Consider the following 72,089-nt stretch of genomic DNA (forward strand, 5'->3'; position numbering starts at 1 on the left):
ATATCCCACATGTTAAAAATCAAACTATAGGAGATTATTTGACGAAAAAAATATGATAAATTAGTTAATAAACTAAGTTGATATTATTTTAGGAAATAACCCCTAAATTGGTGTTATTCATAATTAATTAAAAAATAGTATTATTGTAGAGAAATTAATAAAAGATTATATTGTTCACAGTAATTTTACCTTAATTTATTGATAAAGTTATTTACAATGTTGTAATACTGGAAAATATTTTTCAAACGTTCAACATTTAATAACTCAAATTAGTAAAAAATTTGCTAAAATTATTTGATAAACTTAAAATTAATCATAAATTTTTTGGAGTTTCGACTTGATTTCAATTAAATTTGGTTTGGATTTACAACAGCTAGGTTAAAAATCGATTCAGGTTTGTAATAGTTTGATTAAAAATGGTTTGAGTTAGTCTAGTCGAATCAAATTTAATTTCGTGCATGATTCAAATCAAATATACTCGATTCGATTAATGTCGGTTAACAACTCTATGTCGATTACAAAAAGCTGGTGCAAGTCGAGTAAACTTTTCCAATTCAGTAAACCTCAATAAAAACAGATTCGGTAAACCTCAGTAAACTTTCGACTTCAATTCGAATTTTCAGTATTTGTGGGAATACAATGTTACAAATCCCAATTGTTTTTCGCATGCCAACATTTTATACAAAAACATTGACGAACATAAGTAGATTTAGTTAGTGAAGACAACAATGGCGGAAACTTCCAGCTGTGATGAAACCACTCGTCTTCCTTATAAGCTCATGCTTTCTTGCCCTTATGGTCTCTCTCCTTCTCAGGTACATTTATCAGGGCAAATCCTAACCAAATCTATAATCTTTTTTCTTTTATCATATTTTTACTCTTTTTTTTTTATTTTGTGTAAGCAATTGTTTAGGCATCTTGCTATATTCTATTATTTTCAATGCACTATTGTTTTGGTTAATTGAAGGTTTCAGTGATTTTTGATAAAGCATATGATAGAATCCCTCATCCTGATCAGAATCTCGAGAATTCTATTGCTGAGGTAGTATGATCTCTTTATTTTGTCAATTATTTTGCTTAATTTTTTTTTATATAAAAAACGTTTCCGCCTTGTTTGGTAGATTTGGGATCGAAGAGTTCAAAAAAATCCATCATTGTTTAATGGGAAGAAGTTCAGAGTATGCATCTTCTTTCACTTGATTTACTTTACTTGAAATGGAATAATATTTGCTAAGGCCTCTAATGAGATTGATCATATTCCATTTGTCCCTTTGAGTTTGAGGTAGAAAAATGAATATGTTTTATACTTTTTGTTTGAATAATAAGAAAAAAAAATGGATGAATGAAAAATATGGATTAGATGAGATGAGAGCGTTAATTTGTGGATGAGATAAAAAATATGGGACAATAGCTAAAAGAAATGTTACAAAGTTGGAGAGACAGATTTAATTGGAGTGACCGTCAAATTCAAAAGACGGAGGGAGTAATTAGTATGTTAGTTATGTATGAGTCTATGTTACTCTGACTCTTCATTTTGGTTTACGTACCCGTGTCCGATCCTTAATGCTCGGACATTTGTATGACACTTAAACACTTCATTTTAGGCGTAAAATTGAATATTTAGACGTATCCGACGGTTGGACACGTACCAGTATCCAACATCAGTATCTTGAGTCCAAGCAACATAGGTATGAGTATGTAAGAAGATTTTGATGAACAATGAACAGGGAGAAATTTTACTAGATGTCCATAAATGCGACAACTTGTGCGATTTCTTGTTTCATGGACTTCCTTCAAAAATTTTGTTGTTAAAAGAACGAATATCTAGTAACTTTACCTAAAGAGTTTTGCAGTATGGTGGACATGCGTTCCATATTGATAATGTCTGTGATGGTGATCAAAAGCAAGGCTGTCATGTGTACTTGCACCTTGGTTTGACTGATTACAGGTTTATTGTATCTTCCTTTCGATTTTCATTTTTACATTGATTGTTTATGATAATTTTTATAGTAAAGTAGCCATCATGAACGCCAATGTTTACAGGGAGACTGTCCCCCACAGTTATTTTAGAGATGTTGCTAATACTAGTGTTGCTGTGTTTAGAATTTCTCCACTTTATTCTTCATTTGATAGTGCTGATTATAGTATTTGGTCCTAATGCTGTACTCCCTCTGTCATACATTACACTATTTTTTACTGGATGTTGCAAACTATTCAGCAAATTGCTTGCACTATTAAGTTTCCTTGCATTTACCCTCCAATTCATTTTTGTGCCAAAGGTAACCGTGCGTTTAGCTATGTCATAAAGGGATCACTTCCTATCTAGTTGACTAGTATTGTTTGGACTGTATGTCTATGACTGTGGTTTAACTCTTGGGCAATAAGTTGAGTCTTCTTGTATCATTTCAGTTGGATATATTACGAGGATGATGAGAGTTTGTTGAGTTCTAGAGAAGTCTTGAATCATCCGCTATTAGTTAACAAATGCCACAGTTCTGTTGTAATTCTTAACACAGCATTAGGAGCAAAATTTTCTCCACTTTATTCTTCATTTGATACTTTCTAAGAGGGGTATGTACTAAATATGTTGTAATTTTAAAAAAGGATTTCTAGGAACAAATGTGCAAAACTTAATTCAACAATATAAGAGAGAGCAAAGCTCACTTATGGGCTTGTCTTCTTAAGGGGTTGAGCTTCAATACACAGTTCTGCTTGAGTCTAGGTTGGCTTCTCTAGTGCTGTTTCTAAGATTTCCCTATTCGACATTTGAAGTCAAATCACATAGAACCCTTTAGTCTGTTGTCCTATGCGGCTCTGCCACTCTGAATCTCTTGTGCTCAAGGGAGCTATTTTCGTGTGTTTTCACCTTATGTTAAAATTTTCCAAGCTTAGGTTCGGTAGTCTGCATCATGCTTTGCAGAATTGTCTCATATGCCACTCTGGAGCTCTCGCTATCTTCTTTAATTCTACCATGGAAAGGATAATAATTTCCATCTTTCCAAAGAGTGGCCCTTATAGCTTTGTTTGCAAGTAGTGTCATTTTGATGATTTCTGGTTTTGCTAATCAGATCTATTGTGTGTATTCATTTAGGACTTTCGTGGGAACAAACTTAAATCCAATGTGGGAAAAGTTTCTAGTTCAATCAGAAGGTAGGTCACGAACCAATACTGTTGGATTTATTATTTGACTTGTATGCTAACAAAATCAAACATTTTGATAGAAGTATAGCTTTTTTCCTGCAATAGACTGTAGTATTGTACTAAGAAAAAGCTTTCTAGAAGCTACTTAATCCGAACCTCATGATGTGCGATCCAAGTGTCGAATGTGCTAAACATAAATGCTAGCTAGAATCAGTCTCATCATCATCATTATCATCCCCAATATGTCCCGCTCATACTAAGCTAGAATCAGGCAAACCATGATCAATTACAACCCTTGGCTTGCAAGAGGCAGGGGACTTCCTAATCGTAGTGCTCTTCTAAGGAAAAATGAAACTGGATATTTTTGATTGATCTATCGACTGACTACCTCCCATTATTACAAGCTTACAGCTTTTCACTCCAACCTTTTACAACCTCACATCAATACTCTGTATATGTATTTAGTTATTTTCTATATGTCCCCTGTCTCCTGAAATACTATCTCTGACATGACAATATTTTTCCCGTTTCCTTTCTTGTGTAAGTGAACACGAGATGATTTTGTTCCAACTTCCATTCTTTTTATAATGCTACGAAAATTTTTCCAAATTTGACAACGAATGTTCTTGACCAAGTACATTAGTCATCTTGGCGAATAATATTAACATTATGGTTGCTTAAGTTTCTGTTTGTTCTGATTTGCGGTTAAAAGTATGGTTTTGTGTACAATATACTGAATTTACTATAATTATTTAAGAGTTGCTTACCACGATGTCGTTTTCTAATTATATGCAGGGTTTGAACTTGTATTTTTGTTTGTTCATTTTGATATTGCCGATACACGGAGTTCATATTCTGAAAAGCAATATATGTATTTGGCATAGATACCAATAATGCATGAGTTTTTTTTTCCTAGATGAAACTGTACGATGTCAACACACATCAAATCCTCTGGGTAACGGTGCAATTGTAGAGACTTCTGATGGAAAGATTCTTCTGCTGAAACGAAGTAATAATGTTGGGGAATTTCCCGGACATTTTGTTTTCCCTGGTGGACATCCAGAGGTAAATAAAGAAAGTGCTGTGTTTCTTCGGTTCAGATTATTACGTAATGTCATTCCATTAGACGTACTTATGCACTTGAGCATGTGCAAGTACTCGTTGATCTTCCTGAAATATCAAATGGATGATTCTTTCCCTTGTTTTCTTCGATCATGAACACAATATGCCTATTATATCACAAATATGTTTCAAGGCGTAGTTGTTTTTACATCTTTTCGTTATTCCAACACGTTGCTAATATCGTAACTATTCATCTTAATGCTTTATGCGCCATTGATTTACTGCAGCCGGAGGAGGTTGGAATCATGTCTCACGATAATGTGGTCCCTGAATCGCTTAGTACAAGAGTTTCCTTGGAGATGTTTGATAGTATCATTCATGAAGTGGTAGAAGAAACTGGAATACCAGCCATATCCTTGGTATGTTGAAATTATTATCAGCTTAATATATTTGCTGCCTTTTCCAATGATCAAGTAAAGTTTATTTACATCTAATTTTCTATTCGGGATCTACTAATTGCTTTCCATAAGCACCAGCCTCACAAGAGGATTAATATATATTTATGCACTACTAGTATAGAAACTCGTGTAATACACGATTTTTTTAGCATCGACATATATAAACATATGATATTACAAAGTATAGCCAGAGATATTATGCAGTAGAATTACTCAATTTTGACAGTTGTATGTATAAATTAACCCTGTAATTTTGGAAATTGTCAATAATATAGTATGTTGTATATTATAGTCTCTAACTTACTCAATTTAACTATAAATAAATGCTAGTTAAAGATACTTTAACGGTAGAGATATTTCTCAAGATCAAATACCATGTCATTTTTCTTTAGGCCAATAAATGAGTTTCACTTGGCAGAATACTCTTTAGTTGTGACACTTGGAATTTTCGAAGCTTTTTACTATGATGTATGATCTGTGACCGAGTTCTCTTATCAGTTGTGCAATTTCTCTCAACCCAATATTGATGATGAATCTGATTGTGTTTTTGCAGGCCAAGCCAGTTTTTATTGGTATATCAAGAAGGGAGATGAATGTGCGACCTACTGCTTTCTTCTTTATAAAGTGCTCGCTCGAGTCTAAAGAAGTTGAGAAGTTGTATGGCTCTGCGCAGGACGGCTTCGAGTCTACTCATCTTTACGCAATTTCGAAGGTTATATTTTGGATCATAACTTCAGCATTTACATCCAGTCCAAGTGATAACTTTCTTGCTGCTTTTATTCATATTTCCAGATTTCTATGTTGCTGGTATTTATGTACCGTGTTATCATCAAGCTGCCTAGGTTGGTTTTCAACTTGAATGCTAAATAGTAAATGATATTGTTAATTGTCAGGATGAACTGGATAGCGTTGCATGGAAGATGCCGGGATGCCACCATGGCGGCGTTTCTCTCTACCGATTGATGTTGAACACTGTGGGTGGTCGTCTTCCTTAAACTTACTCAAATTCTTGTTACATTGAATAGGTTAACAAAACATATTTAATTTTATAGACTTTCAATAATATTAGTTCGTAGTTTATTTCTAATATCAAATCCTGATCTTAGAACAAGAAATCTACTCATTAATTATGGAGAATAACATAAAATTAGTGAATAAAACTAATTACTAGACATGATAGAAATAAATAAAGAAGACAATTAAATAATAAATAAAAAACGAGTAAAAAGAAACTTACAAATTGAATTGCAACTGAACTTTTAATTGCATAAGGAGTTGAAAGTAATAAAAGAACATATAAAAACTGAGTTTTACAAAAAAAAAAAAAAAAAAAAAAAAAAAAAAAAAAAAAAAAAAACTAAGAAATAAGGAAAAATAATTGAGAAAATAAAAACTTTAACACTTGTAAACAAACTAAAAATGTAGTCTTTAAATGAAAACCCTAGTTCCTATTTATACTTGGAGGAGAATCCTCCCAAAATAACTTAAACAACCCTAAAAACTCTTACTTAAATTAAAATAAATTAAAATAGAACAATACTATAGTTGTGGGGAAGCGCGTGTTGGGGCTTCAGCAGTCATGACTTTTTAAGATGACTCGTCGCATACTTTTTGCCTGGAATGAAGAACTTCGAAAATTTCGCGGCTGAGTTGTAGCTTTTATTCGGCGACTTGTCACCTATCTTTTGAACTCTTGTTGGACGAGTGTTCGAGTCGTGATTTTTGAGAGGAGCTTAGCTACGACTCATTGCTTTTTCCTTGGGGCTTTATGAGCTTGTTTTCTTCACATTTTAAGGGTCTTAGACTATTTCTCCAAACTTCATCCTTTTATTATTCCGTAAGACAAAATAAAACTCCAATTTTTGCCTTAAATCACATAAACACAAAATTAAACTTATAAGACAAAAATATGAGAACTTACATTAAAAACCCATAAATAGTCCTAAAAATCATCATAAAAGAAGTGAAAATTAGTATTAATAAGTGATAATAAATACATTTATCAAACTTCCTCATGCTTAATCTTTGCTCGTCCTTTAAATAATCAAAGTGAAAAAAATGAAAAATTAAGGCTAAGACATGGTCTCCAAATCCTATTGAACTTATGCATTTCTTTCCTAAATTTCTCTAATTTCCAGCTAAAAATCCAAATATCCTAAATACTTATCCCTTCATTTGGCTAATACTAACACACCACATATAAGAGTACAAAACAAAAGGTACCTACACTTCAACCTCCTTATATCTCCTAAATTTCGTCACTTATTCTTCCAATGGTGATTTACCCAAATACATACAACATACCTTATAACTCCTACTTATTATGTTGCCAACTCCAACTACAAATGAGATTCAAAATTTTTAAAATTTCTCTTTGTCTCTCAATTTTACTAGCAACTCATTTTAGATTTTCATCCTAGCCACTCATTAACTTTTTCATTTCTCACTTGCTCACCCACTCATGCAGTTCTTTTACCTAGGGTGGCCTTTTGAATTTTTAACCTAACTGAGCTTTTCTCTTTTAAAATATTTTTATTTCTTATCCTTTTTCAATATAGAGCAATGTACAAACTCAACTATAATATATATTGAGAATACAATTTAAATACAAGCTAGGCTTATACAAAATATAAGGTAGCAAACATGAATAAGCAAGCAAAGGGTTCCCCATGCTTGCTTTTCATGGTGAGTAGCAAGTTAGTGTTCAACAAACCTTATAAAAATAGGATTTTCAATAACCCTAGATAAATCAGTTAAAACACAAGAATATAGAGCATAAAACCTACCTAATGAAATACTAATATTGAATTGGGATAACACCATCAATTGCAACATTACCTCTTAAAACAATAAACATCATTTCTACTTATGACTCCCCAAAAGTAAGAGGCTTTATATCCTAATCCTTCTTTTCTCTCATAAAATGATCTTACTTTAAAAGTCCCATTAAAAAATAACATGCGAAAATTTAAGTGCAAACGGCTAAGTGGGTTAAGGTGTGACAATTTAGTGAATTTAAAATTATAGAGAAAGATAACGATAGGAATAGAAATATACCTGCAAGTTTTGTGGCAAAGGATGAAAAACAACATCGGCCAATGATTACTCACTCTAATTTTGCTTACACCGCCTTCACAGGTTTTCGGCTATGACTCTCTTCCTTTTTTTTCATTTTTTTCGTTTTTCAGGGTAGGGGTAAATAAAAAACAGTAAAATCCAAAGAACAATAAAAGAATCCTAATATAAGAAAGCATTAAAAATTATACTAAGAAAGCAATAAAATCTACAACTAAACAAGTGTAGACCCTCCATGCTTATCGAAAGCATTGTACTCAATGCTTTACAGTATAGCAAAGGAATAAAGACATATTAACACAAAAGCACACACTGATAGAGGAATTATAGGTTCCCATAAGTGACCAATAGAAGAACCACAACAAAAGAAGGAAAATGACTTCTGTCTAAAACTCTTTGACTCCAAGTGAGCCTCTTTCTCTCTCTCTCTGGCCCTTCGAATCAGCAATATGGACCCTAGGGTACCCGCAAAATGTGTAGTCTGAGCACCCTAAGCCATCATGGAAGCGTTCAGACGAGTATTAATATCATATATGTCTGAATCATAAGAGTCATATAGCTCATTCCAATAGTAGTTGCAGGTATCTTGGAGGGTTTATAGACTATATCCAAATGGTCTATACGACCCTCCATCTGGTCAAATCGTCAAGGATTCGCTAACGCTACGCCTGGTCTTCCTTATATGATTTTAATTGTACTTAATATGTGTTCAATGGTACAACAAAACTCAATTAAATGCAATTAAAATTTTCAATACTTATTTAAAACCTAATTAATCTTTCTCAACTATCTCTTGTTTTTTTTTTTTACATTTTAACAAAACTTCCCAAATTATATATATATATATATATATATATATATATATATATATATATATATATATATATATATATATATATATATATATATATATATATATTTGAATTTTTTATTAAATTTTTTTATCAATTGTGCTTCCATTAAGTTTCAGTTCTAGATCCATCATATATGATAGCATATGGGTACGTGTGTTTATTATATACATGATTCGTGACATTAATTATAACAATAATAATAACGAAATTCAAAGACTGATGGCAACAAGGGGAGACTATTTTGTTCTCGTTACAAATAGGTTTATAAATCAATTTAAAATAACCCTCAAGTATTGACTTTAATCTCATTGATCAATAGGTTAATACATTGTTACGAGTGGTTATGGGCTTATGGCTGGCCTCAAGGATAGAATATTATACAAGTGTCATTGCTTACATCTTAATGAAATCAGAATACAGAAATTTGAATTTATTCAATTATTATAAAAAAACAAGAAATTATTAACTAATTATATAAATTGTAATGAAATATTTACATATCTAGAGATGCTCATATTTTATAATTACAAATTCTTGTGAGAGACCATCTCTAATTGAGCCGGCCCATTATATATTTTTTGAAATATTATAAGTAGGCATTAAGAATGATGTAAGTAGACATTTAAGATATTAAATATAGACATTAAGGATACGATAAGTAAATATTAAGGATAATATAAGTAGGCATTAATCTTTAATGAGTTGGGCTTGAAATACGTGTCTCAAAGAGACGGTCTCTTAAGAGACTAGCTGTTTTATAATTTTACCATAAAATATGAGGACTCATTTCTACTAATACTCGTGAATCTACAATAAAGCACTCAATACTACGTGGTATTGAGGAGAAAAAATATTATGTAGTTATATTTTTTATCCAGTTACGACCACACACAAACCAAAGCTCTAAATGATGATATAACAGTTAAATATAAGGTTCTACGTCTCTCTAAGAAGCTGTTTAAATTTCAACATGATTCAGCGGTTGAAATGGTGAATAATCATAATTCTTTAAGGTTGTCTGAATAAACTCAAATCGCACTTACTTTGTGCTTGCTCTTCTGTATGTTTCTTTGTTATTTACTCTTAATTGTACTCTTATGTTGTAGTTAAAATATATTTTTGAGTTTTGAAACTAACTGAGTATTCTTTTGGAGATTAATAAAAGGAAAACTTGTTAATTTTTTTTCTTTAATTTTATATTAAATTACTAACCACTACTAACTAATTTTTATATGAAGTAATACCTTTTCAAACAAAATCACTAAAAATCTAAAAACAAAATAGAAAACTTATTCAACTTTAAAACTTATTATATATTCTAACAAAGAATTACAAGACTTTAGAACATAACGGATACTTTATAAGATGAGATGTCATTATATATATCAACATTGATTTATACGATAATGAGTTAATATGTAATTTTAAATCGTCAATATGTATTATAAATAGTATTTTAATAGAAAACTTGTTTTTGAACATAAACTTTTCTATCAATTACAAGTTTACCTTTTCCCTTTAATTTTCCTTCAAATTCAACGTCAAGTACTATAAAAGGACTAAACAAATATCTTACTTCACATAGGGTCTTTTCATTGGGATTAGTTGAGAAATGGTGAGAAAAAGTTACTACCGGTCTCTCCTCTCTTCCATTGTCATCTTTTTAATTATTTTTAGTTTATATTTTATTCTAATTTATAATTAAGTTGAAAATATAATTGATTAACATCTTTATAATTAATCTCAATACAAATTTATTTACATTTATTTTTTATAACTTTTAGTTTTGCCAATTAGAGATATTTATATAAGTGAATTTACATGTGCGGAAAAACAAAAGGAAAATGATAATGGAATAGGAGTAAAATATAAGAAGTCAAAATAAATTTCTATTTCATATGTCTCTATGAAATTCTATACTTTCAGTTTATACTGGAAAAAAAAAATCATATTGGGTGTCACATTATTTTATTGCCCATACTTCAAAAAGTGTGGCCTATAGTATAGGCGACATTAATATAATTTAACGCGATAATTGTCGTCCTATATGTGTTGTCTATATTTCTATTTTAGATAGTGTTCTCACCCCTTTCTTTACACATTCTTTCATTTTCTCTCACTATCAATACTAACCACACAATTTTAACGGTTTCTAACACTTTCTTAATACTTGTATTATTCGTGGGTGTTGCAATCTCTTAAAAATGTAGAGAGAATAGATAAAACAATCAAAAACGATGATTTGTTAGTTGACATGAAAAATAAAATGCATTTAATTAATTAGGATTATGATAATAATAGAGTGATTGAAATGAGTAAAGCATCTAATCAAATAATGTTATTAAATTAACAAGTACTTCTACTCTTCTAGAAGTTGCCTAATTGTTCTGTTGTTCTCTACGTGATTGAAATTTGAAAGATATTCTGTTAACCATTAGAAATGCAGAAAGTAGGAGTAGTACCTTTCGTGTGAATGGGCCCCACTGAGATACCTAATCGTTGTTTGACCATAAGTATCTAATGATCCAAAGTAGATAAACCTTTTGTTAATCAGTGAGACTGTTTTTCAAGTTTTCAAAGTCAATATTCAACAACTGCCTAGATACTTGTGCCACTTTATTTTGTGGTTTTTATTAATTGTTACAGATAGTGATATTACATAGTGATATTTTGTGAGAAGAAATATTACTATTTGTAACAATTAATAAAAACTAGAGGAAGTATATTTCCTCCATTTCACTTTAAATATTTCACTTGCTTTTTACACATTTGTCAATGCATTAATGCAATTTTTAATATCTCTAATTGAATTAAGAATGATTGATGAATAGTACTCAAAAAGCAAATTGGGACCTTTAAAAAAACGAAGGGAGTATATATATATATATATATATATATATATATATATATATATATATATATATATATATATATATATATATATATATATATATATACATATATATATATATACATATATATATATATACATATATATATATATACATATATATATACATATAGATATACATATATATACATATACATATATATATACATATATATATATATACACACATATATATATATACACATATATATATATATATACATATATATACATATATACACATATATATACATATATACACATATATATACATATATACATATATATATATACATATACATACATATATACATATACATACATATATACATATATATATATATACATATATACATATATATATATACACATATACATATATATATATATATATATATATATATATATATATATATATATATATATATATAAGGATTTTTGTTTGATTTTGTTTGGTTACTATATATACAAAAAATGATACTATATTATAAATTAAAAACATTTTAAAAATTATGTCATAGTTACCTTTCTGTGTAACATAGTTACTTTTACAATTATGAGTTTTTGGCTCAATCGCGATCATAAATTTTTTTTTATTTTAGTGAAATCAAGGGTGTAGAGTCCTTCTTACCCTTCTCATTTTCAACCCCTTCTCAATGGGTTCCTCCCTAATATGGCTTCTCAATAAAATCATACGTAAGAGCGAATCCGATAGATAACATACTTTAATGTCCCATGAGATTGCTCTTCATGTTCTAAGGGGATGGCACAAGAATGAAAAAAGTGAGTGGGTGGATAAAATAGTGAGGTATTATAGGTGGGATTATGTACTTTTATGGTAATAATAGATTTTAATGTAAGAAAAAAATTTAAGTTGTAGATTTTGTAGGATATTATAAGTAGATGGACTAATACAGTGAAATAGACTAAAATAATAAATGAGGCAAAATTAAAAAGACATAAATGAGCATAACAAAAATTGTAACCTCAACCAAAGTTTATAGCTAATGCTCCATTTTATTATGTTAAATAAGTGAAAAAGGTTTTTAAGTATAATTTTTTATATAATACTTTGTGGATTGCAAAAGATTAATTATATTAGTCATTTTATACCAAATATTTGTATAAAATGTTCTTTTTATACACACACCATGATGTTCTTTTTATATATATGGACATTTTGGTTTATTCACAATGTTTTACATTATTTTTTTAATTTGTATGTTTTTTCTTTATTTAATAAACTTTATTCACTTAAGGTGTTTGATCCCGACATAATTTTATGTGGATTATTGTTTTTCTTATTTTCTATTGTTTGGTTTTTCAAGGAATTCTATATAAAAAAATTAGAGGAAAAGTATTTTCCATTTCTTTGAAAGCATTTTCCTCTAGATTTGAAAGGAAGATAATTCTCTTTTGTTTTTTCATCTCGTTAATGTAAGTGTCCAAACTCGTGACTTTGAACACTTGATCGAACATGCCTTAACTTGTATTTTGGATAAAAACGATGAGGATATGTTTGGAACGATTGATGAGGTGTTTAACATGGAGCGTTTGAGGCTCTATTAAGGTGAGAAACCATGTCTTGAATGAGGCAAGGCATGGGAATGAGGTTGGTCGAACAAGGCAACACTCGAAGAACAAATGGTGGGCTGTATAGAGGGTCTGCTTGTTCGAGCAGAATAGTGTTCATCCGAGCAGAAGTCAGGTCAGCAGGCAATAGCATTCTGTTGAGGTTGCTTGTTCGAGCAGGTCCCATGGACTCGTTCGAATAGCCTTGCCTCGAATTCTATTTTGGTCAATTTTTCTACTTGAAGGGTGAAAGATTGTGTAACTCCTTGTTGAATGTTATGTTTATTGTTGTTTATTGTCATATTTATTGTGATGATTATTATTAATGTTAGTTATTTAGTTTAATTGTGATTAATGTGTAGTTCTAGAATGATGTACTCCTTTCCTATAAAAGGAAACATCATTCATAAAACAAGATACACCACAAACACACATATTGTGAGACGGCTATTATATTGTAAGAAACTTGAGAGTGTTCTTCTTTATTCTAGTATTTATGATCTTGAGAGGGTTATTGTTAAGATAGAAGAGTGTTTATTTAAATTGTGAGAGGGCTATTACAGAATAGTGCTCGTCCGAGCAGAAGTCAGGTCTACAGGCAATAGCATTCTATTGAGGCTGCTCGCTCGAGTAGGTCATGGGCTATTTCAAGCAGCCCTATCTAAGATTCTATTTTAGTAAGTTTTGCTACTTGAAAGGCATTAAAAGGTTGTGTAACTCCTTGTTTAATGCTATATTTATTTTAGTTTATTGTCATACTTATTATGATGATTATTGTTGATGTTAATTGTGTCGTCTAATGGTGATTAATGTGTGGCTCTAAAATGATGTACTCCTTGCCTATATAAGGATACATCATTCAAAGAACAAGATACATCACAAACACACATATTGTGTGAGGGCAAATACTTTGTAAGAAATTTGAGAGTGTTCTTTATTCTAGTATTTGTGATCTTGAGAAGGTTGTTCTCAAGATAGAGGAGTGTTTATTTATTCTATATTGTTGAATCTTTATAAATAAAACTATATTTGAGGGGGAGGTATCCAAAATACCTCATAAACACTTGTATTCATCTTTCCTAATTGTTTCCATATTATTTTTCAATTAGATAACCTCTTGAAGCTTTCATTTCACATCTCAACATTTTTATTTGTTTTAAGATATTTTCATTCAAACAATAAAATAAAAAATATTTTGACATTTTTGAAAAATAATATTGAGTTATTAGGTTTTAATTCGTAAATAAGTACTTTTATGATGAAAGTTAAAATTTTATTTACTTTGATGATGAAAGTCAAAATTTTGTTACCACTCCATTTTTAGCTCAAAAAACTATTATAATTATTTAACAATATTAAGATTTCCCCTTAGTCCTTAAGAGTTCAATTAAATTAATTTTATAATTAATTACTTACTTTCATAAAATAATTTGGTTACAAACTTAAAGCTGAAATAGCAATTCATTAAATGAGCACAAACAGCTCAATATCAAACCTTAATACTAGATCTTTCATATTCGTCAACATTATAAACCAATTTTCAAGACATTTGATTTTGCACTCAATCATTCATTATATAAAATTATATTAATTCAACCATTAAAAACTACATTTTTAATAAATAACTTAAATGATATTAAACGTGAATAAAATATTTATAATATTTAATAAATAAGAAATTAAAGATAATAATAAAAAAAATAACCTTACTTGATAAAAACCCAATCAGAACAAAGAAATAAGACTACAGAAATAAACATAATCAAAATTATTAGATTAGAAATATTCTCATAATTGCAAATTTAAGATCTAAAAATGTATAACAATAGCTTCTAGGTTAAAACTCTCACAAAGAACTATAACGTAGTAAAAACATAAAAGATAGGATGATAACTAGATGATTATATCTAACCAGGAGTTTTATCGGTACTCCCTAATAGTAATAAGTAATCAAAATAAAATAAAACAACCTAAATAATTAAGTTAACTGACGACCTTTAATATTCACCTTCAACGACCCGTCAGGTCATCTATTTCTCGGCAAAACATACCAAAAATAACTTTTTTTTCTTAAAAAAAAGGTAGACGTGAAAGTCAAAGATTCGTCGAATCTGTGACATGCGATAAACTATGCATTTTTAAATTACCTCTATTTCTTGTTAGATTATCGGTATTAGGCATGTGCGTACTGTTGGAAAGCCATTGAATTCTTATTTCCATAGTAATAGGTTTTGCATCAATAATCTCTGTGGCAAATGTTAAGATTAAAATGGCATACATATTCTACTACACACAAGCCCTTAACAATTTCTAGTATACAAAATCCTAGCAAACAAATTTAATAAAATGGCATACTTTATTTAACTTTTTTCTTTCTAGAGTATTAATTTCATAGTTCAATTAACGATTTTTACATAATTTCAAATTAAATAATATATTTCATCAGATCAAACGTCCTGCTGTCAGTTATAAACTTGAGCTATAACTATAATTTAAAAACTACCGGTAAATTGAGTTGTATCAAATAACAAAAAACTACCACTAAGAATGGGAAGTGTTTAGCTGTGTCAGATTTTTAGCTTTTTTTTTTTTAATTATTCTTGTATGAGAATAATAGGTAATAATGCACGTGTGAAGGAATATTAATTTTTCTTTTCTAAAAAATTGGAAGTATATTTTACAACTTTGAAATTGTAAATTCATGTGAGTCCAAATTCTATAGGAATACAAAACGCGTAAGAATTAAAATACATCGGAATTGGGATCATTTTGAATTTCCATAAGAACATGTAGTTCTTAATCATTAGACATGAAAACAAAATAGAGAATAAAAGTGATAGGTATTGGGTAAAATTAAATTTCTGATAAATTTTAACAGTTCGTTTGGTTGTTAATAATAAATATTGATAACGAAAATGATTTATATTTCATAAAATGTAATATGTCATTCATAGTAATGCAAAATTAATCATAAAATTTTTTTTTATTAATTTTTAATATTGCCTAATAATCAAATATCATAATTTTACGATTAGATTGGACCATTCAAACATAACACCCCTATGAAGATGGTTTTGGAAGTGGACTGCAATAAGATTTCAACTCAATGTAACATTCTAATAAATCGTAATATTTACGGTTCGTTTTATTAGTGGTACTAAATGGTGGTAATATAAATGATTTATAGTGTAAAATTTTATCAGAAATTCCATGTCATTCTCATGGTGATAAAACTTTGATCACAAAAAAAATTATTTATAAATTTTCATTACTACCTAATACCACATCTTCTAATATAATGTATTGGAATGAATTTTATAAAAAAAATGAAATGATTAAAGTTGAACAAATATAGCCATTAAAGTAGCTACAAAATTTTTCAACCAAAATTACATTAATTTTCATTCTCATTACTATCGTTTTATATCACATTTATAGAACGTTAAGAACTAAATCATCAACTGATTTAATTACAATGGAATTATACCGTTTGATGCAAGATTATAATGTGAAAAAAGCCAACGGATTCGCGACCCATGTTGGTTGCCACCAAATTCTTGAAAAACCCAGAATATTGATCATAAGGGCCCACCTTGCCAAGAGCTTCTGCCCCACTCGCATTGTAAGGTGTGCAGTTTATATGCGTGAATGAAATTACTTTAGTATCTATGTCATTCTCATTTTACACTGGTTGTAAAAATAAATAAAAATAAACACAAAATAAAAATTAGATTAGAGAATAATATTAGTGTTGACCCAACTCTTATATTTCACTCTTCCACTTCTTTCCGCTCTCATATTCCGGTTCACTTCACTATGCTCTTATATTCTTACACTCAACTCTATTTCACTCTTATACTCTTACACTATTACACTATTACATTTTACATTACGTGACCTTTTTTTCAATTTATTTTTTTTAGTTATTTTGAAATATATAATAAAGGGCAACTTTTTTATACAAAAGAGATAACAATGTATCACAATATAGTCACCGATACCGTGATTGTAAACTTAAAAATAAATGATTATTTTGTAATGATACAAATTAATGAATTTCAAATTTATTATCCATGTGGTAGAATTCTAAATCAAATAATATAAAAGTATAAGTTTTTACGTTAGTTACACCCTACAAGAAAGACACATTTTGTATAGGAAAAATTACCCCAAATAATAAAACCTTTCAACTTTTTACTTATAATAATACCAATTATTGATTAACCATGAATAATTGAGTTTTCCAGCAACATCCATGACTTGTTTGCAACCTACTATTATAGGTAATTTGCCAAAAAAATAAAAAATAAAAAATTAAAAGAGCCCCCTCCCGAACCCTTCCAACAAAATCAACCCCTCCCTTTCCTTTACTGTCAGCCACCCCTGCCCCAACCCCTTTCGCCGGCACCACCTTCCCCCCACCCCTCCACTGACCTGCGAGTCCACCCCCTACCCCAAATCTATACCATTTCCCCTCTTTTTTTTCATTTTGAACTCAGTGATATTTTAAATGAAAAATTGAAATCTAGTTTATATGTTATTATTTATGTTTCTGCCTAGTTGTGCTTTTTTTTGGTCTATCATGACTTTTCAAAGGGTTTTAGATGAATATGGATGCTTGATATTTAGAGGGTGATAACATTTAATGAAAGCCAACTTGAAAGGTTTACTACATCCATTATTAATTATTTGGTTATATAATTCTAGCATATATAGTAGCGTTGTTGATGAGCCAACTCTTGATATTCATATATATTCTTTCTCTTCTCTAATTTGTTTATTCATATTCTCCAACCTCCATAAGTCTTACTGCCCTTCAATCAATATTCAAGTTTATGCTACAACAACTCAATTTGTTACTATCCTCAATAATTGGAGTTAAAAGGGTTATTACAAATTTAGAATCCTTCTGAGCAAGATTTTCAGAAGAAGAAGGTTCACTATGCGAAAAGCACTTATATTTGGCGCTTGATCTATAGTAGTTTCTTTCAAACGCTATAAAAGAATATGAATTATAGCCGTTCAAACCGCATTAAAAATAAAACCCTTATTTATAGCCATTCAAACCGCGTTAGTACGGAGTCTTTATTTGCTTAATTACTTTATTTAAAGAAACAACAAACAAACATACTCGTTTATTTCATTAACTCTTTTCACCAAATCAAGATTAACAATATCATCTGGATGTGAAATTCAAGATCAATCATTAAAAGTTCTACTGAAATTTAAGGTAATATACCATAATTGATTGTGAATTTTTACATTACACCATGACATATGAATGAAATAGCATATTGATTATTTTTGAATTATATATGAAATACTTTTTTGGCTTAATTGTGTTAAATGTAGGAGAATTTTGGATAAAACACGGTGAAAGTATTAATAGTATACCTCTTGACCATAGTGGTAAAGAGACTACAGAGGGACTTTATAAGAGATATAATGATGATTCACAAGATCGAGATAACTCTGACGATGTGATGTTTAAGGACAACCTTAATGTTGACTATTTAGATGAATTGACACAAATTATTGGGGAAAACTTACAAGATTGTCCGGAAATGTTTCAAACTCTCTGCAATGATGCAAATATACCATTGTACAAAGGTTGTTCTAAATATAGTAAACTATCTGCATTATTAAGATTATATGCTATAAAGGCACGTGGCTTAATATCTGATTCGAGTTTCACGTCTTACTTGAGGCCTTTAAAGACATGCTTCCAGATGACAGTGTACTTCCATCTCGCATAAATGAAGCCAAACAAATGCTAAACTCAATAGGAATGAGTTGTAAAAGAATACATGCATGTCCTAATGATTGCATTTTGTATAGGAAGGAATATGCATCACTAAATTGTTGCCCAATTTGTGAAGCTTCACGATATCAGAAAGAAAATGTTCCATCAAAAGTTGTGTGGTATTTTCCAATAATACCAAGATTCAGGCGGCTTTATGGCGTTGCAGAAGATGCAAAGAACTTAACTTGGCATGTAGATAGGAAAAAAAAAAGGGATAGAAAACTTAAACATCCAGCTAATTCCCCACAGTGGATTAAAATTGATAATAAGTTTACTGAGTTTAAATGTGAACCTAGGAACTTATGCCTTGCCCTTGCATCAAATGGCATGAATCCTTTTGGAAACCAAAGCTCTTCTCACAGTACATGCCCTGTTATATTATGCATCTATAACCTTTCTCCGGAGTTGTGCATGAAAAGAAAGTATCTAATGCTTTCAATGTTAATATCCGGACCAAGACAACCTGGGAACGATATAGATATCTATCTAGCACCACTAATAGAAGATCAAAAGATGATGTGGGAATCAAGTATCGAAGTGTTTGATGCACATCGTAATGAGAACTTTAAATTGAAAGCAATCTATTTGGCACGATTAATGATTTTTCAGTCTATGAGAATTTTTCGGGTTACAGTGTCAAAGGGCATGAGGTATGCCCTATATGTGATAAAGAAACGGCCTCAAAGAGGTTAAAAAATTCAAAAAAAGTTGTGTTCTTAAGGCATCACAGATTTTTACCTGGCGATCATCATTATCGAAAATTGAAAACAGTTTTTGATGGCAAAGCTGAGATAGAGAAAGCTCCGATTCCATTAACAGGGGAACAAATACTTGAAAGGGTTGAAGGTTTAAAAGTAACGCACGGAAAACTTTGTGCGAAGAGTCTTCCAACTAGAGGGTACAAGAAGAGGTCAATATTTTTTGAACTTCCATATTGGAAAGACTTGTATATAAGACACTTTATTGATGTAATGCACATAGAAAAAAATGTTTGTGAAAGTGTTGTTGGTACTTTGCTTCACATAACTGGGAAGACAAAAGATGGAATTAATTTTAGATTAGACTATGTTGACATGAATATTAGGTCAGAGTTACAACTAGTTGAGAATGATAATGGTAATACATATCTACCAACAACATGTTAAACATTGTCTACTAAAGAGAAAAGAAAATTTTGTGAGTTTTTAATTGGAGTAAAAGTTCCAAAGGGATATTCTTTAAAAATCAACAGTTGTGTGTCAATGGCCGATTTAAAGTTGATTCGCATGAAGTCCCATGACTATCATATTCTTATGGAACATCTTCTTCCTGTAGCTATTCGGTCTATTTTGTCGGAACATGTTCGAAATACTAACACTAAACTTTGCATGTTTTTCAGTGAGATATGTAACAAAGTTATTGATCTGGTGAAATTGAAAAATTTGCAAGATGAAATTATTATCACTTTTATGTCAGTTGGAGATGTATTTTCTGCCTTCCTTCTTCGATATTATGGTTCATCTTGTTGTACATTTAGTAAGAGAGTTACAGTTATGTGGACCAACATTTTTAAGATATATGTACCCTATTGAGAGATATATGAAAATTTTAAAAGGGTATGTTAACAATCAAAGTCATCCAGAAGGTTGCATAGTTGAACGAGCTCTAATTGAAGAATCCATGGAATTTTGTATTAAGTACCTGGCTAATGTTGATGCTATTGGGATTCCAAAACCTAGGCATTCTGGTGGCTTAGAAGGGAAGGGAATATCTGCATGTAAGGTTTTGTCCATGCCTCGTGCTATAGTGAATCAAGTTCATCTATGTGTATTGCATAATAGTTCGAAAGTTAGGCCATATGAGAATTTACATTTGGATTATCTAAAAAAACCATACCCACATAAGAGTGAGAAGTGGAGAATTGAAGAGCACAACCGTACCTTTATTGATAGGTTCCAAACTCAAATTTCAAAAGAATTAGGTTATTCTCCTTCAAAAATTTCCGATAGATTGAATGGCTATCTCGAGTGTTGCCTTTTAATTTTGAGAAAATGGTTGTTTTATTTTTTTTTAATGAGTTTTATTTTTTAGGGCACTTCTCCTATTTCGAAGCCAAAAAGAGATTTGCAAAAAGATGAAACGGACCACTAAATGGATAAAAATACAGGTTTGCATTTAATTAATAGATGATCAATTTTTATGATACTTGTGATTAAAAGCGTAATTATTCTTTTGCGTTTTTGTATTTGTGATCTAGTGTCCTAACCAATCAAACTATATTGATTGTGGCTATTATGTAATGAGATACAACAAAGAGATAATTGACCACAAAGAAACCAAAATTCCAGAAACTGTAAGTATTTTTTTAAGATTTGCTTTGCTTTACTTTTACCTTGGCATAGGTTGAGTTGGAAAGTACGACGTTGTAATGTATAGGTTTCGTATTCTTGTTACTTTTGGAATTAAGAGCTCATATCAACACAAAGGTAATAAGAGTTGGGATGTTGGTTTCTGCTGTTGAAAGTGTAATGAGTTGCTTGTTTTTTATATTGTCAATGGTGAATGTGACTGAAATTAGATGGAATTGTCGAGTTGTAGGAAATCTACTGAACATGTTGTTGCTGCTTTGGTTATTCTTGTTACTTCTGCTCTTTTGGTTTATATTTCTACTGCTCCTTATACTTTCTTGCATTGATTTTTGATTATTGAATATTGATGTTGTAATTGTCATTTGGGGATGTATTTGTATAAACTGGTGGATGTTTGTTGAGGAATTTCAATGGAATTTGCTCTGTTTTGATCAATTCTGTGTTATGTTGTTGTTTTTTTGGTTGAACTGTTTATTTGCAAATCAATGCTAAAGTCTATAGGTAAATTAGTTTTACATTGTTCTATCATCGATTGAATTAGTGTTCTTATAATCCGATGGACTTCAACGATCCGTTGTTAGTGAATCACGTTTCAATTTGAGATTATGATGAAGTACTTAGGTTGCATACATGGAAATTCGCTTTAGTGATTGAATAAATGTATTTTTTAGTTGAAGTGACTGATAAGTTATATTATATGAAAATACTTATTTGATATTCAATAATTTGGATTATTATAGTAGCTGTTTATATTGATTCGTTTATTATGACATTACGACTAGCCTATTATATTTATGTTTTACTTATGACATTCATTTTTTTTTCATTTTTACAGTATTATGCAGGACATATTTATCCGACTTATACTAAGGAGCTAATAGATGAAGTGAGAGTTGAATGGGTGAACCACTTGTTGCCTTACCTATGATAGATTTTTATATTTCGTCACAAATGTAATATTATTAGTTATCAAAGAATTTTGAAATGTATGATATTTGATTTTAATCAAGACTTTGGATATATTTATTATGATTTTGGTTTTTTGGTTTATTTATGGACTGATCATTATGGTATCAATTTATAATGGTTATGACAAGTAATTAAAGGAGGGAGAACTGATAGAAATCAACTCTGCTTTCAATAGTTGTTGCTCATTATCGTTAAGTTATGGAATTAAAAAATAATCGTCATCGTTTACAGTTATAGCTGTTATCTATAGCTGTTGTAATTGCATAAATATAAGCTATAAAAAGGTTACCTTATAACAGTTATAAAACCTATAGCAGTGGCAGTAATTTATAGCAGTTCATAAAACGCTATAGAAAGCATGAAAGACTATTTATAGCCTGAGTGATTTATTGCTGTTGGAAGTATTTTCTATAGCCATTCATAATAACTATAAAAAGGTATTTTCAACAGCTATAAATAGGCTTTTTTGGCTAGTGGTTGTTCAAACCTTTGATTCCTCACCATTAGAGCATAGGAGGTTCTAAGCATGTTCAATATGTTCGACTGCACAGGGCCCCAAAAATTAGGAACTTTAATTTTAAATTATTTAGTATATATTAGACATTTAAAGATACAAAATTGTTAGAAAAATATCATAATTTTTAAAATTGCACAGGACCTTTATAAAATTTTGTCAAGTTTTGCTCTGCCCCTGCATTAGAGAAGAATACACGCTGACAAGCAGTTACAAGTTCTCTATTGGCCGGAGGGACGACAGTAGGAAAGAGGAGCGGGTAGCTGATGAAGCTGGTGGGCAAGGAGGTTGGGAGATGTGGGGAGGGTAGAGGGTTGACCTTTTTTTTAGGTTGCAAGTCATTTTAGATGTTGGTGGAAAACTCACTTTAAAGTTGGTATTATCTATGATTAATCAATAGATGGTTTTATTGTAGGGAAAAAGGTGAAAGATTGTATTATTTTGGGTAATTTTTCCTTTTGTATATCATAAAAGGTATTGTGCGACAGCGGAAGTAAGATCAATGAACAATAATGAAACAATAAAGAAATTCAAACAAAACAATAAGACAATGACACAAGAGATGTAATGTGGTTCACTATCAATGTGATAGCTACGTCCACCAACACCGAGATCAAATAATTTCACTATGATCGCAAAAAATTTATAAGATGAATTACAACAACACTCACAAATAATAATGACTATCTTGTGATCTTTCTCAATTTGTGAATAACCCTAGTCCTAATAAGAGGTGATATATATATATATATATATATATATATATATATATGTACATATATATATAAAATAAAACCAAAATAAAAGAAAACTTGGGCTCCAAGTATCCACAAATAACCGGTCCAAGAAAAAAGGAAACTACTCCACGTGAGAAATTACCGTCACTTCGCGAGCCGCGACTTGAAAGCAAAACGCACTCCGCGCCCTGCGCACCAGCCATCAGATCCTCCACGACCCTTCTTTTGATTCATCTTCTTCACCATTCAATGGTGCTACTAGTTAGAGTCACCATACTCAACAAAGGGTAACTTTATCTTACTAGAAGGGTAACATATATTGAATCAAGATAGAGATCACCTTCATTACGAACTTTAAAATAAATAATAATTTTTATACAACCACAAATCAATTTCAAAATTTGTTGTTAATATGATAAAATTTTAAACAAAAAACAACAAATACAAGTTAATCACTGTTGAATCAAGCACCAAATCTCACCTTGATGGAGGTGAGTCTGATCACCTCGTAGCGTACTCCTTGGCTTGCACGTTTGAGAGCGAAGTGGTGAGTGCAAGGAAGTATGAGAGCATATGTTTTGGGTCAATCAATGAAGTGATTGATAGTGATGATTTGGGGTGTCTTAGTGAAGGCAAGGCATGAGGTTTGGGACCTCTTGAAGGCTGCTCTACCCATCGAGCATGAGTGGCTTAATCGAGCCAAGCAAGAGGAGACAGACAGCAGCTACTAGTCAGTGGCTCGACTAGGCGAGCGAGGAAGCTCGACCAGGCGAGTGAGAAAGCTCGACCCGAGCAAGCAACAAGCCTCTTCGCGCATCAGTTTCTGTTTTAGTACCGGTTTTTTGTGGCTTTAAGCCCTTTTGTTCTAGATTATTCTAATATGTTTTAAGGCTATATAAGAAGTCTTAGAACATTATTAGGGAAAAGGGAGAGGCATGTACAAGAGAGAACATTAGGGTTCACACCATAAGAGTTCTTCCTCTTTGTATTTGAATATTTGTGAGAGATTGAAGTAAAGGTTCAATCTTTTCTTTGGGAGATTGTTCTAAAACTTTTTAAGGTGAGTCATTGGTATAAATGAGTTTATATTAATGATAAGATACTTTGTTTGAGTGGGTGGTATCATTAGATACCTCATATATTCTTGTGTTTAGCCATTGTTGTTGCTTGCTCTGTTTTCGTGTGTTTACTTTGCATTAGTTTGTTTATTGTTCTTCATCAAATATCATAGTCCATTCACAACAATTACATTATAGGGGAATGATAATACTCATATAATAAAGGGTAACTTTGTCTTACAAGAAGGGTAACATTGAATTACAATGTGTATCACATTGATTACTATAAAGAGTAAAGAGAGTAGTAATAGGAGTGATGAAACTTGGTCCATACTAGTTTAGTGTAGACCAAGTTCATACAAAAGTTTCTCAAAAAAGAAATGAATGATATAAATGAATTATTAAGATAGAAAAAAAGTATAAGTTCGTAGGTGAGAGTAAAAGGAGATTACGTGGTAACATGCCAAAAAATAAAAAGGTGCAAAATTATATTAGTGAGATTAGTTTAGATGAAAAATGGTGAAAATTGAGTAATGATTTTTGTTCATTAACATCTTCGTGAAAAAAATTAGACCAAATACAAACTCCATATATATGGTTAATAAATTTTGCCCAAAAGCAATTGATAGGGAAATTAAAAAAGGTAAAGTGGTAGTTTACGCTGCAGTGAGTAAAATATATAAATGAAATGAAAAAGTAATTTGAATTTGTGGATAAAAAAAAAAATGGTAATAATCAAAAATATAAATAGAGTAAATTTGATAAAATAGGATAAAAAAAGTGAGTTAAATTTAAATGGTAATAATAGTATAAATTAAGGAGAGCATGAGCTAAACATAGCTTATTGTTGATGATTTTGATTTTCATTATTCAATAAAGTAACTTTTATATTCCCCCTATTCAGCTTATGTGTCCCATTTTCTTTTATGGTCAAGTTATTTTAATTGCCCATTTCTATTTTTGATATGGATTTTTGACTTTTATGCCCTTAGTAGCTTTATCCTATTTTCAATTATACCCTCCATTACCCATATTAATTTTCCTTCCTTACATTAAAAACTCATAATATCACTCTTTTTTCTACCCTTAGGGTTCCACTTTTGACTCTCCTTAAAATTCGTGAAAAATCAAATGGGACTCTTAAGGTGAATAGGGGGGAGTATTGTAATAAATTCACAATTTAACCAAAAAGCGATAAAACAAGGGTCATAGTCAACAAAAAGTAAAATTAAATAAATTCATTTTCTGATTTTCATCATCTATGACTTATGACTATGTCCATGTCTATGTAGAATGTAGTACATGATTGAGCCTTCCAACTATTATGTCGAAAAGGCATCATGAATAAAATAGTCTTAATAAATTACTGATGTCAATTGTTATATATATCAATATCAAGGTACTAAAATTTTCAAAGTCATACATGTTAGTTTAGTTTCATAACTAAAAAGCTTCTAAAAAAGTTGTTTTAGTCAATTGATTTGAGAAATTACTTAGATAGGCCTTTCATTTTCTTAATATTAAAAAAACTCAATATTGCACATAGGTCTACTATTTTAGGTGGTTCCCTCCCATTCTTAATATTAAAAACACCTAATATTACACATGAGTATACTATTTTAGGTGGTCCCCTCATTTTCTTAATATTTGTGCCCAAACCAAATGGAACAACTAAATTAAATTGGAAGGAATATATTATATCCTTATCAAAATAAAATACAATCAGAAATAGTCTCTCAACTGATGAAAAAACATAAAAGAAACTGAAAACCTGCCACGTGTATTAAAAGAATATAAGTCAATGTTAATAATTAATAATTATTCTGCAAACAATAAATTTTTTTAAATATAACCAACAAACTGAATCAAAATGAATAATTTTTTTAATCAATAATCAAGAATTAAGATAGAGTCAATATTCAATTAAGTATCAAAATAAATAATAAACTAACTCGACCAACATATATCTTCCATGCTATTATACTTCATTATATTGTCTGTTGACGTTATTTTGTAAATAGGTATAAGCTATATCACCGCAATCAAAGGAAGGCTGCTAATTATTTAATTAATAGTACACGAGCAACCCACTACTACACAAAAGGACGAAAATGCTAATTACATGGTTCGAGATTAGTAATAGATAATAGAAGCAATAATTAATAATAATGTATAATCATTTATTTAACCATTTAATTAATGAATATATCTCTCTTAATCTATAGTAGCAAGGCCGTCAATTAGTAAGGGTAAAGTGCACAGGGCCCTGAATTTTTTAGGGTTCAAAAAACTTATTCTTATTTATATAAGTGATATTAATTTGAATTAGATTTAATAACTTACATTTTTTTCTAAGTAATATAAGTTTTTAGTGCTTTTTATATAAAGTAGCTTAAATATTACCAATAAAAAATAAAAAGTGTATTATATTAGTCATCACGCATTAAGTTTTTTCGAAACCCTTTTTAGCTTTTGCTTTGGGACCCAAAAATAAACGAAACGGCCCTATATAATAATACTTATATTACTTGAAATATCATTGCATATACTTCACATACTTGCATCATAGTAGTACTAAAACGACTAAAGATAACAATATGTACATTAAAGTAATACATAATATATCCTCAATTTCATTAAATAAATTGCATTTGTTTTTCGTACAATCTTATAACGTAATTAATATTTCAGTATCTATAAATATGTTACCTAAAAAAATTATAAAAAGTATTGTTTTGGTGAAATTTGAGTTGTATTTCTTTGTAGACTTTCTATTTTTTCGCTTTGATTACCGAATATGTATAATGCAATTTTAATGGGGAAAACCGAGTGGGAGAATTTCAGGTGACCTAGGGAGATTATATTGTCATTTAAATGACCAAGTTTGATTATTTAGGATCAGTAATCTAGAGTAAAGGAGAGATGATGAACATGTAATGCATTGAATTGAAGGTAGATGGCTCAAATAGACAAAATCCACTAGAGCATTGTGTACTGATGGGATCTTTCCAACTACACTAAAAGGTTAATTCTATCGATTTATCGTTCAACCCGACTTATTGTGTGGTATAGAGTGTTGATTAGATAAGAAGATATATGAGCATAGATTGAAGTAGCACAAATGCGGATGTTAAGGTGGATGTGTGGACACACTAAATGGCTAAGATTAGGAATCATGTTTCTAGAGAGCGATTGGGGTTGCAAATATATTTGCAAAGACCCGTGAAAATAAATTAAGAGCATTTGTGCACAAAGAAAAAGCGCCAACACGCCTGTAAAAATGGGGAAATCATGAATGATGGTAGGAGAGGTTGCGGTAGGCCTCGAACAACACATGAGAAGCATATTAGGAATAGCTTGAGCAAGTTTCACCTTTCTGAGGATTTGACATGGTATAATACTAGCTGGAGACGCCAAATTCGTATCCTAAAGCATTGGCAGTTATCTTTCCCAGGTTTATTACTTGTGTGTGTTTTTGTTTGTTATTTATGTTTCTTTAATTAGTTTATGTTATTTGCTTTTTTACTTTTCTTTTGTTGTTAGTTTCTACGTTTTACTTGTCTTGTGTTGCTAGTTTCTACCTGCTACTTGTCTTATCTTGCATTTTTCTTTTGTTTGCAAGTTTTCTTAATTTAAAGGTCTCTTTGGCTGCATCCTTTTTCACTAAGGATAAAGTATGTCGTCTTTCATTATCCTTTTTCCACATTAATAATAGTTTTATAAGTAAATACACTAGTCATCATGATATTGATGACGACGACGATCTTAAATAGTTGATGTGATATTTTGAACCGCAGTATATAATATTGTGTCATATGCTACTATTACTAGTGCTGCGTGTCAAAACTGCAGCATATTACGAAGATAAAATCGCAACATATAAGTTTTTTTCACTAATGAGAATTTTTTGATCCTATTATCAAACTCTTACTTTGAAATTTATATGAATAACTATCTATCCCACTCTCAATTTTGCGGGTAAACGCTAATCTAGTTGTATATATGTCCAAAACTACCATGTACCATTTATTATTAAGAAGGAATGACCAAGTTGTTTATCAAAATATAGAATCAATTATGACGTGGATCGGATAGAGATTACTATTATTAATTATGGTCAATACTCTCAATTCTCAATTATGTAGCATCATTTCACATGACATTATTCAATTATTCTAAGCAAATTAATTATTGCCGTTTAGCTTTACAAAATAAAAATATAGGAAACAAATTAAAAAGACCAAGAAAATCTATCGTTTTTCAATAACATTTAACAAGAGATAATCCATAAATATTGACGCTATAATATATATATATATATATATATATATATATATATATATATATATATATATATATATATATATATATATATATATATATATATATATATATGTGTGTGTGTGTGAACATAGTATTGGTGATCACTCATAAGGTTAGTTTTTATAGTTTGGATTCCATCAAGTATATTCTCTGTTGATTAGATTAATTAGTGCCATGCAATATGCATGTGGGTCTTTCACAATCTGTCTTGTAATTTATACATACTCTATAGGCAAACTATAAATTTAGATGAATTCATATATCTATCATGTACACGAATTATTATTTGACAAAATGTGTGAGAGATCATCTCTAATTGTCTCGCCCATTATATATTTTAAAAAAAATACTAAAAATGTAGTGTAATCGCACGCTTATTTAGTAGGGTTTTAGGATATCTCAAGTTGGCATTTAGGATACGTTAGGTAGGGATTTACAATATTGCAAGTAGGCATTTAGTATATCTTAAGTAGGCATTTAGAATACTTCATGTAAGGTTTTGAGATACCTCAAGTAGACATTTAATATACCTCAAGTAGGGTTTTAGGATACCTAATGTAGACATTTAGGAATCTCAAGTAGGGTTTTAGAGTTGTGTATGTGGTTTGTTTTCTGTGTGCTTACAAAGTTAAGATTTAAGGTTCCTCAAATAGGCATTTAGGATGTACCAAATAGGTAACTAGAATACCTCAAGTTGGGATTTTATAGCATGCAAAGGGGTTTTTTTTAGCATATCCAATAGGATTTTATGCCATGCTAAGTTGTGGTTTAGAGTATAACTAGCTGGTATTTAGGGGACATCAAGTAGGGTTTTAATGTAACTTAAGTAGGGGTTTAGTGAGTGTTAATTATGGGTTTGATGTACCTCAACTACGAGTTTATGGTAACTCAAGTAGTGATAAAATGTTTATAAAGTATGGATTAAGAGTATATCAAGGTGTCCAGTAGAGGTTTACACTATGCAAAGTTGGGGTTTAAATTATACCAAGTTGGTGTTTAGAGAACCTCAAGTAGGGGTTTAATAACCGTAAGTAGGGTTTAAGGTCCCAAAGTATATTTTACTACTGCATTTGCGACTTGTTAATCATTTTTTTTATAGAGTTTAGTTATTTGGCATCATAAAGTTTATAAGATTAATTGGTAGAGCACTATGCAATTGCGTGGAAGATGTAGGTTTGACTCCTACATAGACTATTAGTGGTCACAAATTTAAATGTCTACTTAAGATCTCATAAAATCCTACTTGAGGTATCCTAAATGTCTATTTGAGATATCTTGTAACCCACTTGAGATATCCTAAATGTCTACTTGAGTTATCCTACATATCTACTTGAGGTATCTCAATTAAACCCCCTACTTAAGGTATCATAAATGCCTACTTGAGGTATACCAAATGCTTACTTAACATACTTTGAACCCCTACTTGATGTATCATAAATGTCTACTTGAGGTATTCTAAAACCCTACCAAGTAAGCGTACAATAAATTAGTTATCATCTATTTTTAAATAAGTTTTAATAGGCCGGACCTCCTATGGGACTGTTTTCTCAGAGATCAGCTGATTAATGTATCATAAAAGTTATTTTAAGTGAAGGGTTCATTATTGTTTAATATATGTGTGATCTCAAGTTTTGTTAGTTAATTTAGCTATGGTTCACCCCATATAATTAAAGGAACTATTAATTTTGGTTTACACCTATAAAAATCATCCCTTACTTCATTATTAGCCTTTATAGATGCGGACTGGAAAAGATGCCGTACTTTAGGTTATGTGTATTTTTTGTGATATAATTTTAACTTTGGTCTTCCAAAAAACAACCCATTTCATCAAAGTCTTGTATTGAAGTTGAATATAGAGGCCGGTGTAACTAATGTTGTCTCTAAATCATGTTCGATAATTTGTTACTAAAGTGCTATATATTTATCTGACAATCAAGTTTATCATCAGCGCACTAACACACATTCAGCTTTATATTCACTTCATTCGTGAAAAAGTTAAACATAATATAAGATTGTCTATATTTTTACTAAAAGACTTCCTTGGGATCTCTTAGATAATTTTAGATACGGTCTAAATGTGAGCAAACCACGTGATTCGACTGCATGAGTGTATAGTATAGATATATGTATTAATAAAATGCTTCTTTTTCCCATAGAAATAGCCTATTTAACTTACATATTTAAAATCTAACCTTTATATCTAACTTATATTTTTATCTCATTTATACAATTATTTTACTTTTTCACAAAATATGTTTTGTATCAGTTTTTGTTACTTTGATTGATTTTCATCTCAGTTAATACTTGGGGTTAATTTTTCGTAATGTAAAAATATAATTTATTATTGTGTTTATTTATTATGCCTTATGCATAAGCCTAAAAACTCTTATGATGTACTTCAATTTGATCGGATGACAAAATATTACCTTCAAAAGTCAAAAAAATATCATGAAATATATTTAAAAAATGAATAAATTTATCATGGTTGAGTACTTCCAATACTCCCACAAAAGATCAACTTGTGTAGGAGTTGATTAGTGGAGTACTTTAGCTGCCAGCCCTTTGATTTGTCAAATGGTACTCTTACAAATCCAACTTTTAAATCTTAATTCGATGATTTTATGTACTGTGGTTAGAATGACTGACAGTAACGGTACTACTGTCACTGGATTTGTATTCACATTTATAAGTAGAACTTACTAGTTTTGAGAAAATCTTAGTAAATAATGGTTATTTGTGAGGTTAATAAATTAGTCTTATGTTGTAAGATTTGATAGATTAAGAGTTTTGTTATTTTAATTTATCTTTTTTTATTTTTTTTTAATTATTGTTTTTTTGTCTTTTTATGGTGATTAACAAATCACGATGATTGATTAGAAATTTTTGTATAGGTCTATGATATGTAGTTATTTTTATATGAAAAATATGCTAACTCCAAATGAATGAAATTGACAAATCTAAATAAAGTTTCATTAGTTTATTTAATTTAATATAAAAAATACACTTACTTTGATGCTTGTTTTCTTCTATTTTTTTCTTTATTTTCTTAAAACTTTATTTTCTTAATTTCGTATCTTGAGGGTTCAAATTTAATTTTTTGCTCATAGTACCTAAAATGTCCGGGTTGTTTACTATTTATTAGTTACTTGTAATGTGGTACAGATAAATTTTTAGTCTCATGATAATTGCAACAATTTTTGAGAATCAATATCATCATATCTATTACCAAAAGTGCTTGTGGCTTAATGGATAGAGCATTTGCATATGAGTAAAAGATTCGGGGTTCGACCCATACTGGGCGCAGGTATCAATTGGGGGTTTCTCGACTGCGCGCATCTCTCTTTACTCCCTTCTTGGGGGAATGGCTATGGTTTGTCTGCATCTTTCAGGAAAAAGAAAACCCCCCACTCGGACCCTGCCTTGTGCGGGATATTGGGAGTGTCCTTTATCTTTTTATCATATCTATTCATTTGAAATGGCGAGTCGCATAAATAGGCGTACAACAGCTTTAAAGATTCGAAATTAACGTTTGCTGACGTTTTTCTAATGTTTTATGTGCAAAAAGGTCATGGGGGAATAATTTGGTAAACCTTAGGGTTACCGCGTGAATTTTTTAAAAGTTTTGGGTACTACATGGAAAAACCAAAAATGTCAGGGTTACTATGTAGAATTTTCCATTTTTTAATATACATAATTAGAAATATTAAGAATTAAAACAGTGTATTAGACTGTGTGAAAAGTTAAACGTTTTAAATTTAAAGTATTTTAAAAGGTAGGAAATATAAAAGAGGAATAAATAAATCTAATTCACACAAAATTCGATTCTCCACCACCTAATTTAGTAAATTTATAAAAGAAGGGATGACTAAAATAAATTTTATCAATAATTTAGTCCCATGTGTTTGTGCCTTTGTGGGTAGTGAAAGGCAAAGGATTAGACACATTATTTGATGGTAGAATAGTGGAATGTCAATTATGCAATGAACAATGACGTGACGTTAACAGCGCGTGGTTGTAGTCTTGTCATTTGGCCATTATATAGGTGATTATGAGGTTAATTTCAAGTCATGAGTTTTATGTGGGTGTAAAATTGAATTTTATGTTCACATTAATTTTAATATAATTTTAAATTCATTTTGAATTCGAGTTAAATTAGACTCAGTTACAATATCGAATAAATATAAAATTTGTTTTGAATACCTATAAACAACAACTCGGTTTTCGAGTCAAATATATTAAAAGGGATTAGAAATTGTAAATACTTTTTAAAATCGAATTGATCGAGTTCAATTATAATATAGATAAAAGAATCAATAGCGTATGGTATAGACTATATATTCTATACCACACACACCATTGATTCTTTTAGCTTTTAGCGCCTTAAATCTCTTTCGATTTCTCCCTCCTCCATTTCTGAATCCAGCAATCTAACCTTTACATAAAGTTTCCATCTTTATCATTATTGGTTATTGGTTAACTTATTTTTCGTTATTTCAACATACCATTATAAAGTTTTTGTTGCTGATCATGTGCCATTTCCTTTCTTATTGTCTTCTTCCTTTCTTTTAACTGTAAAAATACCCTGAATTTTTAAAGCACACCCAGCAAAATCAACCCATAAAGATTTCTCCCCTAGTCCCTCCCTCCTATCATGTCTCTATACAAGTTAGGAGAAAAACCCTTCATTAAGGAATGGTTTTTGCTTTGATTAAAAATAAAGGGTTATTCTGTTTATTTACTTATATTAAGGCATTTGATGGAGGAGAGCAAAATTAGCTGCTTTCTTCATGTTCAGGTAAAGTTCTCTCTCTGTTTCCTGTTTTTGTGCAATTTTTTTTATTTTATTTTTTTTGATTTTATTGTTACCCATTTCTGAATTTTAAATACCCATCTTTTAATTTACTAGCTTTTTTTTTTTTTTTTTTTTTTTTTTTTTTTGCATTTTTAATGGATCCATGGTCCTGTTTTCTGGGTACCATAAATGCCGTAGAATAATCAAAGTGTTCTTAATTTTTTTCCTAATTTTTTTTATCTGTTAACAGGTGATTGGTGAATAATAGAGGTTTTGATTATATATTAATAAAAAATGCTGATAATTTCTGGAGGGAATTTTTGATCTGGATTCTGGGCTTTTGAGGTGGAGTATGAATTTGTGAAAAAAATTGTAAATTGGAGTGAAGTGTAAGGAAATTTGATAAATATGGAACTTCAAGAAACCCAGGGACAGTCAAAAGCTCCACAGAGAAAGATGACAAAGCAACTGACTGGAAAAAGGGATGATACCAAGCTTCATTCTGCTGCAAGATCTGGAAATTTAGATGAGGTAATTGAGATATTGAAGAACACAGAAGAAGAAGAAGAATTAAAGGAATTGTTGATAAAACAGAATCAGGCAGGTGAAACAGCCCTTTATTCAGCTGCAGAATATGGGCAAGTTGATGTTGTTAGGGAGATGATCAAGTATTATGACCCTGTTTCTGCTAGTATTAGAGCTAAAAATGGGTATGATGCTTTCCATGTTGCTGCAAAACAAGGGGATTTGGGTATGTTTTTCAATTTGCAAGATGAATACTTATGGGTTAGGTTATGTTTTTCTAATGTATTTGAATGCTTAAGCTGATGGTTGATCCATAATATGCTATATAGTCTGACACGTCCCTCATATGAGAGCCCATTGGCTACAAGTGTAGATGCAGGGCTTAATATTCAACTTTAATTGAGGGTTGGTTGAGATTCAAACCAATGGCCACTTGTCAGTTGGCTTCTGATACCATGTCAAGGAACCAGTTTAACCAAAAGCTTAAGTTGATAGTTGAGGCCCTGTCAAATTTTATATACTCTAACACGCTCCCTCACACGAGTCCATTGGGCTAGAAGGGTGGATGCAACACAGGGCGCTTCATATTCCACTTTAAATAAGGGGCGGATGAGATTCAAATCAATGGCCTCTTGTCAGCTGGCTTTTGATATTATGTAAAAGAACCAACTCAACCAAAAGTTTAAGTTGATGGTTGAGGCCTCATAATATGTTATATACTCTAACGCGCCCCCTCACACGAGAGCCTATTGGGCTAGAACTGTGAATGCAGAACATGACTCTTAATATTCCACTTGTAATTGAGATTTGAACCAATGACCTCTTGTCAGCTGGCTTCTGATACCATGTCAAAGAACCAACTTAACCAAAAGCTTAAGCCGATGGTTGAGGCCCCATAACATGTTATACTCTCTTAGCGGTTTTTGACATTTGTCTGTGAATTTGTGACAGAAACATTGAAAGTGCTGATGGAGGCACATCCTGATCTTTCAATGACCTATGATACATCCAACACAACAGCTTTGCAGACTGCTGCAACACAAGGGCACACTGATGTTGTGAATTTCCTCTTGGAATCGGGATGTGGGCTAGCCACGATTGGTCGAAGTAATGGTAAGACGGCCTTACATGCAGCTTCGAGGAATGGACATGTAGCTGTAGTGAAAGCTCTCTTAGGGAAAGAGCCTAGCATTACTACAAGGACCGATAGGAAGGGACAGACGGCACTTCACATGGCAGTGAAGGGTCAGAATCTTGAAGTGGTTGAGGAGCTGTTTAAGGCTGATCCTTCTTTGATCAACATGACTGATAGTAAGGGCAATACGGCGTTGCATATAGCAACAAGAAAGGGAAGGCTTCAGGTCGGCGTTTCTCCTGTTTACCATCTCACTTTTGATCTTCACTTTGATGTATAATGTTTGTGCTTGTGCTCGTCACGAAGGTCTATGTTACTCGAACCCTTGACAAAGAAAAATTGAGACCTAGATCATGATAGCTCTTTAAGCTCGTTGGCATTGGAATCATTATTCAAAAGTCTTAACTATGAATGAAACAATCTGATACTAAAACTTGCATCAAACAAATCAAGTTATGTTAAAGATGTGCATCTTTTGTTGGAATAACTTTATTTGTGTTTGATACTTGGATCAATGAAACATAATTCGCTAGTTAGTTCGCCTTTTGGATTCGCAATTCGCTCAAAATGGTTCTGAAATAGCCTAAAATCGACCATAATCCGCTTTTTGATTCGTGATTCGCAAGGAAATTAGCGAATCATGTGACACTGAGGTAGAAGTCATTAGTATAACATGATTATTACTCAGTAGAATGAAACTTACAATCAGGATTTTCTCCACGTTGAACTTTATGTTAGACATTTAGAACTAAATGATGATAGGTTCTAGCACCTTGGCCTTGGATTCACTACTCACATGCTGCCTATGAAACTCTGTTACACATTTTGTCGCATTACATTGACCTATGTTATTGAACACTTTATTTTGCGTCACGTACCCGTGTCCGATCCTTGATGCTCGGACATTATATGGCACTTAGACACTTCATTTTAAGCGTGAAATTGAACATTAGACGCATCCAACACTTTGACACGTACCAGTATCCCACATCTCGAGATTAAGTAACATAGACATTGACTTTATTGATCTGAGATTTCGAGCATTACAGAATAGGCCTGTGATGGGACTGATGGTTGATGACCCGAAATCCAATCTGCTTTCAGTACTCTTTCACTTGTGACTGAACATTTCTAGCTGTTCGGTATAGCTAAGTCGAACAAACACTATCAATTTGATTATGAAAACTCATGCTTGATTGCTATCTGATTCGTATTCCCGATAATGCAGATTGTAACGAGATTGTTAGCTGAACAAGGTACAGACACCACAGCCGTCAACAGGGCAGGTGAAACCGCCTTTGACACTGCTGAGAAAATGGGACATCAAAAAATTTTAGAGACACTGCGGGAGCATGGTGTTCAGAGTGCCAAAGTCATCAAGCCCCAAGCAACCAGCAATAACGCCCGTGAGCTGAAACAGACTGTAAGTGACATTAAACATGAAGTCCATTATCAACTAAAACACACCCGACAAACAAGAAAACATGTCCAAGGCATTGCAAAACGGCTCAACAAGATGCACACCGAAGGCCTCAACAATGCCATCAACTCTACCACTGTTGTTGCAGTGCTCATAGCAACCGTTGCTTTTGCTGCCATCTTTACTGTCCCAGGCCAGTATGTCGACGACCCTGATCATGTTCCGCCAGGAAGTTCTCTTGGAGAAGCAAATATTGCACCAAAAGCTGCGTTTTTAATCTTCTTTGTTTTCGATTCAGTTGCCCTTTTCATATCTCTTGCTGTTGTCGTTGTTCAAACCTCTGTGGTAGTCATCGAAAGCAAGGCGAAGAAGCAAATGATGGCGATCATAAACAAGCTTATGTGGTTGGCGTGTGTTCTGATCTCAGTCTCGTTTTTGGCTCTATCATTTATAGTTGTAGGAGCTAAAGAGAGATGGCTTGCGATTGGGGTGACGATCATAGGAACGACGATCATGGTGACAACTTTAGGAACCATGTGTTATTGGGTAATACAACATCGAATAGAGGCGAGAAGCTTGAAGAGCCTTAGGAAATCCTCGCTAGAAAGCAGGTCACGGTCTTGGTCAGTCTCCGCAATGTCGGATTCAGAGCTTCTGAATGCTGAGAAGTTTAAGAAGATGTATGCAATCTAATTAACTGATGCAAGTTACATAGTCCAATGTATATCCTTAACAAAATAACTTGATATATGATCAACATTTACATGTAAATTTTGTTACCTTTTTGTGCATCAGATTTTTCTGTTGTCTATAAATTATCATTCAAAACCACCATTGTGGTTATGAAATAGAGATAAGAAAAAAGAAAGTTTCCAATGAAGAACGTAATTTTGCTTCTTTTCTGCTTTAGCATAGTATTTGTTGTAGTGTAATATTCGGGTTTAACACAAATATTAAGGAGTAGTAAATCTTAGTCTTATGCTTTCCAAAAACATGAGGAACGCTTGGTCATGGTGTTACATGACAATGCTATTTAGAAGAATTTTTTTCATCCCAAAAACATGTTGTAACAAGTTTTGGACATACAATTTTTAAGTTGGTGAAGAGCATTCCATGAATTGGTGTAGCACATGAGACAAATATGTGAATGATTGTAATGAGACTAGCCTTGGTGATCAAGGAAATAGGACACTAATTAGAGTTGTTGGAATATGCTAGAATGAAGTAGAGACCAAGATATTGCGTGGAAAAGGCACGAATGCAGCCAGAAGCTGATGCATACTGACCGCTCGAATGAGCAGCATCCTGACTTGAACGAGCTAGTCATTCAGCAACAATCCAACGTTTTAAACACCCTTCTTATTGAATCTCTCTCTCACACACAAACGCGCACACGCACACGTACATACGCACACATATAAACACACCCGTTCTTTACATTTATTAAAACATTTAAAGCTTTTCAAATGTGGTATTGCAATATTAATTCTAGGAAAGTAGTTGCTTAGGTGCTATTTTTTTTTTCAATGTTAATCAATTTATCTTTACATATAAAAATATAGAGGACTATTATAATAACAATAATGTTATTGCCTTAATCCCAAAAGATTAAGGTCGGCTAAATGAACTGATGGATAATTTCCAGTGACCTTCCACGTGAATTTGTTGGTTTTATTTATTTTGATTTCCTAACATCTCAAACTGTAAGTCTACATCTTTTATATATTTTCTCATTTCATCCTTTTCAAGCCATTGTTGATCTTCTTAGCCATCTTGTTGTGTCCCCCAAATTTCAACTTTTAATATTTTTTTACTATTTCAACAATCTTTACACAGCTCAATTCAGCGTAAACATATCCATATTGTTAGTACAAATGCAAAATTATCTGTGAGATGGTAGTGACTCAATTACTCAAAAGAAGACATATTATGTTGGGAGCAACATTAAGGGTGCAATAAAAGGCAATTAAATATATAATTAATTGCTAATTTATGGGTGAGTTAATGTGTCACTTAATGGTGTATTTAAGGGGCAATTAAACTAGGAATAATGGTGAACTTTAATATGGTTTTATTGTCATGCATTAGTATAGAGTTTATTGCTATGTTAAATGTTGGGTGTTAATGTGCTATTGATGATGAGTTAAGTGGGGATTTTAGAATGATGTATAAGCCTCTATATAAGGGTACATCATTCTATCAAATTACCACAACACACATAAACATATTGTGAGAGGGCTATTACATTGTAAAAAAGTTGAGAGTGTTCTTCTATGTATTAGTATTATGAGATCTCAATTGTGAGATATATGCTTGAGAGGTTGTTCTCAAGTATGAGAGTTTATTCATTATTGTATTGTTGAATTTATTAATGAAAGTAAACATTTTTTGAGGGAGCGGTATCCAAGATACCTCATTAAACTTGTTGTGTTGTTGTCTCTTTTGTTATATTCTGTTTTTCATCAATTTCTACGTTTGTTCTTTGCCATTGTTGGGTCCAAGCAACCCCTCTTTCACATATAGTAGCCCTGATTAAATGATTGTCTGATAATAATTGCCCTTCAACTTTAGGAGCACACCTCGATCATGTAATATTGCTTTAGTCGCTCTCAATTTTTGCCCTCACACATAGTCTTGTTTGAAGTCCTCATTATTTTAAAATATGGACCCAAGGTATTTGAAACATCTATTTGGAGGGATTTCTTTCTCTTCAAACTTTATAGTGTCTCTACTTATCTTATTTTTGCTAAAGTGATATTTAAATTCTAGTGATTCCAACTACGCTTTACTCTGACTTAATTTAAATCCTTATAATTCCAACTCTTGTTTTCATCGCTTTAGGCTTATAATTCAACATTTACCCTATATGTAGTCTAATTTACCAATACAATATCGCCAGGAAACTACTTGCTCCAAGGCATGTCTACTTGCAACAATCGAGTTATTTCATTTAGAACTGTTGCAAAAAGAAAAGGGTTTAGAGACAAACCTTTGTGGATGTAATTTGTAATTTTGGTTTATTTTTGGATACACATCTTGCACTATATTAATATTTTTACATGAAATACCCTTCTTTGTCATTCTCCACTAAAGCACTTCAACCTTATTGTATGTCTTTTTTGGATTTATAAAAACCACGTAAGTGTCTTTTTATGTAACCTATCTGCAGTCTGCTGCAAGACATGTCTCCTTGGAACGATTGAGTCATCTCATTTTAGACTACTACTAACAAAGGGGCTTAGGTTCAAACCTTAGCGGATGCAATTTGTAATTTGCATTCACTTCGGATAGCTATCTTGCACTATATTATTGTTTTTACAGGGAACACCCTTCTTTGTCATTCTCCACCAATGCACGTTAACCTTATCGTATGTCTTTTCGGATCACTAAAAACAATATAAATTTCTATTTGAAAAAATTAATATTAATAATTCAACTTTTCACTCATCCGCTGTAAATAATCTTAACTTTGGATTATCTTTTAATAAACCAATTTTTGCCCTTATTTGCTGTCAGGGCAAAAATTGAATTATTAGAAAATAAAAGAATTTGCTGACAGAAAACTAACGATAAAAGTTAGACTTTTAAAAAATAATCCAAAATTAAAATTATAAATAGTATTTTTTTTTTTTTTACATATATTGCTTTCATAATAGATCTTCTCACATGATTTACATCTTCTCATATTTCAATCACCTCGTACATATCCTACACTCTAATAAAGGAATATTCAGAAAGAAGTGAGAACTTAAAAAAACAAAAAAAAAAAAAAAAAAAAAAAAAACTTTTTCATTTTGTGGAAGCCGGGAAGAAAACAGAAAACAACTCCATAGTTGGCGGATTGAAGAACATAATTCTTTCATTGCCGCCATGGACGAAGAATTACTGGAACTGCAGAGACAATTCGAGTTCGCTCAACAAGCTAAATCTAGTATTCGATTATCTGAAAGAAATGTCGTTGAATTGGTTCAGAAACTTCACGAACTTCAAATCATCGATTTTGATCTCCTCCATACTGTTTCCGGCAAAGAATACATCACACCTGTAATACTTTTTTCCCTCAATTTTTAAGATTCTCTTTTTTCAGGGATTTCTAAGTTCGATTTTTTTTTTTTTTTTTTTTTTTTTTTACTTCTTCTCAATTTTATGTGATCGAATTAGAGGTTTAGGGTTTTGATGTTGACATTTTTTTGTTAATTCTAGTTGTGTTTTCGTTCGATGATACAAATCGTTGATTTTGAATATTCATTGTTGTTGCCAGCATTTGTGTTATTGATTTGATTAGTTTAATGATGATGATGGTTTATAAATTGTTATTTCACATTTAAGCTATGCAATATGAATGTATGCTGGCCTAGCCAACCGTTTAAGACCTGTTGTCCCAGACGTATTAGGGCTGAATTGAACTAAGGTATTAGAATTGATGGAATTGGACCTATTGGAACTTATAGAAGTGAAAATATGGGAGTGCAAGACTGAAACCGATAGATATAACTTATTGGAACTAAACTAAAATAAAATGATTGGACTTAAAATTGGTCTCAGAAATACATCCGTAATGAGGCATTTTATTGAGCCATTAGCTCATTACTATGACAAAAAAAGAATGGTGGATTATCAATTCTATTTTACATGAGTGAAATAAAGATTTAAAATTTAGAAGTTACGAAGTGCTTTCAATTGTCATCCACTTCAATATAGTTGCTCCTACCTTTGTGGTGTGTGTACTGTAGAAAATTTGGCTGTTGTTTAAGTCAATGGTAGTAATAAGAGGAGTAAGAAATGTAAAGCTGCTTCTTATCTTCTATAATGCTTGTTTTTTTGCATGATTGGTTTTTAGTTCTTAGTTCTTACATCACAAAGGATAAATCAAGTTGTTATAGTTAGGCTATGCTGGTGAATTAGTTCTCCATTTTTCTGGATTCTTCATGTACATATGCCATTCTAGATATTTCTTAGACTTCCTCTTATTCTACCTTACTAATATCTAGTTGCTAGATATTTCTAGTATACGTTAATTATTTATTTCATAGATTTTTCTAGATTATATTTCTAATGGTGTGATAGGAGATGTAGTGGATGCAAATATAGCCTTGCAATGACAAAGTAATTGTTTCCGATTGTTTTGTTTTAGTTGGCATATTATATTTTCTGTTTGTTGTGACTTTTATTGCTATCTTGCTTAAATAAGAGACTTTACCATATATAAATGGGTATTCATACATACATTAATGTTATTGGTTTACTTTCGCAACTTGTGAGCACACTAATGAGATAGGATTTTCTTGATGTATTTTGTTTGCTAAAATAATTTCATGATATGATTTGTATATACAACAGGAACAGCTACGGTTTGAGATATTAGCCGAGGTAAATAGGCTAGGGCGTGCGTCGTTGATTGATCTTGCGTACAATATTGGTGTTGATTTATATCATGTTGAGAGACAAGCTCAAGCTGTAGTATCTGGTGATCCTGAGCTTATGTTAGTTCAAGGGGAAATAATTTCAAATTCTTATTGGGATACTGTGGCTGAAGAAATCAATGAGAGACTTCAGGAATGCAGTCAGATTGCTGTGGCTGAGCTTGCTGCTCAGTTGCAAGTGGGTTCAGAGCTAATATCTTCAGTATTAGAGTCACGACTTGGGAATTTGGTATGATGATTCCTTGAAATATGACAAAAGTCAACAATTCCATCTTTTGTTTCATATTCTAGTAATATAAGTTTTGACGTGGGTTTCTGTCCATCTGTATTCACTGTGTAGATAAAAGGTAGACTTGAGGGTGGACAACTGTATACCCCTGCTTATGTTGCACGTGTAAATGCAATGGTTCGTGGTGCCGCTAGGGGTATTACAGTTCCAATGAATTTGTCAGCCTTGTGGAGCTCTTTGCAGCAGTTACTCCAGGGAATGGAAGGGGCTACTGGTGTGGCTGTGGACAATTCATTTTTCCAGACATTGTTCAATGGATTGGCGAAGGAGATGGAAATTCTTGGTTCGCTTCGTGCTGGGGTTCATTGGACACCTGCTGTAGGATCATCTTTTCCATTTACTTATATCTGTATTATGTTTTTTTACTGAGGAAATTTTTTTCTCCAAATTAACGCTCATGCCTCTTTGGTCTTGTGTGGGTTACTTTAATGATATTACTGTCTTGATTGAAGTTGTCATGTTTTTGATTCCAGGTTTTTGCTTCTGCTCAGAAAGAATTTGTGGATTCTTTTCTTTCACAGGTATGAAAGTCATGGAAGTTACCTATATGAATTTGTCCCCCATCCACATCCACATGTTAATGTGCGTAAACAGTACCTAAATGATAATTAATGCCATGACAAGAATGTTATCACTGTTGCCTTTTTGCATGTTTATGTGACATTGTTTTTGCATTTGCACATGCAAATGTTGCATGGCTGTCTTTTGCTTATGTACCATGTTGAAAAGAATATAGTACGTTTTAAAAATGAAGTGGGTATGAGAATGGAATTGGTTTCTATTTTTGTTAGAGAAGTAATCAAGTGCTATTGTACTATTGGCTACCATGAGTTTGGCCAAAATATAGTACGTTTTAAAAATGTAATATGTGCAAAAATAACGACAATTGAAGGATCGGTAAATGAATGTAACTACATACAAGTTATGACAAGTAATGCGTCATTTTTATTACGAGATCAAGATTTATCAGTTTATCACATGTCATTTCCGTTTAAAAAGCAGAGGATTGTAGCACTTTTTTTAGTGAGATTCAGGAGTAGTTCCATGCTCAAAGGTAATGTAAAAGTTGGGTGTTTGTATGTGTGTATGTGTATCTACACAACTGGTAGCTTTTGCACATTGTACAGTTTCATCTTTTGGTAAGGTTTCCTGACCCATTCATCCTTGTTTTGGTATATCCTCTCCACAATTCCACATTTCAGCTAATGCCGTACCTTGCATGTATTGATGAGTATGAATGTACACAGAATTATAATTCGAAAGCAGGGGTTTTGCAAGGTGCAGGATATCAGAAAAAAAAAATATTACTGTCTACATATGTGCTCAAAATCCTTGAAAAATGTTTAACAGCTATGACCAGCTGAAAATCACAAACACAGATTGGATTTGAACCGTCGATTGTGAGAGGGTTTGTTTTGAATTCATTTGTCATATATTGCTTCCTATGCATCATTTTAAGGTAGGTTTACTACCTTTTCACATAACACTGAATTAAGTTGACTTCTAATCTTGCATTAATAGAAGTGTATGGTTATGTTTGTAGTTGGTGAAATATCTTTCGGCCAAAAAGGCTTTATAAAAATACCGTTCTATTAGAATTTCGTTGCATGTTTTCCACGTTAGTAGGATAAAATCCTTTGAGTATTCATCATTCCTTTATGCCTATAGTGAAAGTGCAAGAATCTTGCTATGAACTAACTTTATTTGGAGATCTCTGCAGAATTTTCTTTCCCTAAGGTAAAAGAATAAAAGCGGCTTTGAGCTACCTCACATGGAGCTAGCTGTCAGCAATCAAGAGTTAGCATTTAAGGACTTATTTGATTTTTGGATTTTACCAAGGATTAGTTTTAATCTTAGAGTTTGATAGCTTATTTTCTTACATATGGCAAAGTTTAGGATGAATCATTCAGTTTCTCATGAAGATTGTATTATCTTGATTGCTTGAATATAAAATAGAAAAGAAGAGTGGAAAATTTGGAATATTTCAACCAAAGAAAATTCTTCTCAGTGTGGCCAAACCTTACCTACTAGTCGTGGTCATTTATTTGGTTCATTGCCATTAATTATTTTCAAAAGTTTTGAACTGTCAAAGTGATGTATTTCATACAACATTGCATTCTGCCTGTGTCACTAAAGTGATTTATCTTTAACAATTTTTTTTTCAACGGCTGATGGCCCAATATTGTTGGAATTAGGGCTTTGTTATTGTTGTGGATGGTGCAATATTAGTTCACATTACAATCTGTAATTCTCATGTTTGTTTGTATATTCTTTGGCAGAATTCCTTCATAAGCTATGAATCTCTTCATAAATTAGGATTACCCCAGCCTTTGCAGTACTTACAGGTAAACTGCTACCCAATCTTCGAGTTGAGAATTATGTTAATGTTTGCTTCTTTCATAACCTAATCCCTCTTGTGAATTACTCTCTAATAGTCCAGGTATCCAGAAGGTATTCCTTTGGTTACCATGTTTATTCATCCCTCAATGATTGAGATGTTAGATGCAGCTGTGGAGGATGCTATTGAACGAAATAGCTGGTGAGGGTCTATTTTTTTTGAAGTATGCATCACTACTGAGTTTATCATTTTGTTGATTTTTTTCAATTTGCTCACATCTTAAATAGCTTGACCACTTGAATTGTTCTTTTAGCTGGTTGATCATTGTAATTTGCGCAACTTTTATTACTATTTACTTGTTTGACAGTTACAGTAATATTTAAGTGAGGAGTATATCAAATTTTTGGAAAGGCATATTATGTTTTGTTCCAACTTAATGATGATTATCATGCTTCTTTTACGGATATAAGCCAAATTCTTGAGCCTATCTGAATTCTGAATTTTTATTTGGTAACTTCTATTAGCATGCAGGAATTTGAAGTCATAATTTTATCGAACAGTTTGTTTGCGTAGAAGTCTTAACTGCGCTATTAAAATGGTAAGAAGTTGAGAATTCATAACAAATCACAAGCCAGTCAATGTTATCAAATGTTTAGTAAATCTACTTTGGGAAAATGCTTAATGCTTAAACATAGCCCTAACTCTTGTGAGCGACTTTGTATTCCAATAAATTCCTATAGACACTTATGACTTATTGGATTTGACGAGATGGAAAGCCTTCTTTATACAGCCTGCGTACTTAAGCTGGCATATGTCAAGACTCAAAAGTTTTGTCTGCTCATGCATTATGAGTCAGATGTTTTTTCCTTTATTAATCCATATGATAGTTTCTGCTTGAAGCACCCACTCTTTAAGTACCATTACCATTTCTTATTTTCCTTGGAAAGTTGCAGTGAGGCCCAAGGAGTCAAGACTCAAGATGAAGCTATGATAGAACTAAGCCTTGGGCTCTAGTTGTGGTTGGCTGCGAGAACTGGTTTGTAGATGATTGAAAATAATATTCTGACAGTGAATATATATTTGTGCAAGAAAAGCATATTTTCATCCCTATTTATCAGCTTCCTCTTCATTTTCTTACCATCCTCTCTCCCTCAGGCCTCATGTACCTTTTTCTTTGCTTGCCAACTCTTGCCAAAGAAGCCAGCAAAGGAAAATGGTTTAAAATCCAATTGAAAACAAAATTTTGGTCAAAATGCTCCTTTTATTTTAATTAAATGCAGTCTTTATGGTATAAATGTTTCCTTCAGATCAGAGACCATCATGTATCGTTAGCCATTAAAAAACAGTCAGAGGAGGGTCATTTCCCCAGTTCAGGAGCAGCCTTAATCCGGTTCACTCTTAGTACTTGTTATAAAACATTATTGCCTCAATATGCACTGGATATTTTTTTTGTGATTTGGGCTAATGGGAGGGTGCTTGGCTGCTATATGCTTCTGAAATTGAGACAGCTGGCTGTTTGATGTACCTTTGTTTTTGAAGATTTTTGTTTATTGTAATTCATGGCTGAGATCTTTATGGTTTCATAAACTGGTTCATTGTAGTTTTCTATAGCATGATAAGTTGGTTGGCTACCTGTTCCAAGGCCTCTGTTTAATTGTGGATTTGCAGTTTTGCTGAAGTGTTGGAAGTTTGTAACATGTTACTATAACCTGTTTACTACAGAAAATTAAGGAGATTAGTACATATATTGGTTACTTTGTGTTTACTTTTATGCCATTGTGCTTTCCTTTTACTTAAGTCTGATAAATGAAGTGCTACAGGATTGATTCTCTTATGGTGCTGCCCTCTTTATGTGGCTCACAAGATGCATATAAGATTTTGTCCTTGTGCCCATCTTTACAGTCAGCACTTAAGGTGATATCTCATGGTTTTAGTTAAGATTCTTCCGTATATGTTTTCTTTTAATAATATTTGTGTCATTTGGTTCTCAGTCTAACAAAGCGCTTATCGTGGGAGAGTCCTATGTCCTGAGTGATGGCTTCATCAAGGTATGGGATACGGATCCTGGAAATTGAATTATTTTGCAAAATTTTAGTGTGAAATGAGTCGATGACTTGATAAATATTAAACTTGTCTGGGGACATGGATGTCTCTCAATAACTGGGACATAGATATTTTCCTAAGATGTCAACTTTAAACTTTTGTAAACAGGTGAAACTTAATGCTTGCAAATCTTTTGTGCTGTTGTGTAGGATGTCTTTACTCGACTTGACAAGGAGATGCAAACATCCATTTCTTTTTCTTCTCCTAGTGGAGTAGGTGATGAGAAGCATCTGACGAAGGAAAGCAAAGGTGGAAGTGCTCCAAGTAGGTTATCAGAGTTTAGTGAAACCACTAATGAGAGTGGAAATAGGCCAAGCATAGAGAAAGGTTCTAGAAAAAAGAAAGGTAAATCTACAGGGAATACTAGAAGTTCTGCCATTGAAAGTGAACTCGTTAGTCAAGAGCCTGTTCCCTCAAAATCTAAGAGGAATCAGAAAAAAGGAAAAGACACTTCAACATCACATATTTCAGAATCAAAAAGACTGAAAGAGGATGGAGTTAGTGTCCCTTCAGAGGATTGGATAATTAATAATATATTAACTTTGGTTCCTGAGTTTGAAGAGCAAGGTTTGTTGAATAGCTCTTTGTTTTCTTTATACCTTGTCCTCTTTATAGTCATCTTTTATGAATTTCTTATCTTCAATTTTTACATAGTATTTTTGTGCTGCAGGTGTGGATGATCATGAAACAATCATTAAACCCTTGGCTAACCATTTGAGACCTATGTTGGTCACTTCATGGAATGAAAGAAGAAAGGCAATGTTGGCTGAAAATTCAGATAGAATGAAATGCATCCTTGATAACTTGCAAAAGAAGCTTGATGAGGTTTACTGTCTTATCCATTTTGCTAGAAAAATATCTTAAAGAATCTCTAATCTTCAACTATAATTATAGTTAGCCAAGCTGGTATGTTTGTTTTGGAGCATTGAGATTTTTTTGGGTTTTATTACCTTATTTAAACTAATCTGTTGAGTATATGAGCTAGCTAATTTCTAGTATATTTGATTCTGATTCTGCTTCTTTTGCCGTCATAACTTTTTGGTTTTTTTTTCCAGCTTTACATGAACATGCAGCTTTATGAAAAAGCATTGGACCTGTTTGAAGATGATCAAACGATCTTTGTGAGTTTATTTTAGCAACATTTTACTTTGTAAAACATATGTTTTTCATTAGTGTAGGTCATGGAATTTTTCCCTTGTTATATTTTACAGGTTGTATTACACAGACATTTGCTAAGAACTACTGGATCCATAATTGCTGACATGCTTTTGTATAACTTGGTACTGCTTTGTCCGAAAGCTGTCATTATGTTCTTTAAACCATCTGGTGCTTTACTTTTTTAATGAGAAGTTAAGTTTTTTGAATATAGGATGTGTACAACAAATTGAAGAATGGAATTGCAGTGGAAGATTCCCAAATTGTAGAGCCTGTTTCACTCAGTTCTGGTGAAAGGAATTCTCTTGTATGTGACTTTAAGGATTTCAGTTTATGTTGGATTGACATTTAGGAAATATAGATTAAATTTACCTTTAAGATTTGGTATATGATCAAGCTTATTGTTTTAACTTAGGCAAAAGGCTTGAATGGTTCCCTATCTGTCAAGGCTGTCGCTTTGGTGGAATCTTTGGAGGGAAAGGTTGGTATGTTTATAATTTGTAGTTAGTTTCTCTCATTTTTGCTTACCTTCTGAGATCCTGTGGCGAAGTCTTCCTCTTAACCTTATTCTATTTGACTACTCTACACATGGAATGCTTTCTGTGCACATCTTGACGAGCAATTTGTATCTTTGTACAAAGTTATTTGTTCTGCTGAAGTTAACAGCGTCTAGTTTGCTTTTGTTGGTTTTATTTTTTCTTATTTTCCAACAAAGTGAGGATAGAGAAGGATTCCTGTAGTAAGAGCTTCACAAATATCAAACAAATTTTTCTTGGGTTGCATGCTTTTATCTTGGTTACTGTTTGCTATACAATGTACAATTTTGAAGGCATGTCCTGGACTTTTCTGTTGTTACATCCTAGGTGGTTAGATTTTAGATTAGAGCAGGCAAAGTATCAAAGGCATTCTGCACCCTAAACCATGCTGAATGGGACCGATACAATCCAAGTGACATAAAAAGAATTGCTTAATGATAGGCTAAAGATCCCTGGCTCACCAAAAACAAAGTAAATTGTTTTTATCTATGTATCGTTTTATGTGTGAAAGACACATCTTATTTTGTGCATTTTTATTCTGTAAAGTATTATTTCCACAAGCTTATATGGGTTAGCCATTAAGACTCTACATTGTATTATGCTTAGTTTCAAAAAGCGCACTTCAAAGCTAGGCTCAAGATTTTTTTTTCTAATCTGGACTAAGCGAGATATAAAACACGAACTTTTTTTTTTTCTGCCTTGTACTTTTTATGCCTTGTACTAAAACCGAACATGGCCGTTTTGACCTGTTTTAACTTATAGATTAAGAATAAAATACAAACTAATAGTGATTGACAAATAGTGTCAAATCTCAAAAGGGACAATTAGTAGGATAAGAAAAAGTATATTTTGCTTTTTTTTTTTTTTGAAAAACATTAATGATAAGAATTAAAAAACCCCTTGAACCATTGGGTCAAAATAAACTTGACAAGACCCGACTCAATATCCTCCCGACTAACCGTTTACTGGTCTAATCTTATCGGTCTTTCTAATACTCATTCTTGTAGATTCTTCATCTTTTTCCTTCTAGATTCCTATCTTTTTTTCTTTACTTTGATTTTGTTGAATTTTCTGGTGTCTTCAATTTCTAACTGCTACTCTTTTAATTTTTCTTTTCTTCAAGTTTTTGACTACTTTTGTTGGCTTTTCTTTCAAAATTTCTCTTTTTCTTCTTTCAATTCAATATTCCTCTATGAATTTTTGTCTTCTTTCTTCTCATTTCATCATTTCTTCTTCCCTTTTTTCGGGGTCTTTATCTTTTTTCTCTTCTCTTTTCATTGATAAAAATATGATAACAATTAAACACAATCACAAGCCAATTAGATAGAATGCTTTAAAATATAGGTTTATGTACCCCAGTCGTGGGCCATTTTACACTATATTAGTGGTGTAGCGCAATGATAACGAATGTTTTGAATCTTTAATTCAAATCTTATATGAATCACATTGTTTTACCTTTTAAATAGGCTTTTGAACTGTAAAAAAGTGCACTGCACCTATGAAAAGCTCGCACTTTTCTCTGCGCCTTGCCTCTTTTAATACTAAGGTTCCGAGAAATTATGATTTGGAGATTGGGCGACATTGCTAATATTATGGAGGGAAGGCTATAATTGTTTTAAGGTTTCTCAAGGATCATATTGGTCATGTACAGAAACCCAAATTTTCCCTAGAAAAGATGAGCTGGAGGGTTAGAAGTAGATTCTTATTTGTGATTGGCAAGAAATTCATAATTATTGGAGATAGCATTCCTTTGGTCACATAACGTACTCGAGAATAAGAGATTGAACGTTAGCACGACTCTGGCTGACCAGGCAAAAGGTAATCGTCATACCCATATTGCCGTAGTCTCACATGTAGCTTCTTTGGAGTATTACTGAAAAATGTTGATGAAAATGGTAAAATCCTGCAGGCTTATGATTAGTCTTCCAATCTCATGACAATTTTATATTAGCATTTTGGATTCTTACTACGACATGGGATGGATTTTAGTGTAAGTTGCAGATTTCTTTAGAAGGTTTTCATTCACACTTGAGATGTTTGCACCCTTACTAGCTACGTAGGTTATTTTAGCAGGATCTTACAAAAAGGCTTCCTTGATTCTAACAAAATTTTTTTATTTCCTGTTATGCACATAGTGGTCTTGGGTACCTATTATTTATGGAGAACATGCGTAGGAAATGTGAAGGCAAACATACTTTGAGTGAATGTTTAGGAGCTAAGGAGAGTTCTGTCCAATTCCTTTTACACCTTCCAGTTGTGTCTTGATGGAATGACTTAAGCATTTGCTGCATCTTGTGTCATGATTCCTTCACTTTTATTTTTATTTTACGTTTTTTATTTCCTTTGTTTTAATTAGAAAATAATTTTTCTCTGAAGAAAGAGAGCAGAAAATGAGGACAAGCTGTCTTCTCAACTGAAGAAAATTATAGATCAAACACAGGAGCTGTTTTGCATCCTTATGACATGCCACTTAATTGCCATGAAAACTTTGCACCACGTCATATGAAAACGTGAATCTTCCCCCAATCCAAAACATTTAACTGACCGACCCTTATTTATGCAAAGAAAGCACCCTCAATCCCTGTTAACTTGTTTTGTCACAATAAAGAAATACATATGACTGAGACTCACTGTTAACTTAGCAAAGCATATAGTCCTTTGTCCTCTTGGTTTTGCACTGTGGGGGGATGGCATGGAGTTTAAGGAATTGGGTTGGGTGAGTTAGTTTTTTTTTTTTTATCCTTTTGTGAGTTAAGGGGAGGAACTAAGAGAGGGGAAATAGAAAGTATAGGTGTGTTAGAGTGGTGAGGTCATATCCCAAAATAGTAATGGGTGAAACTCATTGGGACAGACTAAAATAGATGTGGGGCAAATTTAGAAGGACGGAGGGAGAATGTATTTGGAGAAATAGCCAAACATGGGCTTTGCGTTGTATTGGCTGTTCATAACAGGGATATCAGCTATTGAGATTTAAAGATGAAGATAACAGAGGATTAATATTAAAATGCAGTATGTGAAGATAGTTTCCCAGCTTTGAGGAGGAGATCTCTTCCAAATCAGCTAATAGCTCAACAAACACAACAATTTTTAGATGCCTCTCTCTACTCTCCCATTCTTTATAGCCTTATTCTTCCTTCACCTCTTTTATCTCTTTTGCTAATGTTTTTACCAACAAAACTCGAGCAAAATTATTTCTCATTCTTAACATACCCCCATTGCCAGTTGACTGCATTCTCCTTCTAAGTCTTCATCCCCAAATGGAGCTGATTAATTGATAGGGTTAGCTTAGGGACCTGATGAGGTTTTCTGTTTTCTGCTGTTTTCACAAATGTAACACAACTCTCCTCCTTGTTTGGGCTTGGGATGAGCAATGAATAGCAAAATAATACTCACTATCAAAAAATTACAAATGTGATGAAGTATTACTTACCTGTCATTGATTGATCACAACCCCTTTATGGACCAAGAGTAAATGCCAGAAGAACACCTACTGATGGAGCTGCTTTTGGACCAGGTTGTCACTACTAATTTTTTTAGTGATTGTTTCTTTGGTAAAGAAAGTTAATGGGAAACTGTCAAAAGTACAGATTAGGGATGAGAAATCCCAAATGAGATCATCTAAAATATACATCACAGTCTCCCAATTACTTTTACAAAGATCATTTAGAGTAGCATGGTCAAAAAGACCAAAGAATTGCTTTCTCCAATATAATTTCCAACAATAAGAACCCATCGTTCAAAATTCGTCTATTCCTCTCCAACCAAATTGGTCTAAGAATTGCATAGCAGCAAGTCCAGCAACATCTCCACAAACTTTTCAGCTCCCTCTTATTTCCAAAGCCTCAGTGATCAAAAGAATAGAAAATCCCCAATCCCTTGGACCTACCCAAAGATCTCCACTTATCATAAGAGTATGCCCTATATTTTCTCGTTAAACTACAATACAAAAAGAGATGATCATTATCCTTTCCATCTTTCAAGCACATAACACATGATTCAACACTTTGCCAGCTCTTTTAATTTTGAAATTCTCCATAATGTCGAGGTTCCCTAAAACCACCAACCACACAAAAGCTCTAATCTTACAGGGAACTTTCGATTTCAAATAAAGTTAGTTTCAAAACGTTGATTTAATGAGGAAGAAAGTGATACTAAGCATGAGTGAAAGAAGCACAAGAAAATCTTGTAGATGTATCTGAACACCAATACCTAGAATTCGAATTTTTAGATGGGTATTTTGAAGAATGGATAGCAAATCAACAACGAATTGAAGGTCTCATTCTAAAGGATGAGGATTAAAGAAAAAAAAAAACCATGCCACTTGAATATCTCCCTCCCTACAAGAATACAAATTACAAATAGGAACATCATGTTTAGTGGATAATTGCTATAGTCTTAGAAAAAGGGTTTTGAAGGGTTGTACTTATCCAAACATCTTCCCCAAATTTAATCAAATTGCCCCTCCCCGCTTTGAGTCGAATAAACGTAAAACAAATTGGAGATACTTGAGAAATTGACTTTTGAGGATTGAAATATAAAGAACTTGGATTAGCGCATACATCCCATAGAGATATTGGAGATCCAAAGATGCTTCTGATGACTCGATGCCAAAGAAGATCTGGTTCATGAAGAAATCTCCAAAGCCACTTACGAAGTAATGCCGAATTTTTAACCTTCAAATCCCCTACTCAGACCTTCTTGATGAAACGACAGTCTCACTATCTCCGACTTCACTAGAATTCCTTTTCACCTCTCTATCTCCCTCCTAAAGAAAATTCTTCATCTTCTCTAAAAATTTTAGTAATGGATTTTGGAGTGACAAAAAAAGAAAATAAAGTAAAGTGGAATATTTCTTAAGCATGAGTTGACAATATTGATTCTACCTCCCTAGGAGAAAGATGATTTCTACCATCCATCAATCTTTTTTGAAATCTTTTCAATGACCAGCCCCTAAAAATCCTTTTTGTCTACAATTAGATCCCAAGGGCAACCACTTTGCAATTAGTTGAGTTAGCCAAAAGCTCTAATTCCACATCTACCAAATTAATTGCAGCAAGACTAGACTTCTGAGAATTAATTTTCAAACCCGAAATCTTTTGAAAAAAAAAAAATCATTCTAAGAGCATTGCAAAATATTTTCCTATCTCCTGATATACATAGTATAGTATCATCTGCATATTGGAGGTGACTAACCATAATGTTCTCTTTACTCAACCTACATCCTCTCTCAACTCATCTTGTAAGTATTCTACTCAAAACATCAGCAACTAAACTGAAAAGAAATGGAGATAAAGCATCACCTTGTCTAAGACCTTTGAAAGATTTAAATCACGCTCTCAAAGAACCATTCAAAACCACCACAAAACTGGAAGAATTAAGGCAACCATTGATCCATTTTCTCCATGGTCTCCCAAAGCTCCTCTTTTCCATGACCTTGTCTAAGAATTTCCGATTGACTCTATCATAAGCCTTCTCAAAATCAAGCTTAAAAATCATTTGATATTTTGCACTAGTGTTGAGGCCAATGGGTCTGTAATCGCCGACCTTCAAAGTCCGTGCTTCTTGGGGACCGTGGGATTTATTTCCTTCCATCTCAAAATCAACTTTTTGTTTTTAATTTCATCCAACTCAAGGCCTTTCAAGCCAACTGGCATGATCATGGTCAATAAGACTCCAATGCAAGCAACTTCCACAAAAGGTCTCTCATGGTGAGATAGTGAGAATAAATCCTTATAGAATCTTGATATCTCCCTCCCAATCCCTTCATCATCCCTTAAAATCCGACCATCTTTGCTCGTCGTTTTGCCAATGAAGTTTTCCTACTTTTCTTTACAAAGTATATAATGCAACAATGCGAAAGCCTTACTTCCTACAATATGAGGCCCATTACATGAATTAAAACAAAATCAATGTGGAAAATTGTCGCCAACAAAGATTATGCATTATTTGGCTCTCATTAAAACTAATCTATAAATTAGAAAATCAATTTCGATGATCATCTATTTATTCTCCTCCCCCAACCAATTTTCTTACTAATGTATCTTTCGGTCTTCTTTGCATATGAAAAAAGAATCTAAACATTTTCTCTCATTTGTCTAGAATATTCGTAACTCTAACAATCTTTCTTGTGTCTTTATATTGGATTATATCTAGGGTTGAACAAAGTTTGGTTTAAACCGCAAACCAAACTAGACCAAACCGTAATTTTAGTATTTGGTTTGGTATGCTGTCTAAACGGTTTGGTCTGATTTTTTTTTTAAATTTATGGTTTCTGGTTTGGTCCCAACTTTTTATTTTTTAGACTAGAACAGACCGAAAACCGTACTATGATCGAAAATCATAATTTTTTTATAAAAAATATAGGTTGCTACCTAAATATTTCAAGATGTAGTTATTTTTATAGTAATATATAATGGAATGATGTTGAAGCAATCAACTAATTACAAATTACTCCGTTATATTTGGTGATTGTCGGTAACAAATATTTGCATAAACACATCTATTAATTTGGAAAAAATATAAAAATAAAAAACGTAGACCAGATCAGAACAGTTTGGTCCGATCCGGTCTGGTAATTTAAACGGTCTAGGCCGGTTCGGAAAATTTTTAGGTCGGAATTTTTTGTCCTGGTCTCATTTTAGTGTCAGACTAGACCAAACCAGACCATGTACGCCCTATTATATCCTATAGGGTATATCTACTCATCCGCATTAACATACACATCTCGGCTATCACATCTTTCGATAATGATTTATTCTATTTCTAATAGCCAACATGTTGACGTATATGGTAGAGCTAATCTAATGCAAGTCCGGTCGAATTTTCTTTTTGACTTTAGTGGCACATCTTGATTATGTGATATTGCAGTCATAACACTTTATTTGAACTACCCGCATCGAAGCATATGCTTAACATCTTGATCAATATTTTAGTTGTGAAAAATTTACGTCAAGGTACTGTAACACCTACTTAGAAGGGTTCCTTCATATATATCTTTACAACACCTCTATTGTGATCCTTCATGCCGAATAACATTTCATATACTCTTTTTTAAATTATTTTGATTCTTATATCTGCCTAAGCTTTGAACCCGTCTTTTGTTTCTTCAACTAATGTGATGTCATCGATGAACAACATGCACCGTGAAACTTCTTCCTTTGACAGTCTTGTTATCTCATCTAGGACTGCTGCTGACAACAAAGAGCTCAAATCAGATTCTTAGATGTAGAAAATTTGTGCCCCAAGTCGCTTCTCTACATGTCCTACCACTAGGTTGTATATCTTTAGACATATCTTGGACTATACCTATATACTTGCGTAGCATCCCTTTTTTCCATAGCCCCCTAGGCCTGCTTTTGTTCTTTGTCATAAACCTTCTTCATATTAATAAAAATCATAGCAAAATTCATGAAGGAGTGCATATACATCTTGATTCATTTTTTTCTTAAGATATATTCTCAATTTATCAATACTCTTAAATTTCTGTGTGTGACAGAGAGTGGACATATTCATGACAGCATTGACAACATTGGTGGAAGAAAGGTAACTTTGAGCTCAACTATTGAAGGTTTTTACTTTGCTGGAATAAAATTTTAAATCAGTTTGTTAGATTGTTAGTACCTCGATTATATACCTTATTTCTAATAATTTGAAGTAATGTATTTCTAGTGGATTATATTTGAAGAAGCTCGATAAGAAACTGGAGAAGTCGCTTTTGCATTCGTATCGTAAGGTATGCATTTTCTCTCATCTATACCATCTACTATAGTTTTCCTAAACTCTATTCTAAGTTACTTGTTATTGTTTAGGAAATATTAGCAAGTACATGGTTAATGGCTAGCAGAAGGTGATTAAATAGACCACAGCATATTCTCAAATCTCAACCCCTAATAATCTCATTAATTCTCAGTGTCTGCAGCTGTGGGAATATGCTTTTGCTTACAGTAAATTCTATTCTTACAGAGGATAGACTATTACAGCAGCTACTTTGGGTGCTTATATAGTAATCTGTATAGGATTCAAGTTTATTAGATATGGAAATGTTGCAGTACTTGTGGCCTGGATGAGACCTCAAGGTTTGTGAGCTATTACTATGTGCCCATGGGATGTGTTGTTTTAACGTGGAAATATATAATCATCCATGCATTGAATTCGGGAACTAGATTTTGTGTTTGTAGTTGTAATTTCAATTCTTACCTGAGTCACCTGACAGATACAGATCATGCAAGTGACACTTTGATAGTATGTATTGGACTTGCATTACAGCATGACTTATACAATAGTGGCTGTATATCTGGCATCCATTAAACATTTTGAACGCCCATAGTCCGTTAAATTTGGAGGCATGTCAAATTTATGACTCACAAAACACATCCCAATTGTGTAAGAAAGCTGATACTGTCATTGACTGTTGTCGGCCATACACATTTAGCACATTGTCTGAATTTTGAGTTTTTCTGTAGCTTATGCTAATGTGGAATGCTTTGGCGTGGCCGGTAAGTCTCAGAAGACTCTTAGGGTCATTTTACCTCAACTTGTAAACTCACTAACACACCTCCAAGAGGGCTTCAATTTCTTGACTATGTTTAGCCTGATTGTACCAATATTAACTTCACAATTATCATTGCCAGCTTGGTTGTAAATTGTAAACTTCTTTCCTTTAAGGCTGTAGTTACTCTGCTCTCACTGAATTCCTAACCTTGTGATGCTGAAAATACAAAATCTATGGGTTCATGTGGAAACAACTTCTTTATTAGTACAAGGTACGGTTGCATACATCCGTGGGAGCCACTTGGAATTGGGGTAGTGCTATGTTGTTGCTGTTGCTTTAATGTAGGTGTACAAACGCACCCTAAACTAGAGTTTTTAGTTTATTATTTTAGAGAATCAATGGTGAGTAAAACAGAAGGGAAGGTTTTGACAGTTCAGTTACTTAATGTCTCCTGTGCAATGTGTGCAATGTGTATCCAGGATCTCACATCTCAGGTATCCATGGAAACTGATCCAGTTGTACTTCTGCCAAAAGTTGTCTCTTTGCTTTATTTGAAGGTCAGTTAATTAATTATGTACAGTTATGGAATCAAGAATTCATCATATGAAGATCTATTTTCGATTATGTTGACATGCTAGCTCGTTCCTGAATGACAGATTTATAATAAAGCACTTCAGGCTCCAGGAAGGGCCATGTCTACTGCTGTTTCTCGATTGAAGGTAATGCAAGGCTGCATTATTCATGGAAATTTATTATGGATTTTCCTGTATTTTGTGAGGAGTGTACAATTGAACATCGTAGAAATTAACATCCACTAAAGTTGAGAGATAAAGTTCGGTCTAATCATTTTTGTTCTACATTGGAATTTTGATGCATGCTATTACAATATATTAATTCATATTTCTAATTTGTTGCAAGAGTCAGATATTTAGCTACTTGAAATTAATGACTGTTCTCTAAAATATGTTTTATCCCCAACATTCAATACAATAGTCCGTTGTTCAATGAGTTGGACTTGTGACTATGGTTCTGAAGTGGACATTTGAGCCGTATCCTGTCTGTTTCTGTGTATTGAGACGGGGTTCACTCTGTTTGCACATGTTACTTGTAAGGTTTACATTTTCTGTGCTTTAGAAACTACATAGAGATGTTTTCTGTTCTTGATTTCTAGCCTTTTTCAGTTTGAGAAGATTATCTAGAGCACATCAGGGGTTGATTATAATGCAATTTCGCTGCATCTGAACATCGTATCTCTTCTTATTTCAGGATAAGTTAGATGAATCAGCATTCAAAACCTTGATGGACTACCATTCAGCTACCGTTACGCTTTTATCACTGATGTCTGCTTCTACTAATGTTAGTAATTTTGCTTTTCAACTTTGATTTCTCTGATCTGGCAGTTATCCTTTTGCAAACACTTTCTGAATATCGATGTTCTTGCTAATCCCTCGAAAGTCTCTCATTTTATGTTCTCTGTAAAATTAAGCACAATCCAGTTTTCCTTAAGAGAATGTCACTTACATCAGCTTACTTTTTCTGTCAATCAGGAAGATGATTGTGCATCAGACAGAATCACGACAAAGAAGGAACTTTTGGAGAACCTAATTCCGACATTAAAGGATTTGGTTCTTGGATCTTCCCAACCTCAGGAGCAAGCTGACACATGAACGCAACATAAACATTCTATCCCGAATGGTTTTCGTTTATTTATATGAATAACTCTATAGCACAAACCATAGAGTAAAATTACTGCTTGAATTTCTTTCTACGGGTATACAACATTACAGATTTCACAAAGGATTGCTGCTCTAATGAGATGTAGACAATAACAGATGAAATATGTATCCTTGAATAATGGAAAATGACAAGCATTACTTCTCTAATTTTTCCTCTTGTGAGTGGTTGATTTACAAACTAGGAAAGAACATTGGTTTTGTATTTTTGTGAATATTTTATCTTAAATATAAGGACCTCCATATGAATCTACTTTATGTAGAAAATGTATCCATGTCCCGACCCGATTCTTTCTGGTATCCGATATTTGGGCATCCGGATAAATCAAGTTGGGACACGAGCCGTTAAAATAGTTAACCGACTAACCGGGTATCTGGCTTTCTAGCTTTTCGGGTACATGAAATGTCGGGTATTCGGTTGTGATACCCTACCTAAAATATCTAAAACCACGTAGGACTGTCCAACCTGTAAGGTAGCTAGATTGAATCTGACTTATAAGAGCAATACAAAAGGATAAGATTTCGGTGAAAACTAACCTTTAGCAGTTGTAATCAAACTTTATGTCTTAATTAAGTATTATCGTTACAGGAAGAGTGCATAAAATAATGATTAATATTATAGATTCTTTTTAAAATCAATTATAGAAAAGTAAGTTTAAAATTATCAAATAATTATGTCTTATTTCAGTTGTTGGTCAAGTTAAAATGTGATTAGTATTAATTTTTAGTGAAATTAAATTATCATGTAACTCTAAAATTAATTGTGTGTATGCCCTCAGGAATCCTTTGTGAAATCTGCAATGTAAAACCATTAACAATATAATTCTCTCATTTGGTTTTTAGGTGAACTTTGTTGATAATTGTGTGTATCATCAGAAGTTTATTGAGAGTAAAATGATTGTTTTCTGTTTTGTATGTGGATGATATCTATTCGTTACACGTTGAATCTAATCAAGAGATTTCTATCAAAGAATTTTGAGACAAAAAATCTTGGTAAAGTCATCTTTGTCTTGAAGAATTGTGATACTTCGTGATATATCATGAGGTACGTACTCTAAGGTCATCACGACGGAATTATATCGATAAGATCTTGAAAAGATTTGAAATAATGTTGAGCATGTAGACTAGGGAATACATCTATTTCCAAAGAGAATTAATATAATCTTCGTAATCTAAGGATGGATCATTAGATAGTAGCCAAAAGGGTTGTGAGGAATTCGAATAAAACAAGAGATGACATGCTTACTTACAGTCTACAGAAGGTTAGCGAACTTAGCGGTCAATGGATATCGGTCATCATTTGGACATAAATGTACTTGGGTAAGTGGCCCTAAAATTAGAATTATTTATGGTTAAGCAAAAGTTGAAATTATTATAGGAAAATGAATAAAAATGTTAGATTGAATTCTAGGTAATTTTACCAAAAATAAATTAGTGACATTTTTTTCATTGTCGCTAAATAAATTCCACTAAGAATGATTTTGTTTCAGTAACTTTATAAATAATCACTTTAAGACATTAAATGTAAAATGAATCAGTTCAACAGAGATATAGTTTAGCCAAATATATTCCACTAAGAACGTCTTATTTGAGAATTTGTGTTTATCTAATTATTAATTATTATTATTATTTAATATATTTACATATCTATTAGCTTCCTAAATCCTACTTCCTACAAAACGTTAAATTATTTTCAACAAATTTTTCAGAAAAGAATAGGTAAAGTTAGAAACGAAAAGATGTTATTAAATTGCCCCAACATAGAAATGAAAAGATTTTTGTAGAGCTGTTCAAAATAAACCCGACCCGAAAATCCGACCCGGAATCGAAAATTATCCGACCCGAAAAATGTAAGTTTTTTAGGTTTACCGAGCCGCAATTACCCGAACCGATACTTCACTCGAACCGTTTGATAACCGAAAAGGGCAAAATCGAACTCGAACTGCAACCGAATTTTATAACCGACATATAAACCTTAACCGATGTTACCCGAACTGAACAGTGATTGACCCGAGTCAAATCCGACCCGAATTATGCACGTAACCGAATGTAACCTGACTAAAACCGATTAAGATCGAACTGTTTTTCACCTGAACTGATACAAACCCGATCGATTATTAATCGAACTGTTTTTAACCCGAACTGATACAAACCCGAACCGATTGTAAATCGAACTGTTATAAATCCGAATCAAATTTTCACCTAATTTTAGCAAATTAAGTCCAATTTCAGTTTTCTAATAATACGGAAAAAGGAAGAACACAAGTTCTATACAGAAGAGATTGCATACAGAATATATATATATATATATATATATATATATATATATATATATATATATATATACATATATATATATATATATATACATATATATATATATATATATATATATATATATATATATATATATATATATATACATATATATATATATATATACATATATATGTATATATATATACATATATATGTATATATATATACATATATATATATATATATATATATATATGTATATATATATATATATATATATATATATATATATATATATATATGTATATATATATATATGTATATATATATATATGTATATATATATATATGTATATATATATATATATATATGTATATATATATATGTATATGTATATATATATATGTATATATATATATATATATATATGTATATATATATGTATATATATATATATATATATATATATATATATATATATATATATATATATATATATATGTATATATATATATATATATATATATATATATATATATATATATATATATATATATATATATATATATATATATATAATATATATATATATATATATACATATATATATATATATATATATATATATATATATATATATATATATATAAACTAATTGAAGTAAATTGATCTGTCTAATATTAGCGCTGGCAAAAGCTGATCCGACCTGCTAATCTGATCTGAAACCGACTCGAAATTAGCGGGTTTGGGTTTAGATTTTTGACCCAATTAATTAAATGGGTCAACCCCACCTGATCTGTTTATTAAATGGGTTAGGTTCAGGTTGAATATTTAAACCCGAAAAAAAAGCTGTTTAACCTATTTATTAAATTTAAGACGGATCAACGTTTGCCAAATACTTCGTAAAAATAAGATAATACCAATTATCATGTATTGAGGGATTTGTCAGCTGAAGATGACTTTCAATAAGAAAGGAAGTTGTCCCACATCGGCTAAGGGATTTGTCAGCTGAAGATGACTTTCAATAACAAAGGAAGTTGTCCCACATCGGCTATGAAAGATACTAATAAAAGAAAAATCCTTTAAATCACTTCCACAGATCTCATACCAACTTACGCAGTCACGCCGTGAGCACAAAGCGAACTATTCTTTTGCCTTTTACTAAAGAATACCGTGTACTCGCTGCATTAAGTGGCATACGTTTATTTTTGGAGGAAGCCTTTAGTTAAGGTTAAATGGGTCAAATGACCTGAAATATATGAATTTAATGACCTAAAAAAAAAGTAGGTTAAATTGGTCATTAGCAGGTTGATGTGATCTGCTACAGATCAGGTCGGGGTTTCAATTTTTGACCCATTAATTAAATGGGTCAGGTTCAGGTTAAGGGTTTATTGACCCATTTTTATATGATCCCAACCTGAAAATGACCCAACCCGACCTGTTTGACACCCCTATCTGCTATATCTGATAAAACAATTGGTAATTATTTTTTGTAAGTAAATGAGCATACATCAATTAAAAACCTGACTATTAACTTATTTCGATATTGACCCGATCAATAGTTATCCGTAACCGATAAATACTCGAAAAATAAAGCTCGAACCCGATTTGTACCCGAAAAAACCGAACCAATTAGTAATCGATGACAACCCGAGACCGATTGACACTCGACACGAACTTCAACCGACACCGAACTGATGCTAACCCGATAGCTTGAATAACCGATCTCTAACCGAACCGTGACTAACCGACTCGACCCGAGTGTGACCCGTTGTAACACATAGCCGAAAAATAACCGATCCGAAATGCAACCGTACCGAATAACACTCGTCCGAAACCGACCCGATCAACCGAATGAACACCTCTAGATTTTTGTGGGATAGTGGGAGTAATTGTTAAATTATTATTATTATTATTATTATTATTATTATTATTATTATTATTATTATCATTATTATTATTATTATTATTATTATTTAATTAATATATTCCAACATTTTAAAAATATACATTCCAAAATCTAGTAACTTCTTACTTCCTACAAAACAACGTCATTGACTCATAGTAGTATTTTTTTTAAAATATCTTATATTTATTTTTCTTTTATTGTGTAGACACTGGTTTGGCTTTGATAAAAAGTCCTAATCAGTACTTTTTCCGTTTTTTTTATTTGTTCACTTTACTTTTTTCATGCATTTTAAAGCAAATTTTGAGTCTCGATATCTCTTAATACGCATCATACAAAATTATAAAAATTATATATTAAAATTCTTTGCAACAAGACGAATTTAACAAGATCTCACAAGAATATATTAAATAAACAAACAAAAAAGAACGGATGGATTACCATGTAAACCCAATAATATTCTCCAATTATGCCTCGTAACTCAGAATTACTGGATTACATTATAGAAAAAGACATACAAATGATCTCTTTCTCAGCCATATAACTGCCTAAACTCCAAACATTCACTAACGATTTCCTTCGTAGTTTGAGACGAAAATTTTAAGTCTATATTTCTATTAGCAATTGTCTTCTTGACTTTTTTTTTATCTAACAAATACGCTTAACTAAATTCACTAACTTCTCCATCACTTCATCAACTAAGTTATACAAGTGTGAAATGACTTAATAGTCTCCTAATACTCTTCGTTATCCAACACTAGACTTGTTAAAACGGTAGGGTGATTGGGTTATGTATCGTCCAATCATTTTTGGTCGGGTTAATTCTAGTCGAATTATTTTTGGGTCGGGAGTTTGGTCAGATCTTGCTTGGTTCAGGTCAGCTTCGGGTCAACCCAACCAACGAGTCAAAGATTTTAAATATATATAATATATAATTTTTTTAAAAAAATATATTGTTAAAGAAAAAAAAGACCAAGATACCTATTTTAAGACTAAAAATAAGGAAATATTGATTTAATATATAAAAATTTACTGGAAAGACAGTGTGTCCCGACTAAAAATGATAATGGAATTGAAAATGATTATGAGTAGGGGTGTTCATAACCGGGTACTAGGCATTTTGGGTATACGGAAAGTCGGGTACCCGGTTAATCGGGTACCTATTTTAACGGCCCGTGTACTGACCCGATTTATCGGGACGGGTCGAGACACGGGGTACCTAGTTTAATTTGTGAAAGATTTGCGTGAAAAGTTACTAACAACACATCGGGCCGGAGTTTTTCATTAATAGCCAAAATTATCGTGAATAGTTGCTAAAAAAAACAAGATCAAGAATAAAAAATAAAAAATATAAACAATGCCCAAATCTACTAAAATGAAATCAAAAAATAAAACTAAGAACAACAATAAAAATCAGAAATTAATCTAAAAAAAAATTTAAAAAAAAAACTTACTGTAAAAATCAGAAATGAAAATAAGAGCTTGAAGGAGTGCACTACTATAGCAAGAGCAGTGGACTAAAGTTCATACATTGATATATAAAACCTGAAAAGTAAGGTTTTGCATAAATAATAAATTTATAAGGTTATATTTAGGCATGGCCACGGTCCGGGTTGGTCCGGTTCCGTTCCGGTTCCATCCGGTTCCGGTTCCGGTTCCATATGGAACCTGTCGCGAACGGTTCCGGTTCCGGGCGGTTCCAAACGGTTCCTTGGCGGTTCCGGCGGTTCCAACTCACGGGACGGGCGGGTGGGACCATCGGTTCCATTTTTATTTTTTCTTTAAATATTTGTATAATAAAAAAATACTATAATATCGCGGACGTATCTTTGATGATTACTTGATTATTAGCGAAATTCATTGCATGTCAAGTTGTCATCGTTATTGAAATATTTACTAAAAAGAATGGAAAAAAATAAATTAATAAGAAACAAATCAATGATAATGTCGATAAAGATGATTAATAAAAAAAGAGGGAGAAAATGGACTTGAACCTAGTACCCAAATGAATACTAAGCTGCCTACGTATTCCGAAGGAATCAAAGCCCACGTAGTTCTTTATCATACCTTTTATTTATAGTTGTTGAATGTTGATTTATCGTTGTCGCTTGTCGGATTGATCCTATTCGTCTTCGTCATCATCATGTGGTTGGTTAGATGCTTCCGCTGACTCTCCTCCTGACGATGATGCAGATGTATCCATCATCATCCATGGATCATCATCGTCGTCTTGATCATCATTATTCCTTAGTCCTTGTGTTCGAATCTCCGCTTGATCCCAATCTTTCTTGCAAACACATATTTGAATACTATGTGGAGCAAGACGAGATCGCTTTTCGTCCAAAACTCTTCTACCTGCACTAAACGCAGACTCCGACATAATTGTTGACGCGGGAATTGCAAGGATATCCTTTGCAATTCTCGATAAAATGGGAAATTTTACAGATTTTTCTTTCCACCACTCCAAAATATTATAGATACTTTGGTCTATTTCAAAGTGGTGTTTAAGATAACTATCTAGTTCTAAATATGAGGTCGAGGAAGAAGAAGATGATCCTACAAAACTATCATCTTGACTCATTATGTTAGCTATTACCGAATTATAGTAAGAGGGACGTGCCGAAACGCTAGCACGCCTAGACATATCGCGTTTCGGGTTATATACACTAGCGTAAAAATCATAGAGTTCTGCTAAATATTTTTTACATGTTCCTACATAATTATGTACATCAGTAGACGGGCGATCTAACAATTGGTAATAAAATCCTATTACTTTAGTAAGGACCTCAGTTTTAAAACGTGGGTCCAAAATGGTTGCGATTCCATAAATATAAGGAAAATCGGTAAAATATGTCTTCCATTTTTCCATCATATCTGCAAGCAATCGGCCTCAATTTTGGGTTAGTATCTTCATGTGTATATTTAAGGAGATGATAAAAAATAGTAATACATTCACTTATTACTAAGTGAACTTTCGGTTCATAAACATAAGAAAAAATCTTAGTCGCGTGGTCATACGCTTCTAATATGTTATGTACACCTATAGTAATTCCCAAGTGTCATCAGCTATGAAACTATCTGTACACTCACTATATAGTTGTGTTATTACTGGACGATAAGCAATCGCCTTTCTTAATAAATCGTTGGTTGAGCCCCAACGTGTAGGAGTATCTAATGACCAATACACTTTTTTAAGTTGGTATTGGTCACATAATTGTTTATATCGTCTTTTTATCTTTCCGATCCTAAGCCACTTCACTATATCCCTAATTGGTTCTAATAAATCACTTAATTGTTTTATGCCTGCTTGGCAAGATAAGTTAACTATATGCGCACAACAACGTATGTGTAATAAGCTACCCCCAAGGATTAAACTAAAAGCAGGTTCGTTAAACAAAAGTTCTATACATTTAATTGTTCTCCTTGTTCTTCATGTGATCTTGTTGATGACTGTCGAGATATATGTATCCCAATTGGGGTCGTTGGTTCCTCTTCTTGTTCTTCTTCTTCATCAATTTGTATTTCTCTTTCCACTTCTTCTGCATAATTATGTAACTCTGGGTCGTACCCTTCCGGATAATTATGTTCATAATTATAATTACTAATGGAAGGTGTTGTTGATACCGACGGAGTAGAAGTGGCCTTTCTTTTGGAGGAACTGGAACCTCCCAATGATTTTGCCACTTTAGTAACTTTTTTTGTAGCTTTTTTCAAAAATGAAGACATGATTGATAATATTGAAGTAATAATAGAAATATAGAATTAAGAAATAAATAAATAATTAATTATGTAACTAACTAAATTAAGAAATAATTAAAAGACTAATTATGTAATTAAGAGAATAATTGCGTAATTAAAGAATTAAGTAGAGAGAGTAGGAGAAGAGATGAATTGTGAATGAAAATGATTGAAAGTGATGAGTATATATAGAGGAGAATGCAACGGCTAGTTAACGATAACAAACGGTCATATTTTGGCGAACCGGTTCCATGGAACCGGTGGGCCGGTTCAACCGGACCGGTCCCGGTTGCAGAACCGGTTCCATGGAACCGTTGGACCGGTTCTCCCGGACCGGTTCCGGTTCCAAACCGCGGGATTTTTACCCGGTTCACAACGGTTTTTTCCGGCGGTTTCACGGTTCTGGCAACTTTTTTCCGGCGGTTTCACGGTTTCGCGGTTCGGAACCTGTCGCAAACGGTTCCGATTCCGGATCCGGTTCCAAGCGGTTCGGGACCGCTCGGTTCCGGGTAACCCGCCCCGTGGCCATGCCTAGTTATATTCTATAATTTCAATCAAATGTTTAGGATTGAGAGCAGGCTACGCAGCCAATAAATTTATTTTAAAAAAAAATCTCTAATATAGCGGGTCGACGGGTACCCGATTAAATTTATTTTCCGACCTATGACCCGACCTGTAACATAAATTTTTTAAAAGAAATTGACCCGCCATTTAAGATGGGGGGCAGGTCAACCGGGTCGGGTTTTTTTTAACACCCCTAATTATGAGTAACTAAAAATGATGACGTGAAGCTGAAAATGTGTCATAACGGTCTAATTTGAGTTTCGTTCGAGTTTGACTTAGGTTTTTCTGGTTGGACCATTTTCAGGTTATGAGTCAAAATTTTTGGGTTATGATCCACTAACTTTTAATCAGGTTTAGGATCAATTTCGGGTCGAATCAAGTTTAACAAGTCTATATAACATTAAAAAAGGACTCAAGTCTTAAATACTTCCTCCGGATTTTAATAGTTACTACAATTCCTGTAGCAACTACTATTCATCAATTGATCTTATTTGGTATATATTTCTCCATGTATAATGTAAAACATAGTCAAGTGGGATCTTGTTTGATTCGTCTTAATATAGATTTTCATAATATTAACTTTTTAGAATTTTTTATCATATGAAATTAAAGATATAAAAGATTAAAATCCTGCATTAGATAGCATGAAAAATAGAAATGTAACAACTATTGAAAACCAGAGGAAGTAAATGGTAAGGATAACCAAGATGTGTGGAAAAAAAAATTAAAAGTGAGAAAATAAGAAAAGATATGCGGCTAGAATTAGAGAAATTAGTGAGGACAATGTCCAAAATAAAAATATTGCAAGGTAAAAGGGACGAACCAAAATAAAAGTCGTCAAACTCATGAGGTAAAGAGAATCATGGATGTATACCAAAGTCCAACTAGTTTAAATATAGAGGGACGATCCAATCCTATTTCAGCACCTCTCATGAGAGATTGTCTTTTTAAGAGACTGTTCTCCAGGCCCAGACCATACAATTAAAAAAATCTAAAAATTGACGTGCACGTTTGATCTTATATGGAGTTGGTGTTATAACCTATTGAAGTTGGTATTATAACCTAATGAAGTTGATATTATATTCTATTAAAGTTGGTATTTGGAGTTGGTGTTATAACCAATTAAAGTTGGTGTTTGGAGTTGGTGTTATAACCTATTTGGAGTTGGTGTTATAACCTATTGATGTTGATATATAACCTATTAGAGTTGATATTATAACCTATTAAAGTTGATATATGGAGTTAGCCGCATTTTTACCTATTATAACCTATAAGATTTGGTATTATAACTAACTTTAATAGGTTATAATACCAACTCTAATAGGTTATAATATCAACTTCAAATAGGTTATAATACCAACTCCAAAACCAACTTTAATGAGTTATAAGTAACTCGAAATACCAACTTTAATAGGTTATATCAACTCTAATAGGTTATAATACCAACTTCAATAGGTTATAACACCAACTCCAAATAGGTTACACAGCGCGCGTTTTTCTGTAGTTATTTTTTTTAGTAATAATGGGCCAGCCAATTTGAAACGCATCTTTTATAAAGACGGATTTAAGTAAGAATTTGTGATCCTATTTTGCACACTTCAAACAGAATAGCTTATAAGAAAGTCAACAATAACATATTGGCAAACAAATCAACCTAAGATCCAAACGAAAATAGAGTATAAGTTTATGAATGAGATTAAAATAAGGGTGAGATCATAATAATAAAAAATACAAAATCAGTAAAACAAATTAAAATGAAAAGTAATCTTAGGAGTATAACTAACATAGAGAATAGCATCCAATTATCCATGATCCAATTCCAACATCTCTATATATCTTGTTTGACTTCAATCACTCTACACCTCTACTAATTTCTATCAAACAAGTTAAGTAAAAAAAATTCAAGAAAGTGTTTTGAAATGTTAAACAAATAGCAATAGGCAATAACATGAGTATCTTGAGAGAAAATCTTACATTTTGACTCACCTAATTTCTCCAATATTGAAGTACCCTTCTTTCCATTTCATCAAATTCTACAATTTACCAGCATAATTATACTTCAATATTCCTTTTTGTTTCACATTAGCTGGATTTTCTGTAATCGTCATCAAACCGGCTAATTAGAATTTGTCCTTTTTTTCTCCAATTTTCTCTTCTTTAAAAAAAAAAAATAAATACTTTGATTAATAGACTAATTTGTAATCTTTTCTTTTATTCTCCATTATTTGAATCTGCTGTACAAGTATATAAATATTTTTGTGGGTTTGTCAACAACTACTGTCAGTTATCTATTTGCGCGTACTTGAGCTGATTTCTGTTCATTTTCTTTAACTTGAATTAGGTTTTTTCTTGGGACTAAAATAGGGTTCTTCTTGTTTAGCTTCTTCGACTATAAATGATCGGAAAAGGTATACTTTTCTATCTTTGTTATTTTCATATTTTGATCTGGAATTTGTTGAATTTGATTGACCTGGTTATTTAGCTCAGTCCTTTATTTATTTTTATTATTTTTGTGATTTTTTTAAAAAATTTCTGTTTATGTGTTTGATTCTATTCAATTGATATTTAATCTGAATTGGGGTTTTAAGAAAAACCCTTTTCCTGTTTTAATTCAGCTTAAATTAAGCACTGAGATCTTAATTTCCCAATTCCCTAATTTAGATCTAAGAACTGTATTACTGTGATTTTAGGTATTCATCTTGTTTAAAGGATCATATCTTTGGTGTTGCAGGAAAATTGACATTTGAGCTCCAAAATTGACCAAAAATGGGCTATAAAAATGGTGCTTTTCTGTTGTTTCTTTCACTGTCTATATCTTGGATTTCGAATGAAGTTTATGCTGATACTTTTCTGATAGATTGTGGTTCACCAACTAATACAACTGTGGGTAGTAGAGTGTTTTTGGCTGATGATTATGCCTTGAAATATCTTACGACATCATCTAAGATTCTGGCAAATACTAGTTCTGGTAATAGCGTTTTGAGGTTGTATCAAACAGCGAGAATTTTCGATAAAGCAACGAGTTATAAGTTCCCGATTAGCCAGAAGGGACGATATTTTATCCGTCTTCATTTCTTCCCGTTTAGTTTTATGTCTTACAATTTAAACACCGCGAAGTTCACAGTTTCTGCTCAGCAGTTTGTGTTCCTTAGTGATTTTACCCCTCCAAAGTCTTCCACTATGAAAGAGTACTCCCTTAATGTGACTTCGAAAGAACTTGAAATTATATTGAATCCTGCGTCAAATTCTGTGGCTTTCTTGAACGCGTTAGAAGTATTCTTAGTTCCCGATGCATTGATTAAAGATGATGCCTCCTTAACTTATCCGATTGGAAGCTTCAAGGGTCTTCTAACTGTGGCTTTAGAAACTGTTTTCCGAGTGAATATGGGAGGGCCGTCTGTTGACTACAATAACGACACTCTTTGGCGAAATTGGGTCCCGGATGACAATTTCTTGGAACACAAGGATTTTGGTCTAGCTATCCGTGGCAAGCCTGTCAAGTATATCGTTGGTCTAGCTACCGAAGATGATGCACCACCTGCAGTCTATGGCTCTTGCCGAAGACTTAACAACACCGGGGATGATCCCAACGCAAATTTCAATGTCACATGGAACTTCGACATTAGTCCGGGGTTTCAATACTTTATTCGGTTTCACTATTGTGATATAGTGAGTGCAGCTTTGAATGACTTGTATTTCAACGCTTTCGTAGACGCTTGGAGGGTTTCTCAAAACTTCGACTTTTCTACCGTCACTGCTGGGAAATTGGCTGCTCCAGTTTATGTAGATTTTGTTACGCCGATAACCACGAATGATAAGCTTCATATAAGTATTGGCCCGAACACACAAAATGGGAATCCTCCTGATGCTATTTTAAATGGGTTGGAGATTATGAAATTGAGCAATTCCAAGAACACTCTTGATGGAGCTGCTGTTATCCCTTCTTTGCAGGGCAATTCCAAGAGTGGCGTAGGTGTGATAGTAGGGGTGGTTGTCGGGGGAGTTGCGCTCCTTGTTTTGGCCGTCATTTTCTTTTTCTTCTGTAGAAGGCGAAACAAGAAACTGGCTCGAGGTCATTCTAAGACTTGGATTCCACTCTCTCTCACCGGAGGGACTTCTTACACAATGGGAAGCAAGTACTCGAATGGTACTGTCACCAGTATGGCTTCAAACTTGGGGTATCGGATTCCTTTTGCAGCTGTTCAAGAGGCGACTAACAATTTTGATGAGAATTGGGTTATTGGAATTGGTGGGTTCGGAAAAGTGTACAAGGGTACACTAAACGATGGTACCAAAGTGGCTGTAAAACGGGGCAATCCTCGATCTCAGCAAGGCCTTGCCGAGTTTCAAACCGAAATTGAAATGCTCTCTCAATTCCGTCATCGACATCTAGTCTCGTTGATTGGATATTGTGACGAAAAGAATGAGATGATCTTAGTCTACGAGTACATGGAAAACGGAACCCTTAAAAGTCATCTATACGGCGCAGGAAATCCATGCCTCAGTTGGAAGCAAAGGCTTGAGATATGCATAGGTTCAGCTAGAGGCCTTCACTACCTTCACACTGGTTATGCAAAAGCAGTTATTCACCGAGATGTAAAGTCCGCCAACATTTTACTCGACGAGAATTTCATGGCCAAAGTTGCCGACTTCGGTCTCTCAAAAACCGGACCTGAGCTCGATCAGACCCATGTTAGTACAGCAGTAAAGGGTAGTTTCGGATACCTTGATCCCGAATATTTCAGGAGACAGCAACTTACCGAAAAGTCAGATGTGTATTCATTTGGCGTGGTCTTATTCGAAGTTCTTTGTGCAAGACCCGTCATTGATCCCACATTACCTCGCGAGCTGGTTAATTTAGCCGAATGGGCATTGAA

The 72,089-nt window shown here is 32.5% G+C and overlaps 5 protein-coding genes and 1 non-coding gene across 9 annotated transcripts in view; all 6 read left to right on the top strand.

The window, feature by feature from the left end:
• The first annotated feature begins 424 nt into the window (after positions 1–424).
• On the top strand, positions 425–5,755 carry LOC130813312 (nudix hydrolase 9). 3 transcript variants are annotated; one of them, XM_057679121.1, is made up of 9 exons: positions 425–815; positions 968–1,042; positions 1,122–1,178; positions 1,854–1,948; positions 3,092–3,150; positions 4,058–4,206; positions 4,491–4,622; positions 5,215–5,373; positions 5,555–5,755. In XM_057679121.1, the coding sequence occupies exons 1-9, from the start codon at positions 729–731 to the stop codon at positions 5,654–5,656; spliced, it is 915 nt and encodes a 304-aa protein (XP_057535104.1). In that variant the 5' UTR covers positions 425–728; the 3' UTR covers positions 5,657–5,755. The 3 variants fall into 3 exon arrangements, with proteins under 3 accessions (XP_057535104.1, XP_057535105.1, XP_057535106.1); XM_057679123.1 differs by having other exon boundaries at positions 504–815; positions 1,844–1,948; XM_057679122.1 differs by lacking the exon at positions 1,122–1,178.
• Positions 5,756–18,367: 12,612 nt separating this feature from the next.
• LOC130813518 (uncharacterized) lies at positions 18,368–20,000 on the top strand. Its single transcript, XM_057679357.1, has 3 exons — positions 18,368–18,789; positions 18,891–19,408; positions 19,465–20,000. The coding sequence occupies exons 1-3, from the start codon at positions 18,368–18,370 to the stop codon at positions 19,998–20,000; spliced, it is 1,476 nt and encodes a 491-aa protein (XP_057535340.1).
• A 13,090-nt stretch (positions 20,001–33,090) lies between these two features.
• Positions 33,091–37,556, top strand: LOC130813159 (ankyrin repeat-containing protein At5g02620-like). Its single transcript, XM_057678917.1, has 4 exons — positions 33,091–33,599; positions 33,847–34,347; positions 35,073–35,482; positions 36,485–37,556. Exons 2-4 carry the CDS (start codon positions 34,005–34,007, stop codon positions 37,367–37,369), a joined length of 1,638 nt encoding a protein of 545 aa, XP_057534900.1. The 5' UTR covers positions 33,091–33,599; positions 33,847–34,004; the 3' UTR covers positions 37,370–37,556.
• A 2,819-nt stretch (positions 37,557–40,375) lies between these two features.
• On the top strand, positions 40,376–58,925 carry LOC130812523 (E3 UFM1-protein ligase 1 homolog). Its single transcript, XM_057678017.1, has 20 exons — positions 40,376–40,720; positions 42,017–42,328; positions 42,440–42,706; positions 42,862–42,909; positions 44,668–44,733; positions 44,824–44,927; positions 46,547–46,640; positions 46,718–46,774; positions 46,979–47,396; positions 47,500–47,654; positions 47,885–47,950; positions 48,041–48,109; positions 48,199–48,291; positions 48,400–48,465; positions 56,016–56,062; positions 56,189–56,252; positions 57,491–57,568; positions 57,668–57,730; positions 58,278–58,367; positions 58,559–58,925. Exons 1-20 carry the CDS (start codon positions 40,547–40,549, stop codon positions 58,676–58,678), a joined length of 2,451 nt encoding a protein of 816 aa, XP_057534000.1. The 5' UTR covers positions 40,376–40,546; the 3' UTR covers positions 58,679–58,925.
• Positions 58,926–62,122: 3,197 nt separating this feature from the next.
• On the top strand, positions 62,123–62,238 carry LOC130814365 (U5 spliceosomal RNA). The gene has a single exon (XR_009042392.1). It is a non-coding gene; the product is annotated as a U5 spliceosomal RNA (small nuclear RNA).
• A 6,838-nt stretch (positions 62,239–69,076) lies between these two features.
• LOC130813193 (receptor-like protein kinase HERK 1) overlaps positions 69,077–72,089 on the top strand; it is a 3,579-nt gene continuing 566 nt past the window's right edge. The window contains exons 1-3 of one of the 2 annotated variants that reach the window (XM_057678954.1): positions 69,166–69,218; positions 69,554–69,620; positions 69,944–72,089. The exon at positions 69,944–72,089 is cut by the window's right edge and continues 566 nt beyond it. In XM_057678954.1, the coding sequence (XP_057534937.1) occupies positions 69,979–72,089 (2,111 nt within the window). In that variant the 5' untranslated portion in view covers positions 69,166–69,218; positions 69,554–69,620; positions 69,944–69,978. Of the gene's footprint in view, positions 69,621–69,943 lie in introns of both variants that reach the window. The other variant, XM_057678953.1, reaches the window with a different exon arrangement.

Source organism: Amaranthus tricolor, chromosome 5 (genome assembly GCF_026212465.1).
Source record: "Amaranthus tricolor cultivar Red isolate AtriRed21 chromosome 5, ASM2621246v1, whole genome shotgun sequence".
Taxonomy (NCBI): Eukaryota; Viridiplantae; Streptophyta; class Magnoliopsida; order Caryophyllales; family Amaranthaceae; genus Amaranthus; species Amaranthus tricolor.

Coding starts and splice junctions, on each gene's coding strand:
- LOC130813312 (XM_057679121.1), top strand. CDS start 729: ATGGCGGAAACTTCCAGCTGTGATGAAACCACTCGTCTTCCTTATAAG. Junction 816..967: donor ATGGTCTCTCTCCTTCTCAG/GTACATTTATCA, acceptor GGTTAATTGAAG/GTTTCAGTGATTTTTGATAA. Junction 4,207..4,490: donor TCCCTGGTGGACATCCAGAG/GTAAATAAAGAA, acceptor GATTTACTGCAG/CCGGAGGAGGTTGGAATCAT.
- LOC130813518 (XM_057679357.1), top strand. CDS start 18,368: ATGAAATACTTTTTTGGCTTAATTGTGTTAAATGTAGGAGAATTTTGG. Junction 18,790..18,890: donor ACATGCTTCCAGATGACAGT/GTACTTCCATCT, acceptor CATTTTGTATAG/GAAGGAATATGCATCACTAA. Junction 19,409..19,464: donor CGAAGTGTTTGATGCACATC/GTAATGAGAACT, acceptor ATGATTTTTCAG/TCTATGAGAATTTTTCGGGT.
- LOC130813159 (XM_057678917.1), top strand. CDS start 34,005: ATGGAACTTCAAGAAACCCAGGGACAGTCAAAAGCTCCACAGAGAAAG. Junction 34,348..35,072: donor TGCAAAACAAGGGGATTTGG/GTATGTTTTTCA, acceptor AATTTGTGACAG/AAACATTGAAAGTGCTGATG. Junction 35,483..36,484: donor CAAGAAAGGGAAGGCTTCAG/GTCGGCGTTTCT, acceptor CCGATAATGCAG/ATTGTAACGAGATTGTTAGC.
- LOC130812523 (XM_057678017.1), top strand. CDS start 40,547: ATGGACGAAGAATTACTGGAACTGCAGAGACAATTCGAGTTCGCTCAA. Junction 47,951..48,040: donor AAGATGATCAAACGATCTTT/GTGAGTTTATTT, acceptor TATATTTTACAG/GTTGTATTACACAGACATTT. Junction 56,253..57,490: donor TTTTGCATTCGTATCGTAAG/GTATGCATTTTC, acceptor ATGTGTATCCAG/GATCTCACATCTCAGGTATC.